Source organism: Nicotiana sylvestris, chromosome 5, assembly GCF_000393655.2.
Source record: "Nicotiana sylvestris chromosome 5, ASM39365v2, whole genome shotgun sequence".
Lineage (NCBI taxonomy): Eukaryota > Viridiplantae > Streptophyta > Magnoliopsida > Solanales > Solanaceae > Nicotiana > Nicotiana sylvestris.
Window position 1 is genome coordinate 6,765,275 of NC_091061.1, and position 72,089 is coordinate 6,837,363.

Sequence of the window (72,089 nt, forward strand, 5' to 3'; positions counted from 1 at the left end):
AAACATCCCCTAATTTCTCGTCATCCTCCATTAGAGATGAAACACAGTGCTTGCCTTATGCAGTAACATGATTGAAGAAACCCACACTTTCTTCATCTTCATCACGTTCTTTAGTGTAGACCATAGTGTATGGCTTCACCTTTAGTACCTCATCACACGAAGCCATCACTTTTGTTTGTCGCCTCATTCTAGAAGAAACCAGACTTTGAAAATCCTTAGAGATCTTCTGAATTTTGGGTAAAGCGGGTGTTTTTGTATTTCAATAATTTCTCTGGAACTTATTCCCTTTCTTTAATAGACCAAATCTCTCAAACACATAAGTCCTCACAGTTGATTTTCTAAGCCGATCAAAGACAAAAGGCTTGTTAGAAGCGGCAGATTCATCTTCTACAGTGATATAATTATTGATCGCCTTCTTATAGAGATGCGTACTGGTGACGGTTGCTTGTATCCCAAACTTTCACGTGGTTGCCTCATTGTAGCTTATTATGGGAGTTTCCCTAAATTTGATGGCTCCTTGAGATTGTATTCATCTTTTGCAAATAGCATGTAAGCGTTAGGATCAAAACCTTCATCTGTTCACTTTGTAGGGAGTGTCACATTCTGCAAACAATTTTGGGCCACAACCCTACAAGTGGCTTTGAGGACAACTTTATTGCCTCAATTTATTTTATCGGAAGAGTTAACTCCTTTAGCAAGTTAGTTTGGAGATTAGATGATTCACCTTCATCTTCCTTTTAGGGACATATTGGAGCACGGGAGTTACTTTCTTGCCATAAGACACAATATCCCCTCCATAAAATTTATTCGAGTTAGGTTGTACCTCCTTGGTAATAGCTTTGGTTCTACCAACAGTCACCTTAGCTCTTTTATTGTGGGCTCATCATTCTTGTTTTTCATGACATCATCAGTTTTTAGCTCCTTCACAATGTTGTTCTTCAAGTAGAACTTTGCATCGGCGAAGTGTGACTCAACTTCGGTGAATGGCTCATCATCATCAAGACGTTGGTAGGTAGAAGCGGCAGATTCACCCTCGTAGTATTTTAAACATTAATGGTAGGTAGATGGAATTACTTTATTCTCATGTATCCAGGCCTTCCAAGCAAGACGTTGTATGAGGTCTTTGCATCGATCACATGCAACCATGCACTTGATCGCATATCATCAATGGTGATTCGCAACCTGATCGCGCATATGGCTATTTGCTCCCCTTAGTTGAATCATCACACAATTTTCCGAGAGTTCGTTCATGGTAATGCTGAGTTCTTTCATAGTGCAAACTGACAAGATATTCACTAAGGATGCTCCATCAACCAAAATTTGATTTACTCTTTCATCGCGCATATAGCCAACCAGGTAGAATGGGCAGTTGCGAAGAGTGTCACCCGGTAGAAGATCGTCATTCGTGAACGTAACTTTTTCCTCACAAGCATTAACTTCTTGAGGAGTGGACTCGATGAGCTTTTCCAAATATGGTGCCAATGGTAGTTCATCATTCTTTTCTTCCCCTTTATCAGCATGGCAACAAGAGGCTTCAATACCCCCATGGAAAATCTTCGTATGGAACTAACTTGGTAAAAACTCCTCCAAGGTCACTAGATGTCGCGGCTTTTGAGGGTGGTGCACCTCCACTTTTTCTTTCTTTAAATGCTTAACTGGATTCCATCTCCTTGGTCTTTTTACCATTATTTTCCTTGTTGGTTGTTGAATTGATCCTTTTCGTGGGCCCCTTTTATGGTGCCTACGACGAGTCACCTACGTCCAACCTTCATCATCATCAGGTTGATCATCTTTAACTTTGTTGTTCTCCAGTAATTCTTCATCTTTACTTTCTTTAAAACTACATAATTCATCTGGACTGAATGATCCAAATGTGAAAGAGACTTTGTTTGCGCTTGCTTTCTCATCTTCAAGCACGATCTTCTTTTGACGAGCTAATTCCATAACTTTGTTCTTGAAGACAAGGAACTTCTCTAGAGGGTGGCTCACAAGTCGATGATATTTGCAGTAATTTGAGTCATCAGTTTTCCCAGCTTCATTTGGCCGCTTCATCTCCAGAAGCTTAATGAGATTTAACTTGAGAAGTTCTTCGGAAATGGCTGGCATATCAGAATCCAGAAATGGGTACTCTTTCTCTTGAATTTCTTTTAGAGTCAACTTTCCACTTCGTTTATCTTAAAAAGAACTGGATTTCATACTCTGTTTCTTGCTCACCTTCATCGTAAACTTCACAGGTGATGTATTGACATTCATAGCTTCTTTTTTTTTAGACTTGGGTATGAACTTACCTCACTTCCTGACTTCTTGCTTGTCGTTCCCTTTGCGAGGTTCATAGATGGGCAACCTTCCATTTCCAGTGGAGGCCATGCTCAATTCCATGTCATGGGCACAAGTTGCAAGTTCTTCAAATGTGCTAGGCTTGATACCTTAGCGCAATCCCCAATGCATGCGCGCAATCCCCAATGCATGCCTTCGATACGCATCTCTATGTCACTGTCTTTACAGTCGAGGCTTGCATTCCTCCAATGATTGATAAAGTCGATAACTGGCTCACCCTTCTACTGATAAGTATTTGTGAGTTCCACCATGCTCACAGTGCGCCTTGTGCTATAAAAGCGATTGAGGAACTCTTGCTCTAGTTGATCCCAACTATCAATAGATCCTGCCTCGAGGTCTGTATACCAATCAAAAGTATTTCCTTTTAGCGAGCGGACAAAGTGTTTGATGAGGTAATCTCCATAAGTCCCAGCGTTGTTACATGTCTCAATGAATTGCGTCACATGTTGTTTTAGGTTGCCTTTACCATTAAACTGTTAAAACTTTGGAGGTTGATAGCCAGCAGACATCTTCAACATATCGATCCTTGCAGTGTATGGTCCTTCAGTTGATCGATGGGAATCGTCCCTTCCGGATGAGACAGGAATAGTCTTAGCAGATGATACTCGTCTTGGGGAAGAATCAATCTATGGAACTTCTGGGAGCTTGCCAGGTGCATGGGTGGATTCTTCTTCCATCAAGATTCCTACCTTGTGTGTTAGCTTGTTAATTCTAGCATCTTGATTTTGCAAGCACTTGGTCAAGCCAGCGATTGCTTCCGTCAAATTTGCCAACTACTCTTCTATAGATAAAGTGTTTGTCACTATGGCTTGCATGATTGTTGTAGATGATGGGGAGTAGCATGAATTGTCACACAGATTGATTCTCGAATGGCTCACGCTATGCGGTGTAAGTGAGGAGGATCCATCACTTGAAGCATCATCATCTTCTTTCACAGCAGAGTTCTTGGATCTGGAGAGGTCAAGCAGAGCAAGAGTTTTCTTGATCATTTCAGCAACATCGCATCCTCCTTCAGGTGCGTTTGTGGAAGATCTTGCTCCTTTTGAGGATGAAGATTCGAAAATAGGGGTTGATGCGGACGGCACTTGCAGTGCTTGTTGTCCTAAAGAGCTTGCTTTGCTCCTCGTAACTGGTCCGAACCTTCCAAAGGTAACATCGAGGATGCTTTCCACATCAGCATAGAACCTGGAGTTAGCAGTCTTGGTGGATGTTGATCTGGAGTTGATTTTTTTTGAAGCCATTTCGACGTTCTTGGACTTTAGTGATTGGAAAATTGAGATGAGAGGTAGAGATTGTCCTACTGGGCATGCCAGAATTTGTAGACAATAAATTTGCGTCGAGAAAATAAAATCAAGATTGAAAAATATTGCAACAATTGTAGTATTTAATTTCAAATAATATGAGTGTACAATCTCTATGAATCCTCTGATTCTACTTTTCAAAAGTAAATAAAAGAGCCTTCGAGCTTAATCTTGAATTTTATTTTAATCCAAGTGCTTGAGGCCTGATCTTGATCTTGATGTATTTTTAATCCAAGGGCTTGCAGCTTGTTCTTGAATCTTTGTCTTGATTTTTTAATTTTTAGAACACTTGAATGCTTGTAGCTTTTAGAGAAATCTGCAGCGTTCGATCCATGAGCTCTCTCTTGCTTCTTGTTATAACTTATGGTGTTTTTCTGAGTTATGAAAACCTCTATTTATAGTTGTGGCAGGGAAGAGTTGTGATAAGAACAAACTCTTTCTGGCCCATCAAATTGAAGTGTGACAAGGCCGCATTTGATTGGCCAGAACATGTCACTTGCACGCGTGGCGCGGTTTCATTGGCTCTTTAATTTGACTTGGCATGCCTTGTCATTTTGACACATTGCACAATCCTGTTAGCTCTTCTGTTTAACTTGGCGTGCCACGTCATTTTACACGTGACACCAAACTGGGCCTCTAAGCAGATAACATCTTGGGCTTAATGAAGTGGGCTCATCACTTTAGCCCAATTAAATGGGCTAGCCCAACGGATTAAGACTTATTTATTTAATACATATATGTTGGACTTATATAACTAATTCAATTATATTAGCACAATAAATTTATTTGAACTAATATATCTTGAATTTAAAATATAGTCCAAATTATTTTACGGAATTAATTTCAATAAAATTTATATGCCTACAAGGATATTGAAATAAGAATTTAAATATTGGAAGGAAAATTTAATGCATTTTTAAGTCTGTATTAAGTAAAAAGCCTTAGAAATGGCATTTAATGCATCCCGATGTAGCTTGCTGCTTTTTTTAATGTGTTAAAAAGTTGAAAAATAAAAACTTGAAAACACGAAAAAGAATATTTATCGTATTCCTAATGTCTACGTACAATGAAATAATGAATTTTTTTTTAAATTTTCTATGTGGTATTCGATATTCACTCTGAGGTCGACTAGTATTGATTTATGTTATGATATTTTTATTAAATAAAAATGCCAAGTAATTTGTAAACATATGCTCCTCCTCTACAAACCAATCAATTCCTGCTTTATACCTACTACTCTACACTTTTTTATTTTTTTATCAAGATTATCTCTAGGCAACTTAATTCTAAATTTCCCAATTGGAACATTGCATAAAAGGAGAGTTTTTTTAATCCTATTATTCTCAAATTAAAATGTCAATTTATGCCAAGAAATAGGAGAGTTTTATAGATAGATCTGCTTAGTTTTGTTAAACAATTCATCCAAGAAAAGTACTACTAGTAAAGAAAGAGAAAAAGTTTCTAGCTAATTTGCTGAACTTTAGAGTTCGTTAACTCGTAATTACTTCCAAATTTCAAACAGTCCAACTCTTGTACTAGTGTTTTTTTTAATTTAATTATTATAAGTAATAATAATAATAATAAATTTATTTACCCTCAAAAACGGATAACAATTGATTTTATGTGCGATTTTAAGGATACGTGATATAACTTGGCACAAATTAAGAAGGCAGATTAATATTGAAATTGACAATAGAAGAATAAATGCAAACCACGCGAATCAAACTGCCTTGGCCTTCGAGTTTGACCACCCTCCAACCAAAGATGTTTCAACTGAAGAGTTAGGAAGTGACAGTATATTGCTTTATGTTGCGTTAATATGATGTGTTTTACAAATGATCAGACCCTCTTTATATAGTAGGGGAGTCCTACTCTTGATACAATTCTATATGAGGTAAGAAATCTCATGATTAGCTAATTAACTGACACATCCTTGATACGTACCGGGATTCTCGCCGTGATCTGCACCCGATCACTGATATTTCTTCCTTCCATTATTTGGCATGGCAAATTTCCCTCGATCTCGCCTGATCTCGGTTTTGTCTGGTCCCAGGGTCGAACTGAACGATATAACCTCGCACTTTAGATCGGTATAATCCGAGGTCAAACCTTAATCTATCATATTCCATTCTCGATTAATCACATAGGGGGCGAGCCTGGTTTTGACCGTATACAGATAGTCCCCTCGTTTCTCAAAGAGAAGATGACGAGAAACGATATGAACTTTCAAATCCCGTCTCGATGGGCCATGACGTAAGCCACGAGCCCGATTATGATGTAAGCAGCAAATAGGTACCGAAACGTCTCGTTGGTCCAGTTACTAAGGCATTAAGTGCCTGATAGTTTCTGGTCGGCCACTACCGGTTCTGAACCGTCACCAGCAAGCTATAAGTATCCTAGCTTTCCTTCATTCAAACTTTACGTTCAAATCTCCTCCTATTCTTGTTTTTTCTCCAAAAATCCCCTTACTTTGCAATTCTTGCACCCAAATTTCTTAAACCTTTTAGCAAACTGCATACCATCTGAACTCTCTTTCTTCTGTTCTACAATGATGAAAACTTATAAGACCGTACCGCAAAAGGAAGTTGCCTCTTCATCACGACCCGCCGGTGGCGGGGCTGCGGCAGAGCCTCACCCTGAGGAATTTATCCCGGCAGGGTGTCCTACCATTGCCGACTTTAAGGTTGAAAAGACCTCCTCAGTACCGGATCGATATGAGCCGATATCGAGGTACATATGCACAATTACCAATGATCTCCTCACCAACGTAAAAGAGGATTGCAACTGGGCCAATAAGCATGTAGGGGTATTTTCGGCAAGCTCGAAGGGAAGCCCTCGAGGGAGTTCATGCTCAGGGCTTCGATATACTGGGAAATCGAGAATGCCAAATCGGAAGAAGCCAGGGCCCGAAAGCTAACCTTTCCCGAGGTTGATTCCGAGAGCTTAAGCGAGTCTGAAGACGGGGAAGATCCCGACGACGTAGATGTTGTCTCTGATGATGACCAGGCTACTTAGGCCTTTATATGTTTTTATATTTTTTTGCTTTCTTTGGCATCTTTTTGAGGTTGTTTCGGCCATTGTAAATTTTTGTATTGGGCCATTCTGGCCTTTATAAAAAGATTATTATATGTATAAGGCTTTCTTTCCCTTTCGGCTCTCAAATTTTTTCTTTGCTTTATTACTTGTATTCACAAAGGTCGGAACGCCTTAGCATAAAATAACTTAGGTTGTGTAAGTTCGGACAAACCTTGCCTTTACATTATTTGTTTTTGAGGCATCTTGCGTTCAGTGTCGCCGGGAACTTTCTCCCAAAAGTAAGTAATTCGAAATATAGTTTGCCAAGGGTAGACTTTAGAACCGGTTATGAAAATTTTGAAGGTCTATTTTTTGTTACGGTTCTTGAATGTCTCTGAGTCGTGTAAATATGGTCGTGACCTCTTATTTTCGGGCTTAACCCCGTGGGCTTGCTTCCCCGAGTTATCCAGGCTTGCCTAAGATAACAGTCCTCGAGTGGGTATGGTCGTGGCCTTTTAAAATTTGGGGGTTGCCTAATAGGTCTTGTATTCCCGATTTTTAATAGCTCGATCTGTTCGAGTTTGTTTTCGAACGGTATTCCCCAAGTGAGGGAGTGATCATCCGAATTCTGGTTATAATCGACCCTTGAGCTTATTTCTTTTAGGAGATCGAAAGTACGAAATTCTTTAAGGGATGCAAAGAAGAAATTTTTTAACATAAGATGACTGTAAGAAAAGTACTTCTCTTTATTCTTGTGCTAAACAGTTATACATGCGTACATGTCTTATGTTAGGGGTCGAGAAATCTACGTAGGCACGGTTCATTTGACCATTTGTCCCTTATAACAAGTCCTACCTATCGAGACCCTTCCATTACGAAGTAATTTCTTGCTAAAGTAATTCGATATCTGAGGGTAATGCCCCCCAGTATTCAAGGTTGATTTTAGAGAAACCTCGGATACTGCAAACACAATCTTCGACAGCGATTCGTAATCATCCTTTGATTCTAAGTTAGCACAATCCATTGTTGCCTCGTTAAAAACCTTGCCCATTTGGGACAAAACTGGTCTAAGGAAAAAAGAGTGCAACACGTACTTTCAGACCTAAAACTTTGTGCTGCTTCTTGTTGATCACCTGCAAGTGTTAGTAAAAAAAAAGAAATGAACAGGGTCGTACCTTAGCAGTAATATCATTTTAGGTGAGTTACACTCCAATTGCTCGGTAGTCGTTCCCCGTTCATCGTCCCGAGTTTATAGGATCCTTTCCCGATGACCTCAAGAATCTGGTACGGTCCTTCCCATTCGGACCCAACTTCCCATAGTTCGGATTTCGGGTGTTCAGTGTGACTTTCCTTAGTACTAAGTCCCTGACATTAAAGTATTGAAGCTTGGCCCTTCGATTATAATACCTTTTGATCCGCTGCTTTTGGACGGCCAATCGGACGAGGGCGGCTTCCTAACTTTCATCCAATAGTTCCAGGCTCGTATTTATGGCCTCATCATTTGATTCCTTTGTTGCATATCAAAACCTAATACTCGGCTCCCCGACTTCAACCGGTATTAGATTTCGAGGTTGTGCGGTATGCCCAAAAAACTTCGGGCAGAATTTCCTTCCATTTTCCCTTAGCGTCTGTCAACCTTTTCTTCGGGTTTTGGATTATGGTATTGTTGGTCGATTCAGCTTGTCCGTTTCCACTGGGGTGGTAAGGTGTGGACAAGATCCTTTTGATCTTATGATCCTCGAGAAAGTTGGTCACTTTGCTACCGATAAATTGTTTCCCATTGTCGCATACGATTGCGGATGGCATCCCGAACCGACATATGATGTGGTCCCAAATGAAGTCGATGACTTCATTCTCCCTGACTTTCTCGTATGTTTGGGCTTCAACCCACTTAGAAAAATAGTCAGTCATAAATAAGCGAAATTGAGCTTTACCCGGTGCCCATGGAAAAGGGCCAACGATGTCCATTCCCCACTTCATAAATGGCCATGGCGACAAGACCGAATGTAGTAGTTCTCTGGGTTGATGAATCATCGGAGCATGTCTTTGGCATTTATCACATTTTTGTACGAACTCCTTCATATCTTTTTCCATATCGAGGCTCTGATTACCTTTCGAACCAATGATTCGGCGCCTGAGTGGTTCCCGCAGGTGCCTTCGTGGACTTTCCTCATAACGTACTCGGTATCTCCCAATCCTAGACATATAGCTAGTGGGACATCGAACATTCTTCTGAATAAGGTTCCGCCCTTAGACAAACTGAATCGAGCTGCCTTTGTGCGCAGGACCCTCGACTCTTTAGGATCTGCGGGTACTTTGCCAGTCCTCAAATATTTTATGTATTTATTCCTCCAATCCCAAGTTAGGCTTCTATCATTTATTTCGGCATACCTTCCTTTACTACCGATCTCATGAGTTGTGTTATACACCATTTTACCCTGTTCAAATTAGAGTATAACATATTGATGATTATTAATTATTAACTAAAGAGTCGCCACCTAACTATATTAAAGGGTGAGTTAGGGCACCTAAATTATCAACTATTAACTCTGTAAGGTCTACTGAACATTAGAGATTCTAAGGTAAGGGTTCAATTAATCTTAAAGAGAAGGTGAAAGGCACTCTTTAAAATCCATATTAAAATGGTTTACCAACCGGACTTAAGTTAATTAAAATAAAAAATGTGTTAAAGTGCAAGTAAAATTTAAGTTCTAGAAGTTGGAATGGTGATAGTTGAAATAAAAATATTTGATGCTTCAAATTATATTTAACCGTAAACAATCTTAATCTAACAGTTCCAAAATCCATCTTAACGGGTTCTTACACAAAAAGGAAAAGGAATTCGTGTCTTCTAAAGGTAGATATCATATTAAAGGATAAAAGTATGTCCATTACTAACTAAAGTGAAAGTCTTCAGTTAATAAGACTAAGTCATTAATCCTATGTAAGTCATTTGTTAACTAGAAACCAAGCAGTTAATCAAAAGACAACAATCAGTAAAGGAAACGAATAGCTAAAATAGAATAATTAATAATAATAATCTATTTGATAATCCAATATCCAACTATGTTCTCCATTGCTCTTGTACAGTGCAAGAGAAATAATGGACTCAAAGGGAATATGCAATGGCTCCATGGTTGGCAGGGTCTTGCATTAAGACCCCATTTTGCTCCAAAGTGTTCATGCAAAACAAAGAGCGAATAGAAACGAAGACATTAGCAATGATAATATAATCTTTAGAAGAAAACGCACAAGAAAAATAAAAAAATACGACTGCACCATCAAAGACTACAAACTGATTCTTGTCTACTTGCCAAGTCTAAATAAATCTATTTAAGTACTCACATTTCATCACAAGAGCTTAAATTAACTAGAACTAGTACTATACTTCTTACCATTCTTAAAAAAAAAAAAACTAGTAATCCCTATGGAAGAATATTAAAGCATGTTTTCTACAAAGATAATATGGAAGTGAAATAAACCCATATTCACATATCATTACACCATGTAGAAGACATAGCGCAACAGACAATCTGACATAAATTCATGAAATCAATTTCACTAGGTAATACGGAGATCCCGAATTTGTAATTTTACTAGATATGGTATCCAACAAGGCGATATCGGAAGTCAAATATATACTCATGTAATCGACGAAGGCAAGAACACATGTCATTTTAATCTAACTACAATATATTCTTTCTACTTTATAGGCATGATTTCCTAAATCAAAAGTAGAATAAACTTGTATTATACTAACATATGAGAGTTTCATATTGTATTTTTACTAAATTATAGCAATAAGCTTTATCCCTAAGGCATGGTACCTAAGCCCTGAAAACTCTTAGGTCATACACTCTACATTGTCCTTAGAATATGAAGAGAGAATAATACAACTACACAAAATATATTAGCATCTCAAAGTTTCAACATACGAAGTATTTTTGCTAAGCCATGATTTCTATGGAAAAAGAACACCTAGCTATAAATCTCATTTTTACTATTATGAAGTTAAACTAACACTATAAAAGAGATTTATATATTAAAATAAGTAATTAACTCAATAATAGTCATATTAATGGTAACATTAATAATCATGCTAATACTAATAATAATGATAATAGTAATAGTAATAGTAATAGTAATAATAATAATAATAATAATAATAATAATAATAATAACAACAACATTGACTATTGTAGCAGTAATCACTTCAATAATTATAACTATTATAATAGTAGTGATAAAGGTAATAAATGATTAGATTATTAATGACTAAAGAGCACTAGAAAATTATTCAGAAGAAAAGTAGGAGAAAATTGGGTATCAACAAGCTTTACGACAGCCCCCGATTTGAGCTCATCGTCCTCAACCGAAGAGCCTAAGTTTGCAAGTACATCGGCCTCACTATTCTGATCTCGAGGTACGTGTTGCAAGGTCCTCTCTTTGAATCGATGTAATGTTACTTGTAGCTTATCCAGGTACCTTTGCATCCATTCTTCTCTAACTTCGAACGTTCCGTTAACTTGATTTACCGCAAGGCAAGAGTCACACTTAGCTTCGATCACCTTCGCCCTTAAGCTCTTCGCCAGTTCGAGACCTGCAATCATGGCCTCATATTCGGCCTTGTTGTTAGTCAATTTCACAGTTCTAATGGATTGCCTGACTATATTGCATGTGGGTGGCTTCAGTATGATTCCAAGTCTGGACCCCTTTACGTTCGATGCACCGTCCGTAAAGAGGGTCCAGACTCCCGAAGATGTCCCCGAGTTTACCAGTAACTCTTTTTTGACCTCGGATATTAGGGCCGGCATAAAGTCGCCATGAATCTGCCAGAATTTGAGACGTAATGGTCGTTCGAGGTCGATATCCAATATCGTACCGCTGATTTCTACGGCCCATTTAGCCAGTCGCCCCGAGAGTTTGGGCTTATGCATTATATTTCGCAATGGGTAAGTTGTCACAACATATATAGGATGGCACTAAAAGTATGGTTTTAGTTTCCTAAAGGCGCTTAGCAACGCGAGCGCCAGTTTTTCCAAGTGAGGATACCTAGTTTCGGCCTCATCTAAGGTTCGGCTAATATAATAAATCGGAAATTGCGTACCTTGTTCTTCCCGAACTAGAACTCCACTTATCGCTATCTTCGATACTGCCAAATAAAAGTATAGTTGTTCGTCCGCCTTCGGTGTGTGAAGCAATGGCGGGCTCGATAGGTATCGCTTGAGTTCTTCCAAGGCCCGTTGGCATTCCGGGGTCCATGTGAAGTTGTTTTTCTTTTTCAACAACGAGAAAATCGATGAGTCTTGTCGGAAGACCTCAAGATGAAATGCCTGGGGCAATTATGCGCCTGGTTAGCCTTTGTACGACCTTCACGTTTTCCACTATCGTGATATCCTCGATGGCTTTGATCTTGTCGAGGTTGATCTCGATTCCCTAATTGGATACCATGTACCCAAGAAATTTACCCGATCCGACTCCGAACGCGCATTTTTTCGGATTCAACTTCATATTGTACTTCTTTAGTATATTGAAGGTTTTCTGTAAATGCTTAAATAGTCCTCTGCTCGCAGGGACTTAACTAACATATCATCAATGTAAACTTCCATGGATATCCCTATTTGTTCTTCGAACATTCGATTTACTAGGCGTTGGTAAGTGGCACCAGCATTTTTTAACCCAAATGGCATTACGTTATAACAACATTTTTCGTATTTAGTGATGAAAGAGGTCTTTTCTTGATCATCTAGGTTCATTCGCATTTGGTTGTACCCAAAATAGGCATCGAAAAAACTGAGGATCTCGTGGTTGGTCGTGGCATCGATCGTGCGATCGATGTTAGGCAAGGGGAAAGAGTCTTTGGGGCATGCCTTATTTAAATCCTTGTAATCCACACATATTCTCAGTTTGTTCCCTTTTTTTAGAGACTACTACTACGTTTTCTAGACATTCCGGGTATTTGACCTCCCAGATGGATCCTATTTTAAGAAGTTTAGTTATCTCGTCCTTGATGAAAGCATGCTTGATTTCGGACTGTGGTCTCCTTTTTTTCTTGATCAGAAGGAATTTTGGGTCTAGGCTCATTTTTTGAGTGGTGATCTCCGATGGGATCCCTGTCATATAGAGATGGGACCAAACAAAACAATCCATGTTAGCAATAAGAAATTGAATAAGTTTTTTCCTAAGTTCGGGAGTTAATCCCGTGCCCAGGCATACCTGTCGATCGGGTAGATGTTCGATTAGTATGACTTGTTCAAGCTCTTCGACGGTTGATTTGGTAGTATCGGAGTCATCAGGGACTATGAAGGATCGAGGAACCCCGTAATCATCGTCTTTGTCGGCCCCCTGTTTGTCTTGTTGGGTCGAGGCCGACATCGGTGATTGCTATTTGGCTTCATGCTTTATTTTCAAAGCTGGATCCTTTATTGATAAGAGTGTTGATACAGGAATTACTTCATCAACGGCGAACATTTCCTTTGCGGCGGGCTGCTCCCCATAGATTGTTTTAATTCCCTCTGGTGTCAGGAATTTTAAAACCTGGTGAAGGGTCGAGGGCACAGCTCTCGTGTTGTGGATCCACGGTCTCCCAAACAGAGCGTTATACCTCCCCTCGATGACATAAAACTTGATCTCATGGATAGTTCCATCTGTGTTTACTGGCAATGTTATTTCTCCCTTAGTGGATTCACAAGCCATGTTGAACCCGTTTAGCACTCGGGTTGCAGGTACAATTTGGTCTTGTAGGTCGAGTTGTTCTACGACCCTCAGTTGAATGATGTTGGTCGAGCTACCTGGATCAATTAACAGACTTTTAACTCGAGTTTTATTCATAAGTACAAATATTACTAGTGCATCATTACGGGGCTACGTGATTCCTTCTGCATCCTCGTCATTGAAAAATAAACTTCCTTCTGGCATGTAATCGTGAGTCCGTTTTTCCCTCATGATTGATACTTTGGTGAGCTTAAACATCGGGCCTTGAGGAACATCGACCCCTCTGATGATCATATGAATAATGTGTTGAGGTTCCTCTTGCTCGTTTTGTTTATTGGAATCCCTGTTTCTAAAATGATTCTTGGCTCTTTTGCTTAGAAACTCCCGAAGATGTCTGTTATTGAATAACCGGGCTACTTCTTCTCTCAGTTGCCAACAATCTTCCGTTATGTGGCCATGGGTGCCATGATATTCGCACATTTGGTTGGGATCTCTTTGGGCTGGATTAGTTTGTAGAGGTCGAGGCCATCTAATATCTTTGATGCATCTGATAGCTTATACGATGGCGGCTGCATCAACATTAAAGTTGTACTCTGATAACTGAGGTGCTTCTTTGGGTCCGATGGGCTTGTCAAAGCCATTCTTTCTCATGAGCCCTCGACAGCTCTGACCTCGATCACTCCTCCTTTCATTACTTACAGGATTCTAACTAGGTTCGCTGCTCCTGCGATCTCCACTATAGGGCTGGTATCGATCTTTGTTCGACCTCGATTCTCGTTCGATATCCCTCTTAATTTTATCGACAGGTCTGATAGGATAAACAGACCCGGAAGGAGCCCCAAGTTGGTCGTCTTCGACCCTATCTTAGATTTGTACCGATTATGTATATCGGCCCAAGTGACAGCCAGGTATTCTATCAAATTCTGCTCCAACTGCTGCAAAGCCATTGAGTTTCGAACATTGAGTCCTTAGGTTAAAACTTGGACTGCCCAATCATCAGCGATTGGTGGCAGGTCCATCTGTTTTATTTAGAATCAAGACACGAACTCTCTGAGCATTTCATTGTCCTTCCGCCTTACCTTGTGATAATAGGCTATACTTACGTATTTTAGTCACTTATTACACTCTAATTTACTGTACTTTAATTGAGTTTGAGCTTTAACGGCTAGCGTTTTGCACTAAATATGTGTTTTATGCCACGTAGGAGTGATTTCGATCTATGTAGGCATTATGGAATGAATTCAAGTAATTTAGATCTTTGAAGTCTAAGTAAAAGCCAAAGGAATTAAGTCGGTATCGTGTTCGGGGATCAACGGATGATAGTTAAGAACGAAACGAAGAATCGAGCGGGCATACGACGTATTGTCTAGTAAAATACACATAACTTTACGCTCAGAACTCCGTTTGGGCTTTACAATATATCATTGGAAAGATATTTGAAAGGGCTACAACTTTCATGTTTTGTATTTTTGCAAGTTCTCAATACCGGAGCGCATGGAGCGGCGTAGTGTGCGCCGCATCTTTGGAATTTTCCAACAGTCTGTCAGAATCAGCTCTCTAAACTTCCCTACTAATGCGCCGTAGGGTGCGGTGCACGGTACGACATAACTGTACAAATTTTACAGAGCCAGAGTCCTATTTCGTGCAGAAAAGGGTGTTTCGTCTGGGCCCAACCCTACTTGGTATAAATACATATAAAAATGCTATTTTTGAGACTTTTGACACATCTTGGACCTAGGGAGAGCACAGAGCTGCCGTGGAGGCCGGGTTTCATCTTTTCTTCTACCAAACTTAGTATTTTTCTTATGTTTCTTTGTATGATTTATTGTTTCTTTGTACGTTTCTAGTGTTATAGTTCTTTCATGATTATTGTTATTCGGATATTGATTTTGCTTTCTTGATTTATCATATTAGATTATTTATTCAATCATGTGTTTAATTGTTTAATTGCTTGATCACCAATTGAATACTATCTACGAATCTAGAGTTGAACTCGAAAGTGAGAATTCTAGATTGCATATAGGATTGAGTAGAGCTAGTTCTTGAACCTGGGCATCGGGGAACGGATTCACGACTAGGATAGACATATACCTAATTGCGTTGCTTGGTTGATTTATAGGAATTATAAATGTGTTCTTGTTGATTCTAACTCCATAGACATATAGGCATTAGGTTAGTATGAATAGACGAGTAATAACTCGACAGATTCTTATGAGCAATATTAACCCTGTCAATCAATAAGCTAGATAAATTATTAAGTCAATTCAATTGAAGAATACAATAGGATTGTTAGACATCCCATAACCCTAGATCGTTTTCATTACATTGATAACACAAAAAATTGTTTCTCCTCTGTTCAAAGTTCATTATTTATATTTCTTTATTTAATTAATTTAGAATTAAATACTTCTAGATTTAATTCTTGTTTAGATAATTAGGATAGTCTAATTTAGTTAATAGTTAATCACAAGTCCTCATGGGATCGACATCTAACTTTTAGTCACTTTATTACTTGACGACCACGTATACTTGCGTGTGCGTTTGGCCACAACAAGTTTTTGGCGCCGTTGTCGGGGACTTAGAAAATAGCTATTTTTCTAGATTAGACATTTAATTTTTTATCTATTCAATTTTTTATTTTAGTTAGTATTTTTTTTATTTATTTTAATATGGCATCTTCTAATGAAAGTTATTCGAATGATGGTTATTCTTATTTTGATGATCCTTGTCCATATTGTGGAGGATCTCACTGGTGGAAAAATTGTCAGAACGTTCCCGTGAACGAGTTGTGTGCACAATCTCAATCCTTTGAGTGAAATATTTGTAATATGTGTGGTGGACAAGATGGTCATTGGGATGGTTGTCCTAATTCTTTTCATCCTTCTTTGAGCCCTTATTATGATCTTTCTAACAGTGTTTGTGAGTTTGATAGGGGCAATAAAGTGCAGGATATGGAACCTGATGCATATATTAGGGATATTCTGAGGTAAGTAGCAGAACAACATGATGAACTCAAAAAAGATATGAAAAGAATGAGGGCAGCAATCACAAGAATGAAGGCCAATATGGAAGAATTGAATGAAGAGAGCGAGTACCAGCAAGAGGAAAATTTTGAAAAAAAAGGAGATGATGAGTCAAACTTGGCTGGTAGAACAAGCTGAAAAGTTAGCAATATATGAGGCTCAACGTGAGAAAATTACATATGGGATTAAAGACTTAATAGAAGGACGAGCTGAGCTGGGACAAGAGATAGAAAATTTTGGCACTGCTATTCACGACTTGGGAGTCCAATTGATTGCAAAGGTTGATGTGTCTAACGCCCAACAAAATAGTTCTGAGTTGTGTGAAACTGAAAAGGAGCTTGTACGCCAAATTGAGGAGCCAAAAGTGGAAAGTCAATCACTCGACCATACTTTTATTGATGATGTCCATGTTAAGGAAAGCACACTAGAGTTATGTGAGGAAGTAGATAATGTTATATTTGAAGACTTTAGTGTGTGTATATATGAGGATGTAACTAGTGATGCAGTTCTAGAGTTGGAACGCATTGGTCCTTATTCCATGCATTTTTCAACATTGTGTTTGGATGATGACATAGAAATCGAGTCATCTGAGCCTTTGGAGGAGCCAACGGATGAGGAACAAGGTGCTTACATTTTGGAATTTATTGTGTCAGAGAGAAAGAATTACATGCCTCATCGGAAGGCCAAGAAGTATAGAATGAGAAATTGGTTGTTTGGCCCGATTACATTTATCCCACCACCCCAAGAGCATAGCAAAAAGCTTGAAGTCAAATTGGGGACGCAATTCATAAGTTCGAGATGGAGATAGAAAGTGGTTCAAGTCGTGTCGCGACGTTAAATCAGGCACTTGTTGGGAGGCAACCCATCTTTACTGTTTTGTTATTTTTATTTTTTTTATTATTATTGTAGTGTTGTTTTTGTTTTGTAGGATTATAAACATATGAGGCAAAGTCATTGGAAGAATGCAAAAGTGAGTTAGATGGTGAGAACTAAGTATGGGGTGCCACACAAAGGACCATGTATGGGAAAAGTTTGAGTACCCCGTGAGCCGCTATTACTTCGGCCTTTGGCCTTTCAGGGAGTTTCTTGTCCACCCTTGTTATTGTTTTACTTTATTTTTGCATTGGGGACACTGCACTCTTTTAAGTGTGGAGTGGGAGAATTCTCTAGATAATTAGTAGTAGGATATAGAAAAATGTTAACTTCTTATTTTTGTTTTAGTAGTTGTGTAGTATTTTAGTAGCTATGAAAATCGGGAAAAAAAAAGAGAAAAATTGGACTCTTCCCGATGATGGATCTCCTAGATAGTTTTCTTGAGGGATTTAAGTATAAAGAAAAAGGACAAAAAGATTTTCTTTGTAGGTAGTGTAGCAATTTCCCCTTGATTTTTCTTTGTGTCGCGGTTCTTTTCCAAGGGTTTTATTTGAACCGGGTATAGTTAGTTTTTATTTTTTTAGAACTAGGAAAACTTGTGCTATGTTTTGAATTGAAGCAATATCTTTTAACTTTGTTATTCCTTGAGAATAGTGAGTTCTTTAGTTGTGACGCTTAGGCTCAATTTTTGACTCTTGTATAAGTACCTTAAATTATATGATCTTAACTTTGTTTAACTGCTTTGACTAGAGCGTCTTGATGAGTCCAATCCTGAGTGAGTTATGTGTCATGTATGTGTAAGGTTTTGTGTTATTTTGTGCATTGCATTTGATGTCTAGAACTTGCCTCGTGTGTTTGCAAAAAGAAATAGTAGTTTTGTTCAGTCTTGGAAGTGATATAGGCATTTCTTTGTTGAGCCATAGATATATTTTACCCGCCTAATTGTTATGTATCATAGTTAACCCTTTGAGCCTGTAATCCTGTTTCTTTAGCAACCACATTACAAGCCTTATCCATTTGTTTGAATTAACCATCTATTTGAATCTTTTCACCTCTCATGAGCACTTGAATTATTATGAACTTTGTAAAAGTTAAAGTATGTGGTAGTTAGTTTGGTTTTTGAGTGGAACTAAAGAAATAAGGAGAAAGGTGCACTGTTTTGAAAAAGCAAGAGCCACTTGAAAAGAGAAAAGAAAAAAAATAGTTGTATTGCTGTGAAAAATATTCTTTGATAGTAGTGACTCTTGATGTAATTGTGCTTAAATAATTTGGAAGTTGATGTATATTGATGTGAAGGTGGAGTTAGGGCTTGACATAAGTGTGGGTTTTAAATGTTAAAGTGTATGTATTAAAGTGCTTAGGGAGGCGTAGTCACTCTTATATCTAAATGTATCATACCCGACCCGCAACCTACATTACAACCAAAAAAAGTCTTACTTGATCCTAAACTGAATGAGCTCGAGTAGTAGAGTAGTACACTACGGGCAAGCCTATGGTGCATCTTTTATGGCATATGAATGTTATTTCTGAGAGTGAGTGAATTCTTTCTATCTTGAGTTCCAATTTGTTCTTAAATTGTATTATGTGTGAAACTACTCTCTTTTCTTAAGTGAGGGCACTTGATTCATGAAGGAAAGGTAATTTCAGTTACCTCTATGTTAGAGTAAGTGAGTGAGTTGTGAATAATGCGTGGTACTTGTGAGTCAAATCTTGAGGTGAGGATGTTACACTTTTGTGCTTAATTTATTTTAAATATTCTTGGTGCGATGAGTTAGGAGAATTGTTTAAAAAGGTCGTGTCTATATAAAGTGTAGTTGATTGCTCGAGGACAAACAATGGTTTAAGTGTGGGGTAGTGATGATAGGCTATAACTGCGTAATTTAGTCACTTATTACACTCTAATTTATTGCACTTTAATTGAGTTTGAGCTTTAATCGCTAGCGTTTTGCACTAAATATGTGTTTTATGCCCTGTAGGAGTGATTTCAATCTATGTAGGCATTATGGAATGAATTTAAGTGATTTGGAGCTTTGAAGTATGAGTAAAATCCCAAGGAATTAAGTCGGGATCGTGTTCGGGGATCAACGGATGATAGTTAAGAACGAAATGAAGAATCGAGCGGGCATAAGACGCATTGTCTAGTAAAATGCACATAACTTTTCGCTCAGAACTCCGTTTGGGCTTCACAATGTATCATTAGAAAGCTATTTGAAAGGACTACAACTTTCATGTTTTGCATTTTCGTAAGTTCTCACTACCGCGGCAAATGAAGCGGCATATCATGCGTCGTGCCTTTGGAATTTTCTTGCAGTCTGTCAGCATCAGCTCTCTGAACTTCCCTACTAGCACGCCGCAGGGTGCGGCGCACCGGTACAAATTTTACAGAGTCAGAGTCCTATTTCGTGTAGGAAAGGGTATTTCGTCTGGACCCGACCCTACTTATAAATACATATAAAAATGCTATTTTTGAAACTTTTGACACATCTTAGACCTTGGGAGAGCACAGAGCCGCCGTGGAGGCCGGGTTTCATCTTTTCTTCTACCAAACTTAGTATTTTTCTTATGTTTCTTTGTATGATTTGTTGTTTGGCTACCATGTCTATGTGAAGCTAAAATTCACGTTCTAGGGTTATGTTCTTTCATGATTATTGTTATTCGGATATTGATTTTGCTTTCTTGATTTATCATATTAGATTATTTATTCAATCATGCGCTTAATTATTTAATTGCTTGATCACCAATTGAATATTATCTACGAATTTAGAGTTGAACTCGAAAGTGGAAATTCTAGATTGCATATATGATTGAGTAGAGCAAGTTCTTGAACCTGGGCATCGGGGAACGGATTTGCGGTTAGGATAGACATATATCTAATTGTCTTGCTTGGTTGATTTACAGGAATTATAAATGTGTTCTTGTTGATTCTAACTCCATACACATATAGGCATTAGGTTAGCATGAATAGACGAGTAAGAACTCGACAGATTCTTATGAGCAATATTAACCCTGTCAACCAATAAGCTAGATAAATTAGTCAGTCAATTCAATTGAAGAATACAATAGGGTTGTTAGATATCCCATAACCCTAGATCGTTTTCATTACATTGATAACATAAAAAATTGTTCCTCCTCTGTTCAAAGTTCATTATTTATATTTCTTTATTTAATTAGTTTAGAATCAAATACTTCTAGGTTTAATTCTTGTTTAGATAATTAGGATAGTCTAATTTAGTTAATAGTTAATCACAAGTCCTTGTGGGATCGACATCCGACTTTTAGTCACTTTATTACTTGACGACCGAGTATACTTGCATGTGCGTTTGGCCGCAACACCTTGAAAAGGTCCGATTTCCTAGTTTTGACCTTGATGGCTCTGGCATGTGCCTTAACGAAAGAATCTCCAAGCATAGCAAACGAGTTAATAGAATTAGGTGGTAAATTGTGGTACCATTTCATAGCCCCCTTCGACGGGGTGTCTTTGAACTTCTTTAGCAAGATAGATTTGATTTCGTCATCCTCTAGATCATTCCCTTTGGTAGCACACGTGTAAGTGATGACATGCTCATTCAGATAGGTTGTTCCGTTGTATTTAGGAATCTCAGGCATTCGGAACTTCTTGGGGATCGGCTTGGGAGCAGTGCTCGGGGGAAAGGCTTTTGTACGAACTTTTTGGAGTCTAGACCCTGCAAAATCGAATGTTCCCCCGGGATTTGATTAACCCTAGAGTTGTAAGTTTCCACCTTCTTATCGTCTGCCTCGATCTTCTTTTCCCCCAGCGCGATTCGTTTTGTCAGTTTTTCGAGCATCTTCATGATTGTAGGATCGGTACCCGATTCTTGCTCGTTCGATCTCTTCGAAAACGATTCGATCCTGTGGACAACTTCCTGTGATAGTTCGGGCTCGATCCTACTCGGTGGGTGATTCTAATTTTGTAGTTGGGCTATAGCTGCCCGTTGAGCCTGCAACATTTCGAAGATCACTCGTAGGTTGATCCCGCCATCTTCGCCACCACGTGCGCTTTGAGCTACTGATCGAACATACCCACAAACGCTGCCCTCGGGATCGACAGCCAAATTGGCGTTAAGGGCTACGTGTGAGCTGACGTCAGTTGGATCTACAACTGGAACTCCATCGAGATCAACCGGGGGTACATCGTTTCCTGGTGCTATATTATCATTCTCGCTGTGGTGGACGAAACCGTTGTCGACGTGAAGGGGTGCTGACTGAGAGTTCAACATTCTGATCCTGGAATCGAAGATACTTCAAAGAACAAGTGAAAAATAGTGCGTGTTATGAAAGTTTGCACCGAGTAACCACTATTATCCTTAGCCCCATAGTGGGCGCCAAACTGTTTACCCTAAAAATGAATAACAATTGAATTTATACGTGATTTTAAGGATACGTGATATAAGTTGGCACAAATTAAGAAGACAAATTAATATTGAAATTGACAATAGAAGAATAAATGCAAACCACGCGAATCGAACTGCCTTGGCCCTCGAGTTTGACCAGCCTCCAACCAAAGATGTTTCAACTGAAGTATGAACAGTCTAATAGAATAACAACATAATAAAAGCTAGGAAGTGACAGTATATTGCTTTATGTTGCGTTAATATGATGTGTTTTACAAATGATCATACCCCCTTTATATAGTAGGAGAATCCTACACTTGATAAAATTCTATATGTGGTAAGAAATCTCATGATTAGCTAATTAACTGGCACATCCTTGATACGTGCCGAGATTCCCGCCTTGATCTGCACCTGATCACGGATATTTCGTCCTTTCGTAATTCGGCATGGCAAATTTCCCTCGATCTCGCATGATCTCGATATTGTCTGGCCCCAGGGTCGAACTGAACGATATAACTTCGCACTTTGGTTCGGTATAATCCGGGTCGAACCTTAACCTATCATATTCCAATCTCGATTAATCATAGGGGGAGGACCCGATTTTTACCGTATACAAAATTTTCTTCTTGACCAAAGAGAATATTTTCGAAGTGTGACCTTTCTCCAGAACGTCTCGTACCAATCATAAAGAGAAATAGTATAAAAGATACAATACCCTAAAAACGACAACACGTAATCGTGATTAAGGTCGTTTATTATTCGATAAAAATCAATAATTCTATTTTATTTTTAATATTTCAAAGTTCAATAGTCGGGGTTAAATTTACAATAAATCGATTCAAACAAATATTCCCAATTAATTGAGCACAAAGCATCCTTGTACAGACCGCTTACCCGAATGTTTTTCGGGAAAGGACCGCACTTCTAGGAGTATGATGTAAATAACCTACCCTAATATTATTTCCATAACTCGATCGCATGACCTCTAAAGACATAACATAATCATGATTAAGGTTGTTTATTATTCAATAAAAATCAATAATTCTATTTTATTTTTAATATTTCAAAGTTCAATAGTCCGGTTTAAATTTACAAAACATCGGTTCAAACAAATATTTCGAATTAATTAAGCAGTTCGGAACACAAAGCATCCCTATACAGACAACTTACCCTAATGTTTAAAAGACCGCACTCATAGGAATGTGATGTAGACAGCCTACCCTAATGTTGTTTCTACGGCTCCTGGTCACGGCTCCGAGCCGTGAAAATAGCCACTTATAGAAATGCAGGGTAAAGCTGCATACAATAGACTCTTGTGATCCGACCCTTCTCGAACCTCTCGCATAGTAGAAATTTAGTGCACCGAAAGTGTTGCTCACCACTTAATATTCCAAATTATCTATTACATAATTTTAAAATACTAAAGTAATATTACTTGTCTAATACAGATACAAGACATTCAATAATAGGTTTTCTCACTTTCGGGCCTTTCACTCATAAGTCCATAGTCGCCGCCTCTCCATTTCATCCCCGGCGCCGGCAGGTAAGAGTCTCTTCTTCTATTCGTCTTTTAGGGTTAAATTTGCTTATTTATTAAACAATTACTCATTAGTTTGAAACTTGTAGCAATTCAGAATGCCTGAAAACAAGCCTGTAATTGGACTTTCATGGGAACCAAAATTACCTCAATTATCATTTGGTACCAAAAAGAGCAGCTCCAATAAGGAGGCTGAGACCAGTGCAGTATATAAACCTAGTTCTGAACTTATTGACGGCTTATTTGTTCCTCCTAATGATCCTAAAAAGGTGAACAAATTCCTTCGAAAACAAGTCAAGGATACTGCTGGCAAAAATTGGTATATCTCGAATTTTAGTTCCTCAAATTTCTATAGTTACTATCATGAATTTGTTCCTTTTTACAAAAATTATTGATTGGTTGTGAAATTTTTAATTAGGTTTGATATGCCTGCACAAACAATTACTCCCGAGCTGAAAAGGGATCTCCAGCTGTTAAAGGTGATTCTTTGAATTGTAAAGTTTTTCTTTTTTAACTTGTATGTTTTATTGCTCGACGATAGGTTGATGTTTTATGTTATTTATGAACTTTATAGATATGTATGAAAGGAGAATTTACATTCGCTTAGAAGCTAACTGTCATTGTGTCACTTTTGTTGTGCTTTTGAAGCACCTTCTTAGTATTTGTTTAATAATATTACCTTGCTTTATCTAAAGAAACGTTTGTTTTAGTAGCTAAATGGAGTGACTGGCACTTTGTGTTAGAGATTATGATGTGGCTAACCTTTTCTTTACATCTTTGTTAAAGAATAGTGAGGGAACGAGTTTTTTCACTGTTCCTTGAGCTGAGGGTCTATCGGAAACAACCTCTCTACCTTCTCAAGGTAGGGGCAAGGTTTGCGTACACATTACCCTCCCAGACGGTCAGACCCCACTTGTGGGATTACACTGAGTTTGTTGTTGTATTGCCGTTGTTAAAAGAAAAAGAAGAAGATCCCTTGTCTAGGACTTGATCTTGAATTCGTGATACTAATTCATAACAATTAATGTCGAATTTGCTAAACATTTTAAGATGGGTGTATCTCTGTGGGAATTCTTGGCTCATCTATCTTAGGAGCCCTAGTTGTTTTGTGAGATGTTGAACATCAATAGACCTTTTCCTTGAGTAAAGATGGGAGTGAGAAAAATAGAGATGTACACTTTACTCTGTTGCTGATTAATGCTCTACTTCCGCTGAACACTTTGTCCATGATCAGTAATCTAGGTAGAATTGGAATGTGTAATAGTCTCCTACTCGTATTTCAGAAAAAATGCATGTATGCAACTTAATGATGCTCCACTCTCTAGCTTTGTGTTCCTTATTAACTGATTTTTGTGGTCTTAAAAGTGTAAAAAGGTTGTCTTCATGGTTCCCTGTTACATATTCCCAGCAGATTAGACTAAAGAGGCATATTAATTGACATCTCTGATTCATTTGTTATATCCCGTCACACTTCATAAATAGACCAAAAATGTTATATTCCATCTGGTGTATATAATTGTTACGCTCTTCAACACAGTACGATAATCCAAGTTCTACCTGTAATTTTTCTTGGATTCCGTTGACAAGCAGTGAATTTATTGACAATCCTGAGTACATGTGCCAAACATGGACTTATTCCAATTATGCGTAATAGCCACATTTTCCTGTGATGTATTGCCAAGTTTTTTCATTTTTATGCCTCGTTTAGTTGCAGTAATTTCTTATATAATTAAGTTCTTAATTCTGAAAATCGGATTGCTTCAGTTAAGGGGTGCCATGGATCCAAAAAGGCATTACAAGAAGAGTGATTTGAAGTCAAAAGCACTACCTAAATATTTCCAGGCAAGTCTATTATGTCATAAACTATTTATATATCACACATTCACTTTTATCAGCATCTTAGTTTCCTGTTGGCAAGAGGCAAGACTTTGATGGTTTGAAATTTGAGCAGGTCGGCACAGTAATAGAGCCAGCATCTGAATACTACTCAAGCAGACTGACTAAGAAGGAGAGAAAGACAACAATTACTGATGAGCTACTTTCCGACCGCAAACTTGGGTTGTATAGGTAAGTCATGAAAATAAATAAAAGTAAAGGATCTATGCAACTACTTTAGCAGGTCTGCTCAATTGAACTCTAGCAGTATTGTTTTGAGCTGGAGATTTATATGTCTAATCAGGTTAGAATGAATGAATTTGCCTGCCTTTTCTGAAATTAGCAGTGTTGGCAGTAGTGATAAAGGATCCCTCTCTCAGTAGTTTAACCACTCAAGCTTCTCTAGCTTTTGCTTAACTGTCAAGTTCAGCTCAATGAATTTCATTGCACAGAAGTAAAAAATGAACTTGCTAAAGGATGTTCATGGATACTAAAACATTCTCAGTGCATTTGTCGGGCAGGTATGCTTGCTTTAGATGGGTAATAGGGTTGTATTGATCGGGGTTATGGTGAAAGGGGACCGGACTGAATTTGAAGTTAACCTTCAGACAGTGAGGGAGCTGATATCTTAATATAATACTCAGAGAATGAGGGAATCCTTAGATCTTCTTTTACTATTGATTTATGTTTGTATCATTTCAGCTTCAAAGCTCGTTGATTCTTTACCACCATACTAAGATATGTGGAGCATGATGATTATAGAGATTCTGAGCTTTGTCCGCATGCTCTCAAGCCTCCTTTTTTGTGATTTCATTTGAGTTATAGGAAATATTCAAACTAATCTTAGATCTAAGCTTGAGAACAAAGAACTATAGTCGTAAATGTTAGATTGGAGTTAATTTTATGCATTTTATCTTTTTGCCTGCTTGCATTGGATATGCTCATTCTTTCATGGATCATTGACTTGTTATTAACAAGAAATCGGAAAAACATAGTTTGCCTATCTACAGTCCAGAGTTCTATTAATAATACATGCATGAGCAAAAGCTGTATACCTCACTTACATTTTCTTATTATGAAGAAAGTATTGTCTGATATCATGCTTTGTTCTGCTTACTATGTTCTTTCTGACCCACATATGCTTCACAGAAAACGCAAGGTTCGCGAGATTGAAGAACATAACCGGCCAGGTGGAGTGGACAAGTGGAAGATTAGAGGTTCACAGTCATGGAAGCGTGCAAAGCAAAGGAGGCATTGAAGTTTACATAGTGTTTAAAAAGCTGTGCTTCCCATTTTTCCCTGTCCGGCCAATTGGTGAGCTTAGAAATCTGTTATGAGGTGTACGCGACGTTCAAGAAAAAATTTCCAGATGACATAATAGCGCAGGTTTGATAGAACCATATAAAATCGCGGACGCTATGCAGCGGCATACTTGTAATACAAGTTTTTAGCCCTCTAATCGAGATTGTTGTCATCAAATTTGAACTGTCTTGCTGATAATGTTCATAGGCAGAATACCTTTAAAAAAACCGAAACTTGGCACAGATTATTGGTTGTACGCCCTAAATTATTCGTAGTGTAATTATTCCGCTGAACTTGGCTATTTCATAGTTATTCGGCTAAACCTATACATCATTTGCATTTTGCACCATGAAGAATTTATTATGAGTTGCATTTGGATTTTTGAACAAATTGGTTTTCTGTAACTGTTTCAGGATGTTTTGTTTTATTGTTGTTGGAAGACATTTTCAAATGCTCTTTATTAATTAAATTCAGAACTAACTACGCACTTAGATACCTTTCATATACTCCTCGGAGAAGCACACAAATGTCTAACGAGTTGATACAAGCTTTGCAATTTCCTACATCGTTAAACCAATTTTCACCACACTAGTCGATAAACGTTATTTGTGTTGTACTACCATAATGCCCGCTTGTTATTTTCTTTTTTCCGGTTGACGATGATATTTGGGCCAGCTTACGCATACCTCAACTATTTTATCAAGTACCTGCTATCTTTCATTAGTGTTTTTTACTTTCACCGAACCTGAGACCTTACGGTTCTCCTCATGCTCCACTAGATCCATAGGTACAGGATACATACATGACGTGTAATATGTGTTTTCTGAAGTTTTAAAGATGAGAACTAATTAAACAGTAGTAGTTGAAAGACTCTTGCTTTGGCCTATGTATTCAACTAGTCAACTGAAACAAACTCCATGCAGCTGAACTGATTGAAGATTAAAAAAGGGTAGCCCGGTGCACTAAGCTCCTGTTATGTGCAGAGTCCAGGGAAGGACCGCACCATAAGGGTCTATTGTATGCAGTTTTACCCTGCATTTCTGCAAGAGGTTGTTACCACGGCTCAAACATGTGACCTCCTGATCACATGACATCAACTTTACCGATTACACCAAGACTAAAGATTAGCATTCAATTTTGAGAGGGTAGTGGGTGGGCTTTCACTATTGCCAAGACTTTGCTTGTCTATCTACTTGCTTGGGAATGAAACAGCCATCTCGATGTATTCTCCTTGCATTGATTAATAGCTAGCTAATCTTCACATATTTAGCCATTTAGGTCTATATAATAGTAGTCCATTTATTGCCTCCCAAATTTCAACATTACAGGAAAGACAATAAAGACCTCTTGGGACTACTGGTTTGCTTCTTGGACCCGATACCTATAACAACAATAATTATGTCTCAATCGCATATAAGTTGAATACAGTACCAGTTGGCGCACAAGTCTCTTACATTGAACTCCCGTTTGGTAATAGATTTTGGCTGGGTTTTTTCAAAAAAAAAAAAAATTCAAAATATTATTTGTTCATGGAATATGATCAATTTTTGAAAGAAAAAAAAATTAAAAAAAATTCAAGTTCCCAAAAACTAGTTTAGGATACTTTTTAGATAAAAAAAATTTCGCACAAAACTTTAATTTTTTTCAAATAGAAAACACATTTCACTTCCAAACAACTATTTTTCAACCCAACTTTAAGAACTTCTTTTTCAGGGTGAAATTTAAAAATAGCCAAATTTACAACTGGTCGTTCAAAATTAGCCCAGTTTCAAAGTAATCAAAATTTAGTCACTTTTCATGTAAAGATAAATTTAAGCGAAAACACTGTTCAAAACCCGGAAAATACGCCAGTATATTATGCTAGAGTTCCACATAAGTATACTTGAACTCCAGCATATTATACTGGAGTTCCAAGATAAGTATGCTGCTCCAGCATAATATAATGGAGTTCCAGCATAAGTACACTAGAACTCCAGCATAATATACTGGAGTTCCAGCAAGTATATTGGTCCAGCATAATATACTGGAGTTTGGAGCACCGGTGCTCCAGTCTCCAGTATATTATACTGGAGCCAGCAAAGTATACCGATCCAGCATAATATGTTGGAGTTCATACAGAGGTGCACTGAACTCCAGTATATTATGTTGGATCGGTCTCTGCTACAGCAAAATAGTGGCTATTTTTTATTGACTTGGTAAACGCTGGCTATTTTTGAATGATCAGTCCGAAAACTAGCTATACCGTGCTATTTTAACCTTTTTTCAAGTTTCAACTAAATCTATGTCCAAACGCTAGCTAAATACTACTAAGTCTTTCCCATTCGAACCCGTAACATGCACTTACCCTCTCTAACGTGTTGTGTCCTTACCATTGAACCAAAGGCCCGGGGCCTATCGCCTATTGGAGTCGGCACCTTATATTACTATTTCAATGCTTCAACTTAAATCATTATAAAAGTAGTTGTCAGTAGCCACCCCACTAATACTATATGGAGTATAAGTCCAATCCCCACACATCATATTCTTCCTCATGCTAAACACAACTGTGACATAATCAGTACAAAGAATCTTGGCAATGGTGGAAAAGCCGAAGTTTCAAACTACGTAGTTTCAGCTTTCGTTCATCCGCTTTGCTGATAGTAGGATACTCAAGACATTAATAACAAAAAAATCAGTCCGGTGCTCTAAGCTCCCACTATGCGTAAGGGTCGGGCCACAAGGGTCAAGACATCAATAACAATCCATGAAAAGAATAGGCAAAGCTACTTCCATTAGTGCATTTATAAATTTATACACATTCAATCGACCAGGGAAAAAGCAAGGGAATCACAGTATGTCCGCTGATTTCCCAAATAACTACTACTCGTAGTATAATATCATCTTCAACTCAACAAAACAAATCTTAATTGTTATCATTTCATGCAGTAGCGGCTGCGGGAAAGGAGAGAATTCACATATTTGATGTTTCAGTAGGTGCAGATCGAGCATGCAACAGAGGTTGAAGAGCTTTTACCACAATGCTCATATTTGGCCGAAAATCAGCTTCATATTGCACACACAGAGCAGCAACTGCAGCCATCTGTTTCAGCCATGCAGATTTTAGTAGGGAATTAGGAAAATCAAGAAGACATGAAAGAATAGAACAAAATGTTCTTCCATCTTCTCCTGAATTAGATGCTGAGTTACATTTTTAATCAACATAACTTAGGAGAAGAGGCAGAATTAGAGTTGCAGTAGTCAAGCACTTTCTGCTTCTAGTGACATACCTTTGCAACTGCTTTAGGAGGGTATTCTGTACCCAGTCTCGCGTCAACACATTGCTTCACTTTATCTTCACTAAGTCTTGGTGTGGCCTGATTACAAATGGTATGAGACGTTAATTGCAAATCAAAAGAATTCAGCTAACAAATGGTGCATCAGATATAGTAATGTCAGTATCTTTAAGGCTATACCCATGTCACAAGACTCTGTTGGCCACGTGGCAATGTATGATCAACAGGTTTACGGCCAGTAAGGAGTTCAAGGAGTACAACACCAAAGCTGTAAACATCACTCTTTGAACTCAGCTGACCAGTCATTGCATATCTGCAACACAAGGAGGTAATTCCAATCAGCATAAAAATGAATGACCCTTTGGCCTTTTACTTATGAAACATGAGCTAAAATTCCTTTATTTAGTCAATTAGCCAAGTTCATTGCATATTTGTATTACACATTAAGAACTGGACTCACTCAGGAGCATGATAACCAAAGGTTCCAAGAACACGTGTAGAGTGAAGACGTGCTGCCATATCAGGAGCTTGATTTGATAAATCAAAATCCGCGATTTTAGCAACATCATCATCAAAGAGTAAAACATTGCTAGACTTAATATCACGATGGATGATATGCGGCTGTGCTTTTTCATGCAAGTACTCTAGCCCTTTTGCAGCCCCAACAGCAATTTTAACTCGTTGTGCCCATGACAATACTGGCCCTGGTTGTGCACCTTTCACGCCTTTTCGTCCTGCAACCACAGAATGAAAACTTATTTGCATTTTTCGGCTAGATAAGCAAAATTAGGAAAGATGAAACTGTCAGTTTAGTCATATTAATAATTTATAGTCTAGGTAGTTTAAGGAGGCCGCTACAATAAATATCCTAAAAATAGGCAGTCAAAATGGTTTTCAGTATTAGCTATGAGACACACTGACACATTAACTTCGGTGAGACAAGACCACCACAATCAAAAGTTGTTCCAAAAGGTCAAAATATGAGTATGATCAGCCATACATAAAGAAGAAGACACATAATCAAAAGCTCCCAAATGAAACAGGAATATATACAGAAATAGACATCAGTACTTCCAGAAAAAGCAACGGTAAAGTTATTTCCATATGAACCTATAGGTCACGGGTTCGAGCCGTGGAATCAGCCAGTGATGCTTGTCCCAGGGTAGGCTGACTACATTACACCCCCTTGGGGTGTGGCCCTTTGCGGGATTCTACATGAACGAGGGATGCTTCGTGCACAGGGCTGCCCTTTTAAAATGAAACAAAATAAAGGCATGTAAAGGTTTTGCTCTGTTCAACAGAGATACACGTTCCGTTAGCAAATGACAACAATTTCTGTTTAAAAAGCAACGGAAATGGATAGAAGTTTTATTTTTGTTTAACAGCGGAAATGGGTGGGTAAATCACGACCCTAAAGCACCTTTAGACCGGATTTCATAAATTAAGTTTTACGTAGAGAGAGGGGAAAGGATTTAATGGACTTGGCAGGATAATGATCAATTTTCAAACTACTAGGAGTTTACCCTTTTCTAATACCTTAAGGAGCAGCGGCAATGACTGAAATTAAACCAAGGAGAAGGTGGGTTAGATTTGGATTTGGAAGAATAATAGACTCAGATCAAATTCCACTCATTGCATTGGGTCGTGAATATATTGTCCCTCCCTCCCTCCCTCCCTCAAAAGGGAACTCTATGAAGCTTCACCAACATGATATGGAAGCCACTTTAAGCTCCCTGCCTCTCCCTCTTTCCTTGATTGTCTCTCCTCCTGATCTCTGACCAATAAAGTGGGCCAAGTCCAATAACCTTTGTGGCAAACAATCTTTTCAAGTTTATATACTATCAAAAGAAAACTATTAGGGGAATGGAAGGACCATAGAGAAAAAAGAATCAATAACATTTTTTTTTGGATAAAGAAGAAGCAATGACATTCTAGCTTTAGGTATCCCTTGTACCCTCTCTCTCAACTCAATGCACACTTCCCATCCAATTTTTGATGTCCCAAAATGTTCTAAAACAACCTTGCAAAAAATTATATTGGACAGAATTTTACATGGAAGGCCAATTTACCAAAATCTGGGTTCAATTAAGGCAAGCATGAGTTCAACCCTTCTCTCATCGAGCCAAGATTGATAGCCATTCGACCTGAGGAACTTAAAACTTACTATGTAGACATTTTTCATTTTAACCCACTTATCATTTTCTGAAGTTCTATCACTAACAAATAGTATGTAAAATTAGCTTTTTCCCTATCTGCATAGTCAAACTATGTAAAAAATGGAACTTATAATGGAATATGTTTTAGAGAGAGGACAAAAGAACAAAAAGCATATACAAGTATACAATAGCAAAAAGCAAATAATAAAATCTGAAAGTAAGAAGGAAAACCTTAAGGGTTCTTTAGCACAGTATATGAGGAAGTCTTGGGGCAAGTTTACTCTTGATTAGAGAAACTTTACTTAACACTTTCACGACACATGTCAGGAAAAAAAAAAAGCCAAGTCAAGGTCCCTCAAAAAAGGAGGATAAAGCTGGGAGGATTTTTGATCGCTTTTTGAGGGTTGAAAAAGCAGTAATAAAGTGGTTAAAATGGGTGCTATGTACACATGACCTAATTGGATTTGGAATTTACAATCATTTCCAGACACAATCTAGCACGAATGGTCACGAGATTTAATTTGAATTTGACCCGTTTATACATGAACTCGAAAAACATAGAATAGCTCGACAACAGCTTATAGTAAACTAACCATGAAGAATGTCATGAAGAGATCCATTTGGGGCATACTCATAGGCCAACACACGAAGACCACCATCCACACAATAACCGAGTAATTCAACCACATTTTCATGTTTTAATCTTGATACCATAGAAACCTGCAACGGGTTACATCATATCCAAGCAACTGTAAGAAATTTATGTATAATATAGGTTAGTCAAAGTAGGACAATCCAATTGACCTGACCTGCGCCAAAAATTCTCGATCAGGCTGCTTACTCGAGTCTAACTTTTTAATGGCTGCAGCCCGCCCACTTTTCAAGACACCATGGTATACCCTTCCATATGATCCCTCACCTATCAAGGCTTTTGTACCAAAGTTGTCTGTGATGTCCTTTAACTCATCAACAGCTATAGAAGGAACAGCAATGGGCTGGATGTTCACAGTCTGTGTCTCCTTCTGCGCACTTTCTGTTGCACGCTGCCCTGCATTATAGCCTAAAAGATTTTTCTCCGGTTAGTAAGGAGTGAAAACAAGAAATCCTATCGGAAAAAATAAAAATGAAAACTCCCAGTAAACTGAAGCAGGACACTATCTAAAGAAAGCATTTCCATAGAATAAGAGTAAAGCCAAAGCAATGAACTAAACACTACATCTTTTAACTGACTATTTATTGGTTTACTATGGATAAATTGAAAGATTGAGATGAGTAACATGTTCGCACAGTATGCATCTTTTCCATACCGTGTCATCACAAAGACACTAAATACAAACATCACAATCTTTGAGCTTCCAAGATGCTGGAACTAGTTTATTTATAAACCTGCTGTTGAGATTAGATTATCTCTTCCTAACTCAATTGACAATAAATCATATCTCAGTGCTCAGTGGTCAACATTGAGCTTCAATCCCGGAGATACTTAGAGTAAAAACACTACCTGCCCGCCCTCCCTTGCGGCCAAACTTATCATTCCCCATAGTTTGTGATGTTACAAAAAGAAAACAGTACAAGGAGGAAATTGACCTGCTGAATTATTGGTCATGAAGGGTCCATGATCAGCAGCTTTGTGCATGTCATCATCATCACAACAACCGAAGCAGCCCATAGTTTTCCTTCTTCCTATACCCTCGAGATATACTGGAAAATACTAGTAACAAAGTTAAAGAAGTTATATAAGGCGTCTCAAGAACACATAAAAGGACTCTCAATCAGTGCTATAATACAAAATCCATTAATCCAAAGCTTTCTGAAACACAGTAATTCCTTTGCTCTCCCCGTAAATCGAAAATGTTCACCCAATGTCATCAACAATATCAAGCAGGCCAGGTGAAAGATCAATAACAACATTAAAATGTTATCTTATGCTTCTACTGACATATAATGAATGTTTGTATGGCACTCATGGAAAAAGGCAGAAACTAAGCACATCAACATATCATAGAGGAAAAAAAAAACAACGTCATAGGCTAATCAAGACGGAAATGGATATTTTAATGTATAAACCTACATGATTTACACTTACATGACATGGTCTCCTTGTGATGACCGACGAATATGCATTTTAGTGGATATATGACAGCAAATATGGTAAAACGATTAGGACATACATCATATGAACCTAGAATATTAAAGAGTTGGCATCAAGAGAAGCATCAACTCTTTCCTTAACATCCCCATTTCTCAATCTCCCATAGTTATATTTCTTTATCTGCGTTCTAGAGAAAATGTCACTATAACATAGGATTTACAAATTATTTTCTGGAATTGTCATGCTCAATTTAGAGGCAGATTTAGGGTTTGAACTTTATGTGCTCTGGATTCTAGGACAGCAACCTCAAGTCTAGAACTGAGATCTGATTAAATGAATTTCTTAACATATATACAAGTTTTGAGCCAAAACTACTGGGTTCAAACCCATACCTTATAGCCTACATCCTTCCCCGATACTCATAATTGAAACTAATCAAAAGAGCAAGCTTTTGGTATCTTCGCTTTTATAAGATACAAAAAGGAAGTCACTTTATTAGCATAAATGCACCCAGAAAGACAACTGCTTTGAACCCTCATTTAGATATTCAAACAAAGGAACATAATAGAAAGGAAAACAACCATTATCAAATCCCTTTTCATTTCCATAAAGACTTTTGTTCCTTTCTTTAAGTCACTTCAAATACATTCCTCGCATCTTCCCTCACTTTTCACTAGTCCATTACAATCTCATAACCCTCAAACAAAAAAAAAACAAATACATTAACACTAATCTAAGCTCGAAACAGCACGATTATTAAAAAGAGTTGAAGTTCTATGTACTGAAAATGTAAATAAATACTCAACAACCAGATCACTTAAAAAAGTAATTGCAGATAACTCTATTTAATATAATTAATTGATAACCTTGAATAAACATGAACCTGCTATAACATGTTAAATTACACTAATGCTGTAAAAATTCATTACAGTGTCAGTGCATATAAGTTAAATCCTATTACAAAAATTAATCCTAACAACCCTCAAACTATGACAGGTAACTGAAATACACTGCAATCACAGTAAATTGCATATAAATTAAATCCTATTAAAAAAATTAATCTAACAACCCTCAAACTATGACAGGTAACTGAAATACACTACAATCACAGTAAAATTATCACACGAATATAACAAATTAATACATAATTGTGCAAAAATAATAATAAATCAGTACGATCTCGTAATTTTGTCGAACAAAAATAGACTAAAAAAAGGGGGAAATTAACGAGGACTAACCTTAGAGGCAATCGGCTTCGAAAACAACGCGCGATGAGAAAATTGGTTGTGTGTGATCTGAAGACTGAGATAGAAATGGAAGAGAGACTAATAAAAGGAGTCAAATATAGAAATATATGTATTGAATAGAATGAATCAGAGTGAGAAAAGTAATAGAAACGGAAACAGTGTAAAGGAAAGAGAGTAGCTTTGGCTAGTTGCTCTGTCTCTTTTGTTGGCCTTGACTTCTTCTCTTTCACACACACACACAGTTATGTATATGCCCTCTTTATCTTTTTCACAATAATTGTATTCTATTAAAAAGAATGCAAAAAATACTATTTTTCTTGTTTTTTTTCCCAATCATTCAATTCACAAGTTTCTTGTTAAATATATTCTTCTTTTTTGATGAGCAATTTTTTTTTAACTCTAAAGATGGTATATGAATTAATTTGTGCACATTTTAACTATTTTATCGAGTAGTTTGCGCTGGTTAAGTAGGGTGTCAAGTCGAGCCAAGTCGATCTAATCAAAATTTGAACTTAGCATGACCAATCTTCCATTGTACAACCACTTGTGTAGTTGGTGTATGGGCTAGTTCAAGGTGCGGTCAGCTATCCTATGATATACTCAATTTCTTCTTTAGTAGGTTTATCTATAACGTTTGGTGGTGACCTCATGGGCACGTTCCTCTTTGGGGGCGGTCTGGTCTAATCGAAGTCAACTGACTCACATTTAATACGAGGTTTGTTTTCACCGAGCTGGTTACTTGAGTCTATAGGCTATCTTTCTATGGGTAGTGAGTGCGCATCCTTACCCCCTACCTTATGTAGATAGAGAGATTGTTTTCAGACCCTCGGCTCCAAGCAAGCTTGCAAAACTTTACTCTAAAGATGGTATATGAATTAATTTGCGCATATTTTAACTAATTTGGGTGCCAACTCGAGCCAAATCGATCTCTGTCCAAATGAACATAAATCGAATCGAACCAATTGAAATTTGAACTTAGCTTGACCATATCAGGTAACTCTATAAACCAAGGAGAGATAGAGAAGAAATTACTTAGTGGTTTTTGCTTCGATTGGGATTTGAACCTGAGATCCCATATTTTTCACTCATTCATTGACCACTAGACCACACACTTGAGTGCTTAAAATCTTCCATTGTATTAAATTGAATCGAAGCACTATCGAGCTTTGCTACAATATAACCAAAGTTAAATAAATTTTCCGATGTCTATTTTCGTGTATATACCTACTATTTTAGAAAATTAAATTCAAAACAAAACATATAAAATTGGATAGCTTTACGAGTATTGCAGGTAGGTAAAACTATTCACCTAAATTAGAGCAAATGAGATCATACTTAAGTGTTGTAGCTAAGATTCAAATTAAGGAATTCTTCATTTGTAACTTTTATGCCTCAACCACACACTAATATTTGGGAGTTTCATTAATATTGAACAATTTATATTTCAACTTCTTTTAGAAAAAAGAAATTAAATTGAAGTTTAGTGGTATAACATTTTCGTATAAAAAAATAATAAGAAATGCCACCTAAATGATTGAAAATTAGACCGATTAGGTTGGAAAATGATTACAAATACATAATAATTGTAGACAGCTGAGGGTATAATCTTTTTGTAATTTTTTTATTTTTTTCTTTCCCAATTCATAATATTCGAAGTGAGGCATGAGACGTCACATGGGTGTTTGTTAGTCATTACTCATTAAATGATAAACAAATGGAATACCAATTCTTAAAGTAAGAATATAATAAGTTCGAGAATATAATAAAATTATTATCAGTTTGGTATCTTTATATTTGACCATTATTTATTATTATAATAATTCTTGTAAAGCAATCTATGGAGAGATATTCCTCTATCAAGTAATTTTGGCGTACAGTAAATTTTGGCATGAATAATCGGCAGTCGTCCTCTAATATTTTAATAATTCATGAATACTTATTCCTAATTATTTAATTCTTCCACCGTCTTAAAATAAATGATTAGGTTCAGATTTCAGATAGAGGTAATTAAACCTTAATCTTTGGCATTATTTTAAGATATTAATTTTTATTTTTATGTTTATAAATTATATAAAGAGTATTATTAACTATTATATATCTAAAAGTATAGATTTTTAATTTTTTTTCTTGAAAAAGCAATTCGTCCCTTGAATAATGTTGTGAAAACTTCACTAGTATGGAACTTGTTCCAAGAATGGGATCAAATATTTATTTTTATTCAAGTTTTAAAAATTAATTGTTTTATTTTTGTATGTTTAGAAGTTCTATATAAAGTAACATAAAGTGATGTATCTAAAAGTTAATTAAAAAGTATTTGGAAAAAGTCATACATCAAAATAGCTAGTCCCCTCATGTTAGATAGAAATTCACAAGTACGATACTTGATCTAAACGGGATCTTACACACAAATATTCAGCTAAATTTACTATTTACTTTTTCCAGCTGGTATATATAAATTATACAGCAGTTATTTGTGGTCATACAAATATTATACACAGATTAAACATATATATTATATATCTGTTGATTGTTTTTAGTTCAAACGGTTGGCTCGACCGATATTGAAGTTAGCTTCAAAGACCGTAAATTATTCTTAGGGTATTATAGTTGTTGTTCTCTTATTTGGATTTGACACCAGTAAACATACATTTGAATCCATAATATTTTTCCAGATTCAAATACTATGACTTAGTCTCAAATACACCACTAATTATTTCTCCAAAATCATAGAGGTGCTAATTGTTCCTTCACATTTTTATCATCGTAGAGATGGAATTTTCATTAGACAACATAAGGGATGGCTCCGAGTAAATGACATTGTATAGCAGGTATCAAAATAATAGTCGAAAAAAATATATATTTTATATATATATATACATTCTATATGTTATACACAAAAGTTATACAAATTTTATATACTTTTCGGCTATCTAATGTAAATAGTTTTTAGCGCGGTTTAAAAGTGATAATACCCAAAATATATCAGTAGCCCAGTCCAAAAATCTGCAAAGAAAAGGTCCAGATTCCACTGCAGCCCACATTTTGACATGGTATGTCTAAGAAGCCTAGTCCCGAAATGTTGGAATACTTGATCAAGTCTGCAGTTTGAATTTTTGTTGATAGTGGTGTCCGGATCAATTTGGGCGTATTTCGATTATTTCATCAGGTATCTTCTACTCCCACCAGCATAATACAACATGCTAACTCCTACCAGTATAACTACCTAGTTGCTCGTATCTCGACTATTTTACTGGATGCCGAGCTACCTCCTACCACTGTATGTACCATCGGATAACTGTGCTATTCTAGAACAAATTCACTTAAATGTCGTTTGATTGGGTGTATAAAATAGTATTGAATATGGTGTATTAGTAATGCTGGAATTAGTAATACTGGGATTAGTTATACTGAGATTATTTCTTTTCGACTGTTTGATTCAATGCATTAAAAGGTTTTGAAAAAACAATTCTATCTTTATTCCAACATGCTATAATAATTCCATAAACACGTAGCGAAAATATGGCAAATAAATAAAGTAGCCCTATGTTCGAATCTGACAGCACCATACCATAATCAAAAGGTACAATGGCCCGAGCGAAATAGGCTCGCCCTTTCTAAAAGGCGAACAACCTGCTTTGCAAGCAAATATATAGGCCCCTCCCCTTCGAGTCATTGCGAGCCGAAAAGCGTACCGGCTGTTTGAGTCACGAAAGGAACACAGAACGGATTGATTAAGCGCTAACACGCTCAAGCAGCCACCCGCGTGTGACGTCCCGTAAATTTTATTTTTATTTTTAGAACTATGATATTCGGAAGTGAATTTGAGTCCTTAATAAGGACCATTGAGTTATTGCCTTAATTAGAGTTTCCTACGTTGATAGCCTATGTATATAATAATTAAATATGAGATGAATAAAATAATTAATTGGCTAGAGGTCAAATTTATAATTTACACAATTGGTTGGCTTTCAGTCGTGCAATCATTAAGGAAGAGACTGATAATTAAAGAAAAGTTACTGCTTTGGTTGCCTGGTTCGTCCAGTAGCTAAGCAAGAGGCATCGGTCGTTCGAATTGAAATTTCAGCAACCGCCTAGAGATTAAGACCGCGCTGGAAACCGTTTGATTGGTGTTTTGAACGTTGCAAGGTTAAGAGACTTTTTGCAAGCGAGGTAAGTGAAACTTTAAGCTTTGATATTTGTTTTTTTCAAAACCCGTTTTAAAAATATGTTTTGTCTACCTAGTTCATGTATTGAAATGAGCGTGCGCTTGGCAGAATCGACGGTCTTTGACCAACCGCAAATATATATTATTTTGTAAAAAGCTTAAATTGTTTAATAAGTAATTTGTGGTGCAGTGTGATGTGGCGTAGCCTCGTGCTATGGCGTTGGGGCGTTAGAAATTATTTCTTTGTTGCCGTAATATATTTGGGGCATTGTGTATGCTGCCGTTATAGATTTGGGGCATTGTGTATTCTGCCGTTATATATTTGGGGCATTGTGTATGCCGTCGTTATAGATTTGGGGCATTGTGTATGCTGCCGCTATATATTTGGGGCATTGTGTATGCTACCGTTATGGATTTGGGGCATTGTATACGACGCCGTTATAGATTTGGGGCACTGTTTATGCCGCCGTAGTAAATTTGGGGCGTTGTGCATGTTGTCGTGGACTCGTTGGGGTGTTTGGTTAATTTCCTGCACTGCCGTTAATGACAAGTCCTTAGTATGGATTGTGTTGAGATATATATATATATATATATATATATATATATATATATATATATATATATATATATATATATATATATATATATATATATATATATAGTGTTGTTGTTGAATAATTGTTTATACCTTATAGAGTAATTATATAGTGAAATAATTTCTGTGCTCTTTGTGTGCTTGTATTTTCTAATACTTGTTCCAGAGGTATTCAGAGTGGCGGGTCGATGATCTTACTGGATTATATTTACGTATAACTCACTCCTTACCTGCATGTCCATACATATACTGTTGCTGAGAACGAAGCTAGTGGCTAAGGAGTTCGCTAGAGTTGATTCAGTAATTGAGGTGGGCCGCCACATTGTTCGTGGAGGCTGCGAAAAGAGTCTTAATTATTTATTCATATGATGTCTTTTGTAATTTTCTTAGATGCTCCATGATTTATGTAATGCTTTAAGATATTAATTGTTCGTAATAGTTATCAGATTATTTGGATACTTATTTAGTTAATCAAACGCCGCAAATTAATGGCTAAGGTATGAAGGTATGGTTCGCCTGGCGGGTGGTGTTAGCTGGGTGCCAATCACGTCTAGGGGGTATTTTGGGACGTGGCATCGTGGCCAATTCAATTCACTCTTCTTGAAGCTCTTGTGAAATTGTCTGTCCTTCGCTTTCCCTTCCATTCTTATGGTATCTTGTGTGCCTCCCCTTTTTAATGATCTTGTCACTTCTCTTAAACTATAGCTTCAAGCTACTATTGATGCTTATCTATGCATTAAAGACTATAATATTACTAATGTCATGGTTTGCTATGTATAAGAATAGAATAATACTGAATAGGGTGTATAACTACTTAATACAAGTATTAGTTATACAATAGGTTGAAAAATACTATCAAACAAGGAATTAATAATACAAAAAATAATACATATATTATTTTTCCTAATGTATCCAACCAAACGACCGGTAAGTATTTTTTTAACTCTACTAAAATTTGAACCTAAGACTTCATAAATCTCTTTCACACTTTATTGATCATTGACCATATCATTGGGCGGAGGCTGCAACTTTAATCTTTTAACCATATGATCCATTGGCCATACAAAATATTCCAAGAAATTCCTTTTTAGAACTTAAAAAAAAAATATTATCGTAGTCATTAGTAAAATAATAATAACAATAACAATAATTGTAATGTTATTTTTTTATATATAAAAAATAAAAAGTAAAACTTTTCTTCTCTCTCTTTCTCTCGGCGCACGTTAGATGAACTAGCGTACGCCAAATAGCCATGGGAAGGGGAAAGTCGAAGAAACTCGTCGCTACCCATACTCTAATGGAAGCTTCAACATCGAAGACTCCAGTTCAAAAGTCTGGTAATGATTTGATAAGTGATCATAACAAAACTCCGATGGAACAGTGGCCGGCATTGATGAACATGAAGGATAGGGAACAAACTCCAGTGATGAGAACTGAACAAGCTAGTATAATTCATACGGAAGCAGTGATAGCTCATGTAGTTACTAATTCAAGTGGAAAAGGGACAATTGAGCAGAACACTCGATCAATTACAAAGGAAACAGAGATGCAAGGCGATGTAGGAGAATTAGCGTCAAAAATCTGGTGAAGAAGTTGGAAAAGGACAAAAACAATGGGCGAATCTATTTGTAGGTTCAACTTATGCAGCTAAAGGTATGGATCTGAGCTATATTCCACCTATTATCAAAAATGGTGAAATAACAGTTGAATTATGCAAAGAAGAGATAGATGAGGAAACTCAAAAATGGAAATTAGCTTTAATTTTGTATGTTGTGGGGGGGGGAGTCCAACAATTCGTGCAATGTAGAGGTATATAGCTTCAATGTGGAATTTTGTAGCGAAACCTAAAGTTTACTTCCATAACGATGGGTATTTTTTGGTGAAGTTCAATTCGATTGAAGATCGGGATGAGGTGTTGTACTCTGGGCCTCACATGATGAATAATAAACTAATTATAGTCAAAGTGTGGTCGGTTGAGTTTGATTTAAACAAAGAAGTACTACAAACCATACCAGTGTGGGTAAAATATCCAAATTTACCTTGGAATTGCTAGGGTAATAAATCATTGAGCAGGATCAGTAGTGGATTGGGAGTACTTTTATATGCAGATGCATGTACTACACAGGTTGATAGGATCTCATATGCAAGAGTGTTAGTGGAGATGGATATGACAAAAGAGTTACCAAAATCAGTTAAAGTAACTGATCCTAATGTGAGAGAGTTTATGCAGGAAATTGATTATGATTGGCTACCGGAATTCTGCACAAAATGTATGCAGGTGGGACATCAATGTAGAATGATGGACCAACCTAACATGAGGAACAAGAGTATGAAGCAGAAACAGGAATAGCGACCAAAAGGGATATCAAAAGTAAAAGAGGCAGAGAAGAAGATGTCAGTACAAGGGGGGGTGACAAGCAAAGAGACAATAAATAATTAGCTTGAGAACAATAAAGGGAATGAGGAACAAAAATGGCAAACAGTTATAGGAAGATCAGCAGCAAAGGATCGAGTAGACAAAAAGAGGACACATGGCAAGAGGGGGTTACTTAGAGCCTATTTATCCCAATACATAAGAGGGTTGAATAAAGCGGCTAGGCAGAAGGAGGTAAAGTGGTTTCTTACAAGTAATAAAGTGTATATAATAGCAATATTGGAGCACAAAATCAAAAAACAGAATGCAAGTCAAGTTACTAGGAGAATAGCTCCAGGATGGAAGTATATGAACAACTATGAGCAGAGTAGCAACGGGAGAATTTGGATATTGTGGGATCCCAGTGAAATAGAATGCAAAGAGATGTGTAAAACTGATCAACTAATTCATACTAGTGTATATGTGAAGATGCTAGATACGCAGTTTGACTTTACTGCAGTATATGGACTGCACAGCATAGAACACAGGAAATATTTGTGGTCTGAATTGGTAAGGATTCATTTAGTACAGCAAGGGGCTTGGTTAGCTATGGGTGACTGTAAGCACGTGATTTTTGCCCTATATAAGAATTACTCCCAAAAATTTAAAATAAATGATTTTCCTTGGTGTACAATTTTGAGAATTTTTGTGACATTTTTGGATAATTATCTGTATTTGTCTGTGCATGTTTATTTGTTAAATTAATAAAAAATACAAAAATATGTCGCATTTTGCATGTAGGATTTAATTCCACAATTGTTAGTAATTAAGTTTGTTTTACAAAAACTGAAAATTACAAAAATAGGCATTTTTTGCATTTTTAGCATTTAATGTCCAATTGTATAATTTTATGCTTAATTATTACTTAATTGTGTGTTAATTGTTATTGGGAGTTAATTTGCGCTTTTATAACTTAATTTAGTTCTTAATAATAATTTAAGTATTTTTATAATTTAGTTTTAGAAAAGAAAAAAAAAGAGCAAAAATACAAAAAATCGGAATTGGGCCTCTTCTTCAATTTCAAACCACAAGCCCAAATAATTGACCAACCTTCCCCATGACCCGGTCCATTTCAAACCGGGTCGACCCGGCACATAATCCCAACAACCCAACACCCCCTATCTTGCATTTCAAAAACAAAACAAAACAAAAGAAAAAGAAAAAAAAACTAAAAAAACCCTAAAGAGAGCCGCCCCCCCCCCTCTTATTTTCTTCTCCTTCTCCAAACCAAGCTCCCTCCCATGGCTGCCCCTTCCCCTCCACGAAACCCCACAACCTCCCCCTCCTCCGTGGTCCGCCATTGACGAGCGTCGACCAACTCCCCATATCCGCCGGACCTTCCTTTTTCTTCAACATAAAAACCAAACACAAACCTTAACCTTCTTCCTCATGAATCAAACAACAATGGAACAAGTTGAAACCTAACTAATTTACACCATCGCTGTTGTTTTTTCTTCTTCATCTCCGCTGCGTCAACGTCAAGTTCAACCAGTCCGTCGACCTCCTCGTCGACCACTTTTCAGCGACATGAGGTAGTCCGTCGACTCCCTTTCTTCATCTTCGTCTTCTGCGTCGTCCAGTTCGTCACGTCCAAACGACCCCAAAAATCATAGATGCTACTGTTTCGTCGAGCTCGAACCTGAGCTAACATGGCTTCCATGGCTAAGCTGCCACTGCTTCATCTTCTTCATCGAGCTTGAGCTCGACGAGCTGTTGCTTCATCCTCCAGTTCCTCCGTGCTGCCGCTGCTGCTCACGCAGTTGCTTCTGCGTTGCTGCTTCTGCCTTCTTCGTCGAGCATTAACCAATGTTGTTGTTGCTTCTTCTTCATCTTCTTTTCCGCCATGAATGCTTCGTCAAAGTCCAGTTTGAATTCGTCGAGTTTAAAGGGAAGATGGGGTTTTCGCTGTTCGTCAAGATCCGGAATGACGTGGTTGTTTGTTCGAGTTGTCCATTTTCGTTCGAGTTCATCGTTGCTCATTTCTGGTTAGTTGTAAGTTTCGTTTCTGTCCGTTAATTTGTTTGATATTTTTCGGATTTGAAATCAAATATGTTTGATATTAATTTCATGTTCATCATTTTTTTTTATTTTTCAGTTTGTTTTGTTTCATTTTTCTTATTTATTTTTAATATAGAAATTGTTAGTTTAATTATAATATTGTTAGATTCAAATTGAAGTTTAATTAATTATTTTCAGTTTGTTTTATGTGTTATGTATTTTTTCAGAAATTGTTAATGTTTGTTAGATTCAAGTTTAAATTCATAATTGTTTCTTCTTCGATCTTGTTATTTGTCTAAAAGAATTTAGTTGTAATAGGGAAATATGTTGGTTTAATCATGTGAATCCGTCATATTTTGTTGTTTAAAATGGATTTAATTCATGTTCATCTTGGTTTGAAGTTCATTTTAATCCAGTGATTTAATGTGAGTTTATGTTTTGGTTTTTGATTCGTTGATGAATCATGTATTGTGTTGTTAATATTGTTGTTTCATTGCTCATCCATTTTTGGTCTAAGTTAACCAGGATTGGTTCCCAATATGGTTGATTTATTCACATTAATTTGATGTTGTTCATCTGTGTTCATATGAGTTGTTGTTGAATTTGCTTAGAAATTAGTCATATTGGCTATATTTTGGTTAAGTTTGATTAATTGATTGGTTATAGCTGATGGGGTAGTTTGGTAAATCGCAGTACGTTCATGGGTAAAATGGTAATTGCAATAAGGTCGGAGGGGTAGTTTGGTAATTGAACATTTTGTAATTCTTTATGTTAAGCATGAGAGACAAAATGTAATGGGGTGTGGGTGATATAATTGTTTAATATAAATGGGGGACAAGACATAATGTAGTGGAGGGGAATATGACAATTGTTTATGTTAGGCATGGGGGACAAGATGTAATGGGGTGGAGTTGATATATTTGTTTAATGTAGAGGGGGATGAGTGAGAAGATAGTGGGTTTGGTAGGAGAAAGTGGTTGTTATTAATTGATTAAAGGGTTTGGGATGGGATATAAATAAGAGAACTTGGTCAGATTTTTAAGGACAGAAAGAGAGAAAAAAAAAGAGATGAATATTTAAGAGAGAGAGAAAAATTTCGAAAAATATTAAAACTTTCAAGAAAAAAGAAAAGAAAAGAAAAAATACAAATAAAAAAGGAGCTGGAAATTAGAAGAGAGAGTAGTACACACCTGATAAATATTCTGATATACGAGTTTAGAAATTAAGGGTTAAACATTAATTAGCCTTTCAAATCTGAAAATTCCCTTGGTTTTTGTCCGTTGTTTGTTGTCGGTGCTTCTGGATTTTATTTTTGATTTTCAAATTTGTCACTGGGATTTCTGTTGACTGAATTGCTGGTTATTATTGTTGTTGCTGTGTTACGTACTACGTGGCTGACTTTCTTCTTCTTATATTGACAATATCATGTACACAACTGTAATTTTGGCCTTTTGTAAGCTGAAATGAAGAATGGAATTTTAAATTTTTAATTTAGTTTTTTTTTTATTAATTGCATTTAGGTTGTTTCATGTATTATTATTCTGTAAATTGCCGTCGTTTTTCATAATTAGGCATATTGTAGCGATGTATTAAATAATGTTTTGCTTTAACTTGATTATTAGGTAGTATATATTTAAGCATGTTCATTACTGATTAAATTGTCAAATAATTAAAATAGAAGAAAATAACGTAAAAATGGCTTTATTAAATCAGTTTGGCAAAATTGATTAAGTTCTTTATTCATAAGGGTTTTAGTATCACCAACGTTAAGTTAATCGGAATCACGTAGCTAAATTCAGTTAAAACATGAATTAATTTTGCGAATCAAGTATTAGGACATGATTTGAATTAAAACAAGGTTAGTTAAGGTTAAATTATTTAATTTTTAGAAATACGCATTAGTAATCAAGATTGTTTCTAATTCTCCGTAATTGTAAATAATTAATTTCAATAGCTCAAGTCATCTAACAATGTGAATTTAATCTAGATGGGATAATTAGTTTCTTTTAAAATATTATTTGACAATTCCATATTGTTTTTATAATTACATTTTTAGTGATATTTCATTTCGTTAAATATTTGTCTTAAACTAGTATTTAATACGTTATTTTAAGTATGTAAAAAATTGATTTTTGTATTTATAGACAAGTTTAATAAAAAGAAATGTAGTCATTTTAAGATATTCATAAAATAAGGGAGGATTTCGCTAAAAATAAATAAATATAAACAATACAAAATTTGCAGGGTCCTCCAATCTTATTTATTTTTCTTTAAAATACTTAGATTCCGGGATGGGCCATTTAGTAAATTTCACAGTCCTACCGAATAGTATAATAACGCGTAATATTTTGGCACATATTTAATAAGGGTATTTTCTTAAATATGGGTGTGCATTTATGTAACCCAAATTCCAATCTCGGCAGAGTCAAAATGCGTCAACAAATCATGTGTACACTGGTTGTGACGTGGTTCGAGATGTGTTTTCACGACGTTGCAATTCTTGTATAAAATAATAAGAGGAATAATGATAAAAGCGGTTTTAAAAGCTAAATTTGCATATAAGTTCTTAATTATTTAAAAAATCAGATAAATAAGCCAAATATAATAGTTGAGCGACCATGCTAGAACCACGGAACTCGGGAATGCCTAATACCTTCTCCCGGGTTAACAGAATTCCTTATCCGAATTTCTGGTTCGCAGACTGTAATACAGAGTCATTCTTTTCCTCGATTCGGGATTAAAATTGGTGACTTGGGACACCCTAAATCTCCCAAGTGGCGACTCTGATATAAATAAATAAATCCCGTTTCGATTGTCCTTTAATTGGAAAAAACTCCTTCGCCCCTCGCGGGGACGGAAAAAGGAGGTGTGACAGTGACTATAATGCTATAAGGGAGGGAGAAGATAGATTTGTGGGAAATCCTGTACAAAAAGCTGAGGTTAGAGATTTTAATGAGTTCATGACAAGCAATGGACTAGCTGAGCTAAAATCGAATGGAAGAAGGTATACATGGACCAATGGGAGTACATATAGTAAGATAGACAGGGCAATTATTAATACAGACTGGTTACTCTCAATGCCACAGAATGAAGTGTGGGTTATGGATCCTCACTGTTCAGACCATTCTCCTTTGAGTATTGGTCTAGATGTAAATGAAGAAAAGAATGCCAAGCCTTTTAAATTCTTAAATCACGTAGCTGAGCACGACAACTTTCTGAAGATTGTTGATGAAGCATGGAGGCAATCTTATGGTAGGCAGAAAATGTGGAATGTATGGAAAAAAATGAAGAAAGTAAAACAAGCAATGAAGGAATTGAACAAGGCTGAATATAATGATGTAGGGGTTAAGGTTAAGGAATACAAACAGAAATTAATAGAAGTGCAGGAACATATGAGGGATCCAGGGCAGAATAGACAACTAATAGAAGATGAGAAAGTAGCATAACTTCAACTGAAAAAATGGTCACGAATAGAGGAAAGTATTATGAAGCAGAAGTCCAGAATAAAGTGGTTACAATTAGGGGATGCAAACACATCTTATTTTTTTGCAAGTATGAAGAGTAGGTGCAGTCAAAACAAAATTAGAAGGTTGATAAAAAGTGATGGCAGCTCAGTTCACATAAAAAAGGATATAGAGGAAGAGGTGATAGGTTTCTATAAACAACTATTGGGGACTTCGGCAAATGAACTACCAGCAATAAATCCAGTAGTAATGAAAGATGGTCCAAAGGTGAACAGCCTACAACAGATGCAGTTAGTAGCAGAGGTGACTAAGGATGAAATATATCAAGCTTTGAAAGGTATAAGTGATGCAAAAGCTCCAGGTTGTGATGGCTTCAATGCAATGTTCTTTAAAAAAGCTTGGCCAGTGATAGGTGAAGAGGTCACAAATGCAGTGTTAGAGTTCTTTGCAGAATCCAAAATGTGCAAGTCAATTAATGTTACAACAGTTACACTCATACCAAAGGTGAAAAGTCCTGCAAGAATCTCCGAGTACAGGCCTATTTCCTGCTGCACAATTCTGTACAAAATTATATCAAAGGTCTTGACTAACAGATTAAAGGGTGTCATGGATGATCTAGTGGATAAAAGCCAGGCTGCTTTTGTTCCTGGCAGATTGATTAATGATAACATAATCCTAAGTCATGAGCTAGTTAAAGGATATAATAGAAAAAGGGTATATCCTAGATGTATGATGAAGATAGACATGAAGAAAGCTTATGATTATGTGGAATGGAGCTACTTAGAACAAGTCCTAGCATACTTGCAACTGCCTGAGAAGTTCATACAGTGGATCATGCAATGTACTACCACAATATCCTACTCTATCCTGATTAATGGTGAACCTACAGAACCTTTTAAAGCTAAGAAGGGATTAAGGCAAGGGGACCCCTTATCACCTTATCTCTTTGTGCTAGCTATGGAGTACCTAACAAGAATACTAAAGACTCTCAGAAAGAACCCAGATTTCAACTACCATCCAAAATGCAGCAAAATGAATATTATTCAATTGAGTTTTGCAGATGATCTATTGCTGTTTAGTATGGGTGATATTATGTCAGTACCACTGGTATTTCAATGCTTTCAACAGTTTTCAAAAGCATCAGGTTTAATAGCTAACAAAGAGAAAAGCTCTATAATTTTTGGAAGAGTAAGAGAAGAGCAGCAGCAACAGATACTAGATAGCCTGGGGTTTGTGAAGGGAGAGCTACCAGTGGGGTATCTAGGAGTGCCTCTTAGCACTAAGAGGCTATCCTTAATACAATGCCAGCCCTTAATAAAGAAAATGCTAGGAAGGATACAATCTTGGACAACAAAATTTCTGTCATATGCAGGAAGAATTCAGTTAATTAAAAGTGTCTTGTTCTCTATACAGATATATTGGTCATAAATATTTCTCCTCCCAAAGAAACTGATCCACATGATTGAGAAAGTTTGCAGAACTTTCCTATGGACTGGGGAGATTGAAGAGTCTAGGAAAGCATTAGTGGCCTGGGAAACTTTGTGCAAGCCTAAGGCAGCTGGTGGATTAAACCTATTGAATGTTGAAGTGTGGAATAAAGCTGTCATTTGTAAGTTGGTGTGGAACTTAAGCAAGAAGAAAGATAGGCTATGGGTACAGTGGGTGCATGTGTACTACAAGAAGCAAATAGCAGGATGGAGTATTGAGGCAAAACAAGCTTCCAGGATAATTCAGAAGATTTTCAAAGCTAGACAATACTTTGAGGAAGCTAGATACAATGAAACTGAAGTGAAAAAGATGGAAAGCTTTTCAGTGAAGAATTTCTACACAAAACTGCGAGGAAACTTTGAACGAGTAACGTGGAGGAAACTTATGCAAAGTAATCTGGGAGTTCCAAAGTGGAAATTTATTGTCTATCTAGCTATTCAATGAAAATTAATGACTAAAGATAGACTGAGAGAACTGGGATACGTGGAGGAGGTCACATGTGAACTATGCAACAAAGAAGAGGAGTCTATCGATCACCTGTTCTTTTCATGTTCCTACACTTCACAATTATGGACAGTGTTGTTGCAATGGCAGGGGATTTGCAGAAAGACAATGCGATGGAGTGATGAACTCAACTGGACAATCAAATGCTGTAAAGGAAGGAACATTAAAACAGAACTATGTCGACTAATACTTGCAGGAGCAGTATATCATGTCTGGCAGGAAAGAAATAACAGAATTTTTAGAGGAATGAAGCAGTCCATACAGGAGCTTGTTCGAGAGATAGTTCAAGCAGTACATGGACGAGGAAGTTGTGTACAACGACTACAAGCTAGACTAGACGAGATGAATTACTATCCTACTTATAATTGTGTGTAATAGGTAGGACGATAATGTAGAGTAAAGAAGGTAGAAGATAGAGCTGGGAGATGTAAACAATTATGATCTTTGTATTCTGTTTGTTTGAAATGAAATGAAATTAATTACCAAAAAAAAAAAAAAATTGTAATGTTTATGTCAAAGAATTTTTCCAACTTCCACTTTGACGTCTATGTTTGCTAGAATCTTGAACAGGCCTGAACTGAACTGAGTGTAACTGGCCCAACACCATTTATTCTCGTACTGTATTGAAATAAAAGGATTTTATGTTTTTCCATAAATTGTTTATTTCTCTTCGCTTTTCTCTCTTTTCAATTTTGATTAGGGTTCATTGTAGGGGTGTTTATCGGAGCTCAATAATTCGGTTTATCGGTTATTGGATTATAAATGTAGTAATCTGCTAGCCATTCAATAAGACAACGTGCAGATTGGTATCAGATTAATAATTTTCGGGCGCTTATCGCGCGGTTTATCAGCTAAACCGAATAGAAAATTTTTGAACAATCTATACCAAATGGTCAAATGCATAGTTCAAACTATCTCTGTTAGTTGTAGTAGCTTTTCCTGATTAGAAGCCAAAGACGACTGCCAATGACATAGCTACAAACAGACGACAGTTCTATTGAGAATTAAAATTAGGAATTTAGCCATTTAGGTTTTAATATTACTTTATATATATAGGGGTAAAATTATAAACATAAAAATTCTTAACGGGTTAACGGTTTACTCGATAAGAAAATTGAGTAATCCGCCCCCAAATATAAGCGGTTAATTATAAAATCTCAATCTGCTCACTATCCATTAGTCCGATAATCCGATACCAATAAGTCAATAAGCTATCGGTTCGGTTCGTTAACGGTTTCAGTTCGGTTTTGAACAACCCTAGTTCACTGATCTTTATGTATAACAACAATAACAACAACAATAATGATAATAACAATAGTAATAATCTACTAGGAAGCTGAACACATTATAATTTATAGGAGGGATTGATTTTAATTACCGGCTCTTATTTGATGATTATCCTTTTTTTATCTCATATTTGAGACTATAATTTGTAAATCACAAAAATAAAAAAAGAGAATTATCCTATACCATTATATTTCATTGTCTTGTCTACTTAAACACCAACAACAATAGTAAAAAAACATGTTCTTTTCCATTATTTTTTTCTTTTATATAAGCTTGTAAGAAGGTGGTGGAGGAGGGAAAGAACAAAAAAATAAATAAAAGGAAAACCGAATAAAAATTTAAGAAAGTTGATGTTTTGATTCAATAATTGAAATTCAGGTTTTACTAGAAATTAATAAAAGCAACATATCATTTTCGGATCCTTGTCGTGGATCCCTTATGATGTTTGACTAGAATACACAATATAAAGGATGTCCATGTGCAATCCTCAAGCTAAGTCCACTCATTTTTCTTTTTTTTTCTTTTTTTTTTTGGTTTTCACCTGGTGTCAGGCTAAATTCGGATTTGTAACGGGAAATTCCACATTGGCAGTAAAGCGCTCCTTAATAAAGACGACTTAATACCCAGGGACTCGAACTCGAGACCTCTGGTTAAAGATGAATGAGTACTTACCATTCCACCACAACCTTTGCTGGTACTCATTTTTCATTTACTATACCTTAACTGACGAAGCAAAAAAAATTAATAAGAAGATTCAAAAAATGTAAAATATGTTCACGGCAGGCTTAGGTTGATGCGAAATAAGCCATTTTCCCATGTTCCTATGATTGAAGGAATAGGCATATTTAGAGTTGTGGTACTTAGAAAGAATAGAATTAGCAGTTAGAAAGACTCAAAGAACGGGTCTAGTAATTAATAAAGTGGGTTAGAACGATATATGAAGTCTCAGGTTCACTTTCCAGCAAAGACAAAAAATACTATGTGACTTATTCTGTTGCTGGTGGGAGCTGAGAGGTAGCAGATATCTCGTGAAATTAGTCGAGTTGCGTGCAAACTCGCCCAAACACCATAACTTTTAAAACAATGAGTTGTTAGAAAGGGCAGAAATAGTCGATCATTGGCTTATTTTTTTAAGTTTTGGGACTCTAATGTCAAAAATTCCCAGTATTTCATCGTAAAAAATGTCAAATTGAAATTTAACTTATTAAAGGGAAAAAGGCGCATAAACAAAAAGTTTACACATCTTACTCAATGTCAGCTGAATATATTTTAATTTTGTAAAAATTATAAAAAATAAAAATAAAAAAACCAAAATTAAACTCTAAGTTAGGTGGTTAATGTATATGCTTTTATGCGTACAATGTACGAGAGATAACAATGGGTAGCAATAAATGAAAATGGTCCCATCCATATGTTCTTTTCCTAAACAAGAGCTACGTTTGTCGATGCTATTCACATGACCTGCTTTATATTTCCTTTTTGTTTATACACGACGCCATTTTTTTATCTTTTATATATAAGAAAATCACAGTTAATTTTGATTTATTGTAAAATAGGCGAAGAAATGAATTAATCATTCCACTACACTCGATTCAAGAACTCGAAAATGAACTAATGTCCTGTTCCGATATTTCGATTAAAATTCCCATAAATATTATTTCTGTGACAATAGTATTCCTGCTTATTTTAATGATCATGATACAGAAAAGTGGTTAGACCGACTAATTTGGAAGCTAGCAGTGTTATTCGCAAGCTTAGTACTAATTAATCCTCCACTAAGATAACCTGAAACATTTGCTGGAACGACCTCAACTTAAAGTGAATATATCATCTTACTCCCTCAGTCCTAATTTATTCGCCGTTTTTTTTTTTTTAAAATTTCATATTCAATAAAAGTACGAGTAACAATTAACCATCTTGGAGTATTTCATATATTTAGGCAAGGTAGATGTAAGCAAAAGGGCAAGAAAAGAGAGTCCATTACTTAAATGGTCACTTAACTATCCCAAATTATCTCCTAAAATCACTTTTCTTTCGTTTGTAACAACAAAGTCACTGAACTATGTCTATTGTACTGAGAATGTCACTTAACTAGATTTTCCAAATTATGGATTGCCAAATACCTATTTACCCTCTAAATTATAAACATTTATCTTCTTTTTTTAAAAAAAAAAACTTTTAATATTATGATTCTTTTCCTTTTTAATTTACATTATGGACTTATCTATAGAATAAATAAATATTATTTATAAATTAAAAAATTAAAAAGTATTTAAGCATATATAATGCTGGAATAACAAAATAATGAGCATAGTAAAAATTAATTTGAATAATTTGTTAGTAATAATAATGTTTGTATTAACAACAAACATTCAAAAATTTATTTGCACAATTCAGAATGAAAGAAAATAAAGGTTGTAAAATATATATTCTATGCACGTAATATAAAAATAATTATTTAAATAAAAGTATTTTTATAATATACATTATATATTCTTGAACATTATGCTCAATTATATTATATATATTTCGTGCACAATTTAACATAGCATATTTTACCCTATACAGATAGTCCCCCTGCTTTTCGGTGACATAACTTTGTATCGTTGGAAAGTTGGTAGAAACATAATAATAATTGAGCATAATTTTCAAGAATATATAATGTATATTATAAAAATATCTTTATTTAAATAATTATTTTTATATTACGTGCATGGAATATATATTTTACAACCTTATTGTCTTTCATTCTGAATTGTGTAAATAAATTTTTGAATTTTTGTTGTTAATACTAAAACGTTTTAAAAAAAATAAAAAGAAGATAAATATTTATAATTTAGAGGGTAAAATAGGTATTTGGCAATCCAAAATTTGAAAATTCTAGTTGAGTGACCTTTTGAGTGTACTGTCAGTGACTTTGTTGTTACAAATGGAAAAAAAATGACTTTAGGATATAATTTGGGATAGTTGAGTGACTATTTGAATAATTGACTCCAAGAAAAGAGGGAGCACAAACTATTATTCTCCACTCATCCACTTGATATATAGTGTACTAGCTATAATTGATAGCAATTGGTACTAATTCCTCTTGTGTACTACTTCTATCATGGTTTACCACTAAGTCCAAAGATAAAAGGACCAACTCAAACTTTACTTCCTGGTCCTAATGTCTATGTCCTTGCCACTATATCATAATTGATGGCAATTGGTACTAATTCATGTGGTTGTAAATAACCAATTGTACCTTATAAAATGTGTAAAAAGATCACTTAACCAAGGTGTTCAACTCACTTTTTTTAAATAAATATTTTGCAAATATGGACTTATGGTCTAATTATTTTATATTCCAACTATATTATGAGTTGTAATGGACATGAGGGAAAAAATTCCCCCTTCCATTCCATTCTTGTTTGTTCACCATACCATTATCGCACGAGCAGTGGCAGAGCTACCTTTAACCAAGGAGTGTTAATTGATTTACCTTTTTTTTTAGAGAAGTATAGTATATAGTTAGGCGGGTTTTTTTTGTGTGTGTATATTGTTATGGATTTTAGAAAATATACAAACAACAAGAAGGTTGAAAAATAGGATTGAAAAAAATGTCTCTAAAATTTTATTAATCATAGGGCTTTAAATAGCCAAATAACTAAAGCAGTAGACTCCTCTTACAATTAAATTATTAAACTCTTACTATAATTAAAATTCTAAATCTTCTAGCAGACTCCTACTAAAACTAAACAACTAATTATTCTAGAAAACAGTAGCAGTAACATATGCAAAATCCAACACTCCTCCTTGCTTTTGTTGCTGCAGTCTAAAGAAGGTTATCCTCAATTCCTTCTTCTGCTATTAGTGCTTGTGCATGAGCATCTTTGAACTTGCACACTTTTGTAACATGACCTTTTTGCTTGCAATTTCCACATAATACATCAGGTCTCCACCAACAAAATTTTTTTAAGTGTGTTTTCTTTTTGCAATAAGGATAATCGACTTTTTCTTTTTGGCGTTTCGCATAAAAAATACCCTTAGTAACTTTATCTTGTCTGAAGGTCCTTCTTTGCTCTTGTGCTTGAAGAGCACTTATTAATTCTGCAACAGAGATGGTAGAGAGATCTTTAGACTCTTCCAGAGAGGAAATTTTGGATTAAAATCTCTCGGGAATTGTCACAAGAATTTTTTCAACTATTCTGACGTCTTTGAAATCCTCGCCAAGCAACCTGATTTTATTGACAATTAAGGAAATTCGGTCAGAATACTTAGTGATAGTCTCATCATCTTGCATTCTAAGAGATTCAAAATTTCTTTTCAAATTTAAAATCTGATTTTATGTGCCTTGTTCACTTCCTTGATACTCCTGTTTGAGTGTTTCCCAAGCTTCTTTTGATGTTTCACATTCAATGATTTTAGAGAAGATTGAATCTGCAACTGAATTTTGAATTATAGTTTTGGCTTTGTATTTTTTGGTTTTTTCATCTGAATGAGCTTTGATTTGGGCAAGGGTAGGATTTGGAGGAAGTGGTTGTATAAGTGTGTCTTTCATTACAACTTCCCATAGATCATAAGCTTCAAGATAAGATTTCATCTTCACTAACCAAATCTGATAGTTTTCACCAGTGAAAGTTTGTGGGGTATTCAAAGAGAGACCGCTGCTTGCCATTGTTAAAATTTTGGTTAAAAATCGGTATGGGTAAAAATGCGTATGGTTTAAAAGTGGTTGAAATTGGTTGTTTTTCAGCGAATTCAGAGATCCGTCAAGATCAATCAATGGAGGCTCTGATACCACTGCTATGGATTTTAGAAAATATACAAATAACAAGAAGGTTGAAAAATAGGATTGAAAAACTATCTCTAAAATTTTATTAATCATAGGGCTTTAAAAGCCAAATAAATAAAGTAGTAGACTCCTCCTACAACTAAATTATTAAACTCTTACTATAATTAAAATTCTAAATCTTCTAGCAGACTCCTCCTAAAACTAAACAACTAATTATTCTAGAAAATAGTAGCAGTAACAGATGCAAAATCCAACATATATTGTATAGTTGAATTCCTAGCTTCTTTAGGTATTTAACTTTGATATTTTGTCTCTCTTTAATAAAATCTTGACGGACTAAAAAATGACAGCCCAGTGCACTAAGCTCCCGGTATGTGAGGGGTCCGGAGAAGTGTCGGACAACAAGGGTCTATCGCACATAACCTTAACCTACATTTCTATAAGATGTTGTTTCCACGGCTCAAACTCGTAACCTCCTAGTCATATGACAACAACTTTACCAATTACGCTAAGGCTCCCCTTCAAAATTCTGGCGGACTACAATAGAAAAAAGGATACAAGAAGGGCCTTGGTTCAATGCATTGTCGTAAGGATGAACAACAACAACAATAACAAAAACACCACCACCACCAACATATACAGTATGATGCCACAAGTGAGATACATGGAGGATAGAATGTACGCAGGTCTTACCTTGTGTGAGATAGAAATGCTATTTTCAATAGATCCCAGCTCAAAAAAATATATTTCAAAACAGGTTTGGAGAGTATAAAAGTGAAAATGCTATGATAAAAATACTGGAAAAAAAAGAAGAAAAATATTGGTAAAAAAATCGTAAAATAACCAAAGCAAAAGCAACTACAATGAGAGAAAGAAATGCAATAGAATTCCTTGCATGAGAGGTCCTTTTACATCTATAGGTCCCTGTCCAACTTTATTCATATGTCTCCATCTTTGTTTCCTAGAAAAACTTACTACTTGTTTCCTTAAACATGAAAAAGAATTTAGTCGTACTCAATATTTGTATTAATAAATTGATAAATACATAGCACTGGTCAGTTATGTAAATCTTAATCATTTAACCATTGTTCACTGACATGTATTCTTACTCTAATTTGTGACTTTTTAAGAGTAATCTATTCGGTCTAATACCGTTATACATTTCTATAATAATATTTCCTTATAACGGCTAAAATTTTCTTTGGAATCAATTTTTCATGTTATTTTATAGTATATGTTCTTTTAAATAAATATTTCACTACATCAGCCAAAAAATATCAAAACGAATGAAGCTATCATAGAAAAATTTGATTGTAACTCGTTAATGTTACTGTATTAATCAGTTAATTCAATATATTCTAAGTTTTTCCACGTATATCACTCGTCATAAAATAACTAGTAATACTTGCTAATTTCTTCTGATATGTAAATCATAACATTACGATGCTTACTAAATACATCAAATTTCCCTCATTTTAGGGCATTACGTTGAAGAACCTTATCTATTAAGGGAGTTGTTAATGGCATAACAATTTGTTCCGTGTGGGGTCGAAGAACACTATAACAAATGCATATTATACCCTATGAAACACGTAATTTGACAACATGAACGTGCTTTGGCAGCACCACTATCTATAAATTAGTTATGCTATATGTTTTACTCCATGTACAAAGGTGTGTGACCAAAATTGGTTGTTGAAAAGATTAGAAACTTATAAATTTAGGGGTGTTTATAGTTCGATTTGGGTCGGTTTTTTTCTAAAAAGAAACCAAACCAAGTAAGTCATTTTTTTAAATATTGGAACCAAACCAAACCATCTAACTTGGTTTTTTATTGATTCGATTTTTGTCTGTTTTTTTTTATTTTTTCGGTTATTTATCGATTTTTTTCTTAAATATGAGACATACTATCAAATACATATTCCGGCGACTACATTTTCAACATAACACTATCAAACCAATTGCCCTTTGAGAAATCTATCATTTACCAAGATATATTGATGATAATTGAATCAAATAGTGTTGAATAATTGAAGTACTCAATTAAAATTTGATTATTTTTAACATAAAATAGATTTTTGTATTTAGCAAAAGAAAACTACCAATCAAACTAGAATGTAAAGGCAAAGAATTAGATGATGTTAATAGCAAAGATTTAGACTAAAGATACAAGTGACTAATATGTACTATAAAATAGTAGAAACTTTATACATATATATATATATATATAAGTGTAATAATAAAGTTAAATAGCTACTTTTATAGTCGGTTTGATTCGATTATTTTTTTATTAAAACCAAAACCAAACCAAATTTGATCGGTTTTTAAAATTCAGAACCAAACCTAAAAAGTATCGATATTTTGGTCGGTTTGGTTCGGTTTACGGTTTGGTTCGATTTTTCGGGTTTTTATGAACACCCCTACCTATAATAAGGTATAAGAATCTCTTAATGATGTCTTTTGAGAAAAATTGTGCGGGCATGATCCAAAGTAGACAATATCACACTATGTTAACTTTGGACTGGTTTAGTCCAACAACTGATATCGAAGCTCAGGTTCGAGGGACGAGTATGGAGATATGGGCAGAGTGATGGTGTGAGGCTCGATATTTTTACCCTTACGAGATTGGAGACGCGCATACAAGAAGAAGAAGCTAATTGCGGGTTTCGGTTGCCATAAATACTCTAACGATATGAGTGGCACACAGTGAATCTCGAAAATTAACCAGTGAATCGTGATAATGCGCCACATGGAATTTAATTTGAGGGGGAGACTTGTGGATCGTGGTAATGAGCCACATGAAACTTAGTTCGAGAGAGACATTATTAGGTGTGCGTACAAAATCCCATATTGGTAGCTGAAAAGATTGGAAACCTACATATAAAGTATAAAGATCTCTTAATATTGTGAGATCTTTTGGAGAAAATCGTGCATGTTTGACCCAAAACAGATTATATCACACTATATTAAGAGTATAATGTAGACAGTCTACCTTGATGCAAGTATTAGTGACTAATTTTACAGTTCAGATACATAACCTATAAATCACATAGAAACAACTTAATCGTTACTCCGAGATTTCCCTTCACTTCAGGTTTAGATATTTGAAAGTGGAAAGCAATTTGGTGGCTGTCTATATGCTCAAGGCAAAATTAAATACCTTCATCTGATGACATGTAGTTTTATCTTCAATCAAGTACTATCTACAAAATGAAACAACTTTTTCTTTTATCATGTGAAAATACTATGCTTTCTTAGGATGCTATAGTACAACAATTATAGGAAAGAGCACTAGCATCGTGGATTGGACATACGTGAATAAAGTAATAATGGTGAAGTTAGTACAATGAAAATGACATAACTTTAGTAGAAAAAATAGTAAAAATCATATTAAGGGTTATCTTTCGAGCTTCTCGTACACAAGTCATCTCACGTTCACGCAGGGTTCGAAAAGAACTGTATTTTAAGGGGTGTGATGCAGTCCGCTTACTCTAATACAAGTATTAATTACAGCTTTTACGGCTCTAACATGTGATATGTAGATCACACGAAAATAATTTTATTGTTGCTCCAAGGCTTCCCTTCAAATTTTATTACCAAGTAATGAATTAATAATGCTAAATTTTATATGAAAATTATTTCTCCCAACCAAATGTCACTTTAGTGAATTGAAATAACAATCCATTGAAAGGTTCGTTAATCGCATCCGCTTTCGTTTGTGCAGTCCTATTTTTTCTCCTTTTTTTTGTTAAAATTCTGTAAGGCTAAATTCTCTCACAAATATATGGGTGCCATATATTTTTATTTAATTAAATTTGTTATAATTGTTTGTTAGAAAATTTGTTGCGTTCCCGAAATTTTTTTGAGAAAGGTGTTCCCAACAAACACTTTTCATAAAGTTGTGCATAAAATTTGTTACAAGTCCAATTACATCGGGGAGACAGCAAAGGACGATAAGAACTTTATTTTTTTATTTTTTTGGTTTCTCACTTAAATGCTCCGTATTTATTGAGGTTTTGATTAATTCGAATATTCGCATCGTGTGATTCATTAAAGAGGAAATCGCTCCCTATAAAAATAAATTCTGAATCTTTTTATTAGAATTTCTGGTTTTAGATGATGTAGAATAATTTTAGATATTAACTCTTTGTAGTAACCTAATTGGTAACTCATTAATAAAGTAAATAATTTACTACAACAAAGTTTAATGCACTGATAATGAAAAAGTGAAATTTACTATCAATATATGAGAATTAAATCTTTACCTAAGATAATTTCTTGTTTACACATTAATATTGTATTTTATAAATATTGAACTTTCTCACTCCTTTTGAACTTCAATTAAAATATTAAGATAGTTGTTGTGTATCATTTCATAATATATCATGTTGTATTGTATTGTATAATTTTGATGTATACAATATTTGGATATATTATATTATTTCTCGTCGTTTCATGATGTCATGCACCAACAATATGAAGAATAAACTTGTAATATTATATTTTTTTAAAAAGAGTAATGTACGGGGTAAAATTATTATATAAAATAATAGAATAAAGGATAAATAAAATTATTTATAATAAGGAAGGACAAGATGAGAAAAAAAAAATAAGGCAACGATGCGAACATACCAAAATGGTCGTTACATAAAATGACATTCTTGTCGTTTAATGATATCATGCACCAACAATATGAATAATAAACTTATAATATTATATATTATATATATAAAGAGTAAGGTACGGGATAAAATTATTATATAATATAGTAGGATAAAGGATAAAATAAGATTATTTAATAATAAGGAAGGACAAAATAAGAGAGAAAAATAAGGTAAGGATGCGACCATACCAAAACGGTTATTACATAAAGTGACATTCTCATTGTTTCATGATATCATGCACCAACAATATGAAGAATAAACTTGTAATATTATATTTTAAAAAAAGAATAAGGTACAGAGTACAATTATTATATAAAATAGTAGGATAAAGGATAAAATAAGATTATTTAATAATAAGGAAGGATAAGATAAGAGAAAAAAATAAGGTAACGATGCGATCATACCAAAATGGTCGTTACATAAAATGACACTTTTTGTCGTTACGTAACAACAGATTTAACAATACAATACAATAAAATTTATGTAACAATCAAAATAAATATTATATTTAAAATATAATACAGCACAATACAATGGTTGTTTGGTATGAAGTATAAGGCGGGATAAGATGTGAGATTAAATTTATATCGTATTTGGTTGGTGGCCTAAATTTATACCATCATCCAAACACGTTATAAATTTAATCAAATACTTAATCTATAATATCCTATTTTATCTCCCATGTGGTATAAATTAGTGTTGGAATTAATATCCCGGGATAATTTAGTCCGTTAAGCTAACGACCAGTAAGTAAGTTACAACCATCTCCACACGTGAAATACTAGTTTTTACTTTCAAATTCTTAAATTACTTTTAAACACTCTTTTTCCATTTCAACTCAAAAAACACATGCTTCATTTATACATGACTTGTTCAATTATTTGTTACTATTCACGCGCTTTATTTACCCTACAGTGAAAAAAAGAAAAAAAGATATAGTCCGTATTTATCACACTACAAAATACAGAGTATACAATCTCCGTTTTAAACGCAAGGAAAATGCCATCTCTTTCCTCTTTTTCTGTTTAATTATTTACTCTACTAAATATTCCTCTCTATATTGCCGGCGATCTTTTTTCCGGTGATTTACACGTTTTCCGATCATTTCTGTCTATTTACAGTTTTCAGTCCTGTCTATTTCCAGCTCTTTTTTGTTTGTTTTATTTTTTTGATTTTATACAGAATTAATGGTTTCTGATTGGGAGAAATGTAGTTGAACTAAAACGGTGTTTTTGGTATGAGCGGTTAGTTATTTTTGCGCTTTTTTTTTTTCATTTAATTGCTGCTACTTTAAGCTGAAACCATATCTTATTTTCACTATTTCTGAGAGGAATTTCGTATAAGGTTGTTTTCTGAATAGTTTAGTTCTTAAAAGAGTGTTTTTGGCGTGCAGTTAGTTATTTTTTGGGTTTTTTTTAAAAAAGAAAAATTATTTTCTGCTAGTTTAAGCTAAAACATAGATTAATTTTCATTATTTCAGAGAGGATTTTCGTATAAGGTTGTTTTGTGAATAGTTTAGTTCTTAAAAGAGTGTTTTTGGCGTCCAGTTAGTTAATTTTTCGGCTGTTTTTGTAATTTATTTGCTGCTATTAAAGCTAAAATATAGTTTAATTTTCACCATTTCAGAGAGGAATTTTGTCTTGGGTTGTTTATCTGATTAATTTTGTCAATGGATGCTCACAATTATCATGGTTCAGTTAGTGGAAAAAAGAGTATGGAGTGGGCTTCGAATGATTGGAAATGGGATGGTGATTTATTTACAGCGGCGCGGCGGAATAATAATTCACTGCCATCAGATTGTTGTAAGAGCAAACAGTTAATGTTTCCTATAGGATCAGAGATTCATCCAGAAGCTAGTAGAATCTCCAATTGTTTTTCATCTGGTTCAGATGAATTACTGACATTAGGAAGTAATGATAAAGGGAGGAAAGAATTGGAGAAAAGGAGGCGGGCGATCGTCATTGAAGATGATGAACTGGATCATGAAGAAGAAGCTGGATCCCTTAATTTGAAGCTAGGTGGTCAATTGTATCCTGTGATGGAAGGGGATGAGGAAAAACTGGAAGGGAAGAGTGGTAAGAAGACGAAAATTGTTGGGGTTTCGTCGAATCGTGCAGTTTGTTGTCAAGTGCAGGATTGTCGAGCTGATTTGAGCAATGCTAAAGATTACCATCGGCGACATAAAGTGTGTGATGTGCATTCTAAAGCTGCTAAAGCTTTGGTGGGCAATGTTATGCAGCGATTTTGTCAGCAGTGCAGTAGGTTAGCTTTCTAGTAGAACATTTGCATATTCATGTATATTTAAAAAATAAAATTATTATCTCTAGTTCTGTGAACCATTTAAATATGATAAAATTAGATTCTGTGAAAAGTGAAAACTAGATACATTGGTTTCTATTATCTCTAGTTTTATGAACCAAGGGAGCCTTGGTGCAACGGTAAGAGTTATTGCCGTGTGACTAGGTGGTCACGGGTTCAAGCTGTGGAAACAGGTTCGTGCAGAAATGTAAGATAAGGTTGTGTACAATAGATCCAATGTGGTCCGACCCATCCCGGGACGTGCCCATAGCGGGAGTTTAGTGCACCTTGTTGTACTTTGATCTCTAGTCTTATGTACCAGTTAAAATATTATAAAAGTAGAAGTTTTGGAAACCTGATACATTGGTTTTTCTTATACGTAAGATTAAATAGATAACATTGTCCGTAATTTAGTCACTGTCTCTGTTTTGATGTAATGCCCTAATATAGCTCGTGGAATTGTGTGGTTACCTCATCTAAAAGGTTGAGGTGTTAGATAGGGAACACTTTTATTTAGTTAATTATATCTTCAAGACATCTGGAACATGTAGTCATGGAAAATGGTTATGGTTTGGTGTTATGATTACTTTTGGCAGGTTTCATGTTCTACAAGAGTTTGATGAGGGGAAGCGGAGCTGTCGTAGGCGGTTAGCAGGTCATAACAGGCGAAGAAGAAAAACACATCCAGAAAATGTAGCTAATGGAGCCTCCATGAATGATGAGGGGGGTATTAACTACTTATTAATTAGTCTGCTGAGGATACTGACCAACGTACAATGTAAGTTGTTATCTGTATTCCATGCTTTTCCTGCATGATATCTTTGTTTCTTATGACAGAAGATATTCGGCCAGTTAATTAGGTAATAGCATTCTCATGACGTAGTAAGGTGTGCTTGTAAGTACTTTCGCTGTTATGGTAATTGGTTAGATTGCTATTCTGTAATCAAGAAGTTTAGAAAGAGAAGAATGTGTAGTTATTCTTTGCCTGACATAGTATCAACTTGATGAATACAATGATGTCTATCCCATAAGCAGCATTTCGTCTCTATGAACCGGGAGTTGTAAGATATAACTGATAGTGGGAATTGCTTTTTGGAACAGGAGGGTTGTTTTCCTATACTGTATTTAGTTTGAATGGTTGAAACATCAGGACAGGTTTTTATTACCTAGTTTGGATATTCCGATTTATCCTAAAGGCTACACATGACATAGGGCATTGGGTCAGCGATTAGCAACTAATAACTGATGGACATTAAAATAGATCTCGGTGGTTATTATTGACTGATGCTTCTACTGGAACAGTAGCCATCAATACTTGTGTACTATCCATTGAGGCTGTATTGTTCAAGTAATCTATAGAACTAACCAGAGTAGTTAACTTTTAATCTGTACAGGATTGTACATTAGTTGGAATAATTTATGTAAACTGCAACAATCGGTGGACTCCAGAATTTCCATAAAGATTAAATACATCCGTAGAAGTAGTAGAAATCATGTGAAAGTCCACTAGTTCTATTGTTTTTTTGAGTGATCTTCGAAAGAGTAGCTGCTGAGAGACCGGTAAGTTTTACTTCAACATAACGAACTTTAGGGATATACAACAGAAGGATCTGATGAGTTGAAGCTATCTTGCCTATTAATTCCTTGAACTTGGAAGAAGTTCATATAGATCTTTGATTTTCTTTTGAAATCTTCAACTGCAAGTCGCATTAATTAATGTATATAAACCATCATTAGTCAAATTTGAGGGCGGGGATATCCTGCATCACATACTATTCGCCGTCACTAACGGTGAGGATCCAGCTCTTTAGGACCTAGACTCGAATTTTCGTATCTTTCAAAACATCAAAGGTGCAATCCTGTTACGGGTGGAATTGCGATTTTATTCAGTGGTCGAGTGCGCTGGACGACACAGCATTCTCGTTTAATTGGTACCATCAAACAGAGACCAGATTGCTACTAGAGAGAGGAATTCGTCTGGGTAGATTGGTTGAACACAGACCTTCCACTGGCAGGCGATCATGTTTTCTCTCATTTGTATATTCTTAGGACACGTTTGGTTACAAGTATTAGGGAAATAATCCTTGTATAAAGAAAAACTATTATTGTTAGTACCACTATTATTTTGTACCAGAATCATTCTATTGCTTTAGTAATCCATGTATTTAATCCCTGTATTAAAATCTTTGTATTGAGTTATCTGCAAACCCAACTACCCCTTACAGTTTAGACTAGCCTATAAATTGTTATGTGACTCAATTACAAGTCTTCTTTTGTCATGCTTTGACGAAGTGGTAATGTAGCTGCTGAAGAAAAGGAGTACTAAAATTTAGGCTGCTTTGATCCATCTTTTCCATAGTGAAGAAAAGGAGTACTAAAATTATGTGACTCATTCCATGACTGCATCTGGTGAGAGTAATCCAAAACAGAAAGAGTTCTAGTTGGATTATCTTCAGAGGACTCTTGCTTCTTTATTGGAAATTAGGCTTTTCAAATAACTGTCTTTTGAAGTACCAAGATTCTGGAGACTTGGAATTTACTCTGAGAGAGAGAGAGAGACACAATTGTATTGCAGGCATGGTTAATTCATTCTCAATTTCTCAATGGCTTCTGATTCAGTTATTTTTGTGGGGTGTTTGGAAATGCATAAATTTTGTTGAGCATTGTTAAAATGTTAAGTGTTAGTGGTAGCATGTTAGAGTTAGAGTATTAGGGTTAATTTTTAAGTTGGATTGCTCGACATTGGACAATATCATATTAATTTTAGATGTCTTGTATTCATTAAATCATCAAGTCATCAATGTGTCTCTTCTATCTCATGTCTCCTCACAAGGTATTCAGACCTCTATGATATTGGCTTCTGTCTTGTGGAATGTGATCTTCTTATATGAGTGGTTATAGTTTCAAATTTTCGACCTACTTTGGAAACTTTAATCATGGCTGAGACCTTCCTTCCTAGAAGAAAGAAAAGGAAAAGATGATTTTGTGCTGAGACTTGATCCAAGTTAACCTTTATTAGGCTTAGAACTGAGAACAAGGGAATTGTTTGATCACTTTCCTCATGGAAAAGTGTCGCATCCTGTGAAAAATTTCTCAGATCACGAGCTACTATGGAGAAATGCTGAATGCAGAGATAAATAATCAAAGAAATAAACAGCACTCATGATACTCCATCAAGAGTTTTGTTATCTTCGTCAAATCCCTTTAAACTCAATATTCGTTTTGGGTATGCTAAATATATTATTAATCTCTGCATAATATATCTCCAATTTAGAAAAACAGTGACGTTGACCTTCCCAACAAGGCTGTTCATTGACATATAGGCTAAAATTATTTGGAGGAGTGTATCTAATGAAACCACCTAAGTATTGAATACTCACCTTTTGATGACTGCGATTGCAAGATTTTGATGTTTTTTTGTTTGAGAACTCATTACCATGTAAATTAAATTAAATCCAGTTCTCTTGGGAGTATATAAACATATCCACGTTGACAGTGTGTTAGAGGGTAAATTAACATATTGTTTTTGATGGAATCTTTTCACTTGATTATGACTGATAATGTCTCTTGTAATATTGAGCTTAGTTTATGCAGTTGAGAGTCCTAATTAGCTCAGGGAGTACTTAGTACCGAGTCAGTTTGTCTCTAACAAACTTTTGAGTTCCACAAGAATCATGATAACATATAGGCACATAAATAGGTACTTATTTAGAGATTTTGGTGTATGTGAACTGGAGGAGTTACTTTCTGGCTTCTTCTCATTATGAAATGCAGCCAATAGCTCAGATCAAACTAAAGACCAGGATCTACTGTCCCATCTGATGAGAAACCTAGCTAGTTTGGCTGGTGCAACTAATGAGAGGAATACGTCGGGCTTGTTGTCTGCGCCTCCAGAGCAGTGGAATGCAGGGACATCTATGGGGACTTCAAAAGAGGTCTGCACTAGATCCAAATATTGGTATTGAACCTTTCTCTCTTCAGCTTCTGATTGGATTGATTTGCAGGATTCTCTTAAGCCTACTGGGAATTGTTTGATACCTGCATCTGAAGTGACAGAGAAGAGAATGGGCAGGAGTGATGTTGAATATGGGATCTCACAAAATCCTTGTGCTTGGCAGCCTGATTCTCTTTGTTGCAGAAAAGAGAGCTCACCTATCAATGCAAATGCCTCAGCTAAGGTGAAGCTGAATAATATCGATTTGAATAACATCTATGATGATTCTCAAGATGGCAATCAAAAGCTGCAGAATTCTGATGCCTCTGCAAACCCAGGGGCTGCATCTTCTGGCTGTCCTCTATGGATATGTCATGACCCTCATAAGTCAAGCCCAGGGACAAGTGGGAATTCGGGATCTACCTCATCCCTTTCACTATCTAATTCCAGTGGAGAGGCTCAGGTATGAGTTTTGTTTTCTATTGCTGTTTACCATTGTACTCATATGCAATTTGTTTAGCTGACAGGCATGTTTTCTGCAGTGCTGGTCTTCAGCTTCTAATTTGTCCCTAAAATTTTGATGAAATATCTGTAAATTGAAATCCATATCTTTAGCAGGCTTGTGTACATTGTTGTTCTCATCTATGCTTTAAACTCGAGTAAGTAAGTAGCTTAATAATACTTTCAGCAATTAGCACTTCTACTTCCCAGCCTTGCTAGGCCTACAACGTTGGCTGACTGTAATCGTGACTATGATTCACTACTTCCACCAAATATGGTAGATTATGATGTAAACATGTCCAATCTGCCATGCTATGTTGGTTGTACAGTCCATAGATCCTCCAACGTATATGTGCAGACTACCACGATGTTCCATAAGTATGCTCTTCCAAACTATCAGCCAGACATTCTGTCATAGAGGCTGCTAAATTTACCTGTGCAGATATTCAATTGCCCCGTTTCTCTGTCATGTGAACTGCGGCTACGAGATATGTGGCTCCTATATCCTATATTTACCAAGGTGTTTTGCAGTAAAATTCTCTCTTTGAGAAAATTTGATTCAGTTGTATTTTGGTGATCAAAAATATATTGTTAATGTTTGGTAAATAGATCTTTGAGTTTGAGATCAATGTGTTTGTCTCATAAGGTTACTCTAGGCTGTTTGTCCCTATAGTGCTAGTCAGATACTTGATCTTAGCCAAAAGTCCGAGAAAGATATTGTAGTGCTAGTCAGATACAGAGAAGAAATTCCTAATGACTTTGATTATTAACACTTGATGCATCAATGGATAAAGATGATTTGTCCATTAACTACAAAATTTTGACTAATTTTCAGAGTCGAACAGATCGTATAGTCTTTAAACTCTTTGGGAAAGATCCTGGTGATTTTCCTACAGCCTTGCGGAAACAGGTATTCGGTACTCTTGCTATAATATTCTTCAATGACAGTGTTCTCATGTTTCTTTTATCTCAATTTGAAACCAAACCTTCTCTATTCCTGGGCAATTGCAGATTCTTGATTGGTTATCACACAGTCCTACAGATATTGAAAGCTACATTAAGCCTGGTTGTATTATACTAACAATATATCTTCGGATGGATAAATCCATATGGGAGGAGGTAAATTTTTTTATTCTCAGAAATGTAATACTTAATCTTATGAGAGGAAGAAGTGGAGCAATCAAGGTTTTAGGCTTTGTTATTTAACAAGAAAGGGAAAGGAAACAGAAAACATATGGCACAATGGATAATATTTGGATAAAATGAAGCCAAAAATGAGTGTGATATAAACTTGCCTGATTCTTGAAATCAGAGAATTGCTTTAGTTATCCCCTGTATTAGCTATTCACTGTACTTTTCAACAAAATGAAACTAGCAAATTAAATTCCCTCGGACCATACTTCTTCTCTTTCCTTTTCCTTTACCTTTTCCTGTTCCTGTTCTCTTAATGTTTTAGCCAAACAAATATTGCTCCTAATTACTTTCCCTTTGCAGCTTTATTGTGATCTTAATTCTAGTTTGAGGAAGCTTCTTAATGCATCCGCGGATTCCTTTTGGCAAACTGGATGGGTTTATGCTAGGGTGAATGATCGAGTGGCATTTTTGTTTAATGGTATATTCTCATCCTTCATTGTATCCTTTCTTGATCTCTCTTTTTCTCGACAATAACGCCACTGATATGAACATTGAGTCTTTGCTTCTGTACTACAGGGCAGGTTGTTCTGGACACTTCCTTACCAGTTAAAAGCCATAGGAGCTGTGGGATATCAATTGTCAAACCTATTGCAGTTTGTGCCTCCGAAAGAGTTCAGTTTTTGGTGAAAGGCGTTAACCTATCCCGGCCCACTACAAGGTGACTTAATTAGACATTTGTTTGATCCTAAAGACGATTGCCTTTCCTTTTCCTATTAGTTTCTGCTTAGCTGGTTAGAGTATTTTGAGCTGGTTAATTGATTCTTTGTTTGTCTCCACTTCCCTTTTAGGTTACTATGTGCCCTGGATGGGAATTACCTGGTCCAGGGTAACTGTACTGATATGATGGTAGGAGCTGATTCTTGTATGGGCCATGAAGACATCCAGTCCCTTAGCTTTCCTTGTATTCTGCCAAATGTTACTGGCAGAGGGTTCATTGAGGTGAAGTTATTTTCTTTTCTTTCCTTAATGCTTATTAACTGTTAATTTATCTTCTTGTTTTCCCTATCTTGGAGCAATCCTGTTTGGTTTATTATGAACGGAATTTGATGCTCGTTGGTTTACTAATGACTCTCAGTTTTATCTTGCAAGTAAATTTAGTGAATTACCTCAATGAAAAGGATTAACATTTGGTCTCTGTGTGCAGAGCAAACCTAGACTTGGATGTCAAAATATAAAATATAAATGCATTCACCAATCAGGAACAAAAAGAAGATATCTATTTATTTTTTATCTCATTGGTACATGCAAGCTATTATAGTATTATGTACTAACTTTTTGGTTGAACTCCTTGTTACTAGCCATGTGTTACTTTTCATTAGATCAACAGATTTTGGTTCATACTTCAGGTTTATACTTACCTGATAAAATAGAGTAAAATCTTATATCTCCTCTCCTCTTTCTGCATAAAAATGACTGTATTGGATACACTTTATTCTACTTCTGAAATGTAGTGTTTATTATCTTTGACTAGGTTGAAGACCATGGCCTTAGTAGCAACTTTTTCCCATTTATAGTTGCAGAGAAAGATGTTTGCTCTGAGATTCGTACATTGGAGAGCAATATTGAGGTTGCTGAAATGGCTGGTGGTTTTCTCCAAGGAACTGAAAACTTGCAAGCCAGGGACCAAGCTCTGGAATTTTTACATGAAATGGGTTGGCTGCTTCATAGAAGTCATTTGAAATTTAGAGTGGGTTCTGGTGTCAACTTGAATCTCTTCCCTTTTCAGCGATTCAAGTGGCTTATAGAATTCTCCATTGACCAAGATTGGTGTGCTGTCGTAAAGAAACTGTTGGATGTTTTCTTCAATGGCATTGTAGATGTAGGACAACAGTCATCACTTGACATTCCCTTGTGGGAGGTTGGCATCCTTCATCAAGCCGTGAGGAGAAAGTGCAGATCCATGGTAGAAGTCCTATTGAAATACCGTCCGCATGGAGCTTTTGACAAATCAGGACCACAAAAGCAACAAGATGATCGTGACTATTTATTTAGACCTGATGCAGTGGGTCCTGGGGGTTTGACTCCACTTCATCTTGTTGCTAGTCTTTCTGGCTTTGAGAATATTTTGGATGCATTAATTGATGATCCAGGACAGGTATATCTCCTTTTATTATGTGCATTTTGGTCTGTTGCATTGGAAACTGACAGTCCCCTCAATCCACAGAAAAGGGGGTGTGCAGGTGTTTTTTGGAGCTTTGGGGGGGGGGGGGCTGTGAAGCATGATGAGATCAGCAATGACCTGCACTTTTTCCTCTTTATCAGTGTTGATATAGTTGCATTTTGTTCCCGGATGGCTCTAGAATACTTAGTAGTTTACTTTTTAGAACAGCTATTCTGTATTTTTCTCTGGTTCCCTTGTTTGGAGAGGAATGAGTTAGTCAGGTATTTCAAGGAGCTGATGATTGAAATTCTTCAGGTGGGAATTGAAGCCTGGAAAAGTGCCTGTGACAGTACCGGACTGACACCTAATGATTATGCATGCTTGCGAGGCCATTACTCGTATATTCATATTGTGCAAAAGAAAATCAGTCAGAAACGAGGTGATGGGCATGTTCTCGATATCCCTGGTTCGTTGTTGGATAGCAGTATCAAGCAGAAACTATCCGATGATCATAGGTCTGTTAAAGTTGCTAGCTTACAAACTGAGAAGTCTTTAAGGAAACCAATTCAAACACATTGCAGACAGTGCGACCAGAAACTCTATTATGGAAACTCGGGATCATCACTTGCAATATACAAACCGGCAATGCTTTCAATGGTTGCAATTGCTGCCATCTGCGTTTGTGTAGCTTTGCTGTTCAAAAGCTCACCGGAGGTTCTTTACTCGTTCAGACCGTTCAGGTGGGAGCTGCTGAAGTATGGCTCCATCTAAAGTAGGTATAGCCTAATATCATGGTTATAGAAGATAGTATAGAATACCATGACTTGTTTTTTCCTTCTGAATTTATTGACCGCAATATAACTGGAGACTTCCAACTCTTATGTATATTTTATTTTTTACTAATTCGTCATAAAATATATAAGAAGCTCCAAGTACAAGTAGGGAAGTTATTCTTTTTATATGTTGATGGTAGAACTAGAATAGAACTGGCCACTGGGATTGTAGTTGTTGAAGCTGCAGATCTGAGCCCGAATATGTAGTGGATTATAAGTAGATTGCATTTATATTTCAACTATATAGAGTACTAATTTCTTACATCTATGGTCTGAGCACATCATTTTCCTGCTAAATTGACTTCTTTGCTTCCATTTAGGTAAAATCTGGATAAGCTGTTACATTTTTCATCAACTTGGTTCTTTTTAGCTGTTCTTTGGTCGCCCAAGCCTCCCTTGCAATTTTTCATTTTTCTTTGTATAGTTTTAGTATAATTCATCATTGTCAAACTTGTCATTTCTGATTCAAGATAGCTAGCAGATCGACCAATGGGAATCGAGACAGCTAATAAAAAGCTAAGTTGCTCCAACATGGCAATTTAGGTGTCATACTCGTGTCGACCCGACACTAGTATGGGCGTGGGTATGGGATCCGTACCGGATCTGGTCAAATAATTTTGGGTACTTTGACCCCGTCAGACAGAAAAATTCGAGACGAGATACAATTTGATTCCCGAAATCAGAACCAAAACTAGGATAAATCAAAAGAAAATAGCATACTTTATCTAGGAAATCAATCATTTACTTATCTACAACTTGAGAATAAAGAAATTCACAATT

At 35.9% G+C, this 72,089-nt stretch overlaps 5 protein-coding genes across 7 annotated transcripts; 4 read left to right on the forward strand and 1 right to left on the reverse strand.

The window, feature by feature from the left end:
* Positions 1-23,058: 23,058 nt before the first annotated feature.
* LOC104241457 (rRNA-processing protein fcf2-like) lies at positions 23,059-26,651 on the forward strand. Of its 2 annotated transcripts, none has more exons than XM_009796399.2 (6): positions 23,059-23,158; positions 23,242-23,471; positions 23,571-23,631; positions 24,917-24,994; positions 25,104-25,219; positions 26,177-26,651. In XM_009796399.2, exons 2-6 carry the CDS (start codon positions 23,251-23,253, stop codon positions 26,283-26,285), a joined length of 585 nt encoding a protein of 194 aa, XP_009794701.1. In that variant the 5' UTR covers positions 23,059-23,158; positions 23,242-23,250; the 3' UTR covers positions 26,286-26,651. The 2 variants fall into 2 exon arrangements, with proteins under 2 accessions (XP_009794701.1, XP_009794702.1); XM_009796400.2 differs by having other exon boundaries at positions 23,063-23,158; positions 23,250-23,471.
* A 2,422-nt stretch (positions 26,652-29,073) lies between these two features.
* Positions 29,074-35,357, reverse strand: LOC104241458 (pto-interacting protein 1-like). Of its 2 annotated transcripts, none has more exons than XM_009796401.2 (8): positions 35,088-35,357; positions 33,345-33,458; positions 32,567-32,817; positions 32,351-32,477; positions 30,062-30,335; positions 29,782-29,914; positions 29,596-29,682; positions 29,074-29,408 (listed from the first exon to the last, which is right to left on the reverse strand). In XM_009796401.2, exons 2-8 carry the CDS (start codon positions 33,424-33,426, stop codon positions 29,280-29,282), a joined length of 1,083 nt encoding a protein of 360 aa, XP_009794703.1. In that variant the 5' UTR covers positions 33,427-33,458; positions 35,088-35,357; the 3' UTR covers positions 29,074-29,279. The 2 variants fall into 2 exon arrangements, with proteins under 2 accessions (XP_009794703.1, XP_009794704.1); XM_009796402.2 differs by having other exon boundaries at positions 33,345-33,468.
* An 11,870-nt stretch (positions 35,358-47,227) lies between these two features.
* On the forward strand, positions 47,228-47,713 carry LOC138868246 (uncharacterized). Its single transcript, XM_070145777.1, has one exon. The coding sequence runs from the start codon at positions 47,228-47,230 to the stop codon at positions 47,711-47,713; it is 486 nt and encodes a 161-aa protein (XP_070001878.1).
* A 1,956-nt stretch (positions 47,714-49,669) lies between these two features.
* On the forward strand, positions 49,670-50,098 carry LOC138868247 (uncharacterized). The gene has a single exon (XM_070145779.1). The coding sequence runs from the start codon at positions 49,670-49,672 to the stop codon at positions 50,096-50,098; it is 429 nt and encodes a 142-aa protein (XP_070001880.1).
* An 11,336-nt stretch (positions 50,099-61,434) lies between these two features.
* LOC104240228 (squamosa promoter-binding-like protein 1) lies at positions 61,435-71,571 on the forward strand. Its single transcript, XM_009795008.2, has 11 exons — positions 61,435-62,710; positions 63,343-63,524; positions 66,521-66,681; positions 66,751-67,143; positions 68,017-68,091; positions 68,193-68,300; positions 68,676-68,793; positions 68,892-69,033; positions 69,164-69,314; positions 69,847-70,470; positions 70,792-71,571. The coding sequence occupies exons 1-11, from the start codon at positions 62,118-62,120 to the stop codon at positions 71,245-71,247; spliced, it is 3,003 nt and encodes a 1,000-aa protein (XP_009793310.1). The 5' UTR covers positions 61,435-62,117; the 3' UTR covers positions 71,248-71,571.
* The last annotated feature ends 518 nt before the right edge of the window (positions 71,572-72,089 follow it).

Bases quoted from the DNA above. Each gene is read 5' to 3' on its own strand.
- LOC104240228 (XM_009795008.2), top strand. From the start codon at position 62,118: ATGGATGCTCACAATTATCATGGTTCAGTTAGTGGAAAAAAGAGTATG. The intron at 68,301-68,675 runs GTAAATTTTTTT...TTCCCTTTGCAG, and splicing joins ATAAATCCATATGGGAGGAG to CTTTATTGTGATCTTAATTC. The intron at 70,471-70,791 runs GTATATCTCCTT...GAAATTCTTCAG, and splicing joins TAATTGATGATCCAGGACAG to GTGGGAATTGAAGCCTGGAA.
- LOC104241458 (XM_009796401.2), bottom strand. From the start codon at position 33,426: ATGGGCTGCTTCGGTTGTTGTGATGATGATGACATGCACAAAGCTGCT. The intron at 32,818-33,344 runs GTCAATTTCCTC...AAAATCTTTTAG, and splicing joins CATGACCAATAATTCAGCAG to GCTATAATGCAGGGCAGCGT. The intron at 32,478-32,566 runs GTCAGGTCAATT...AACCCGTTGCAG, and splicing joins ATCGAGAATTTTTGGCGCAG to GTTTCTATGGTATCAAGATT.
- LOC104241457 (XM_009796399.2), top strand. From the start codon at position 23,251: ATGCCTGAAAACAAGCCTGTAATTGGACTTTCATGGGAACCAAAATTA. The intron at 23,472-23,570 runs GTATATCTCGAA...ATTTTTAATTAG, and splicing joins GATACTGCTGGCAAAAATTG to GTTTGATATGCCTGCACAAA. The intron at 25,220-26,176 runs GTAAGTCATGAA...TATGCTTCACAG, and splicing joins CGCAAACTTGGGTTGTATAG to AAAACGCAAGGTTCGCGAGA.
- LOC138868246 (XM_070145777.1), top strand. From the start codon at position 47,228: ATGACAAGCAATGGACTAGCTGAGCTAAAATCGAATGGAAGAAGGTAT.
- LOC138868247 (XM_070145779.1), top strand. From the start codon at position 49,670: ATGACTAAAGATAGACTGAGAGAACTGGGATACGTGGAGGAGGTCACA.